Consider the following 72,089-nt stretch of genomic DNA (forward strand, 5'->3'; position numbering starts at 1 on the left):
GACTGTGAAAAAACAACTTTAAAGAAGTAATATCCAAAAAATCTGATTTGATCTTCAAGCATAAAAAACCCCTAAATTTTAATGAGATTGAAGGATCCAATATAGGAGTGATTCCATTAACAGCAAAAAGAAACGCTAAAATGAGATCGCACGTCAAGAATGAGATCTGAAAGGAATAATCTAACCTATTAGAGGATAAACGAAGTATAAAACAAAAAACCAGAAGAACCCGTAAAAATTAATGGAAACATTTTCTTCCCCTAGTAAAATACTTTCCCAACAACAGACCCACCAAATAAGGGGCAGAACCAACCGAATCGAAGCATGGATTTAGAAGTCACGTCAAAACATCATATGCCATAGAACCGAGCAGGAAGCAGCAGAAGAATCAAACGATCCGCGAGTTCACTATAAATACGAAGGAAATCTGCAACCTAAACATTAAAGACGAAGCTAAAAATAAAAAAAAAGGACCTCCCATCGATTCGGGAATACCTAAGAACAAGGAGCCGAAGATTCGGAGGTCCCAATCGAGGCGACAGAAGCTAGGGTTCTATTCCTCTTCTTTCTTGTTTATTTTAACCTCCCACTCCCTCTGTTCTCCTCGCTCTCGCTCTTGCTCTCGCGGACGACAGCCGAAACCAGAAGCATCTCACGCCCACGGAGAATAGTTATCATTTTAAGAAAGGGCGACACGCAAATCCAAGAGTACATGGAAGAACCGGCAATTTACAAACAACACCCTGAATTATTGGTTATCAAAAGTTCCATTCGCCATTTACGTAGAGGGTGTAAACGAGCCAAGATATTCGTGAACTATTTGAGTTTCAATTCTAAAAAAAAATTATTTGAATTCGTTCGATTACGTTAACGAGCCGAATTTGAGTCTGATTTCGAGCTCAAAAATATTATCGAACCAAGCTCGAATTTAATAGTATTTGGTTCGTGAGCTTGCGAACATGTACATATCTATATATATATATATTACATGAATTATAAATATTATATATTTATGAATCAAACTCGAACTAAGCTCGTTTAACTTTTAAATGAACTATTTTCGAATCAAATTCGAACTAAACTCGTTTAATAAACTTTAAAACGAACCATTTTCGAATGGAACTCGAGTCGTTCATGAACTATTTAATTTCATTACGAGCCGAACTTGAGCTTAAGAATTAAAGCTTGAATCGAACTCAAGCCAAACTCGAGCTCAGAAAAAATGAACCAAACTCGAACTCGAGCCTCTTACTGTTTAGCTCGGTGCGGTTCAGAAACACCCCTACATTTATGGCTCGACTCATTTGGTAATTGATTCAACCATATCCAATTCTGTAAAAATAGTGGAATTACCTTTTACTGTTTCTTATTTTCGTCCAAAATTTTCCCTTTATTTTATATCTTTGATTTTTAGTTTTTCGTGAGACCGTAAATTGTATTATGTAAATTATTTGATAAGATAATTGAGATAATTCAATTCGAAACTAAAATGAATTAATGGTTGAAAGTTTTGTTTTTAAGAATTTGAATTTAGTGTGAATTTAATTTGATTTTAATTCGTTTAAATATTATCAAGTTTTTATTTTTTGATTATTTAAAATTATTATATATATTTTAATTTATTTAATTAGTTGAGTTTGATATTATAAATTTATTTATTATTTTAAGAGTTTTTTATTTATTTATAATTCTCATAGAAATTTTTATTGATGAATTATTGTTGCAATATCATATTATAAATATTGATAAATTGCATTTCAATTTATTTATTTAATTAGTTTATATATCGAGTAGATTATAGATATGTGTTAAAAATTTATTTATTTAATTTAATGAATTATTTAAATTTATATTTAATTTATTTACAATTTTAGTTTTAAAATTATTGGACCTTTTTTTTCCTATTAACGAGAAGAAAAAGTATTTATCAAGAGTTGGCAAGGGCAAAAATATTTTTAAAGAGAAAAAAATTTTAGTGGGTAACGAAATCTATTTTTTGAAAGTGATTAATGAAATTTAAGGATTGTTTTTTTTAAAATGGAAGGATAGATACGTAAGTAGATTTAAAAGAAACTATAGTAAATACGGGCCAGCAGTGAGCTCTTGGATAGGCAATGGTTGGGCTGGCAGATAGGCTGCGAACTATAGCCAAGCGACCATTGCAATATCGCAACTAGAAGCCACTGTGAACTGGGCTAGCCATGCTACCGATAAGAGCAGAGAAGAAATAAAGAGAAAGAGAATAATTCACTTGGATAATTTTATTATTATATTTAAAAGATTAATTTATATAAGTTATCTAAATAATAATAGAAAAATTAAATATGGTATATGTTCAAGTAAAGCATCGTGGGTAATTAAATCACTAGTCAATGAACAGTTTAACGTATGTAATTTCTTGAAAGAGCCTGGTGAGGAAGATGATAGGAACTTGAAATGCACTTCAAAAGGAGATTAGACTGGTGTCGAGAATTCCTGATAAACCATTTCAACACTCAAATTAGGATTCTTCTCCAGAGGTGAAATTTTAGAAAAGAATATGAAGAGAGAAGAGTTTAGAGAAAGGAACCTTGAATAAGCCTTCGTGTTAAGGTTTTTATAATCATCTAAAAGCATCTCCATGTTAGGTAGAATGATACCATTAAGAAAACCTATTAGGGGATCAGATTTAACAGTCATTTTCTTTTGACTTTATATGCAGAAAAAAAGGATATCCGAGGGGACTAGATCTGACAACCTTGTAATCACCTGCTTATTCTTAGGCCACTACGTGTCCGTAGGAATATTCGTTGATACGGTGGAGTCTCTGGACTAGCACGTGGTTGCTGTCGGAACATCACGTAGCTGTAAAATAAGGAGAAATAGAACCATGAAGAAAGATTAGAAACTAACACCCCCAGGTCCTAATGGTAGTTATCTCTAAGGTCTAGGGTCTAACATCCACACTCACTTGCCTTCATGTATCAACCTCATCTCGGCCTCGAGTCTCGACCTCGAGTCTCGACCTCGAGCTCCAACCTCGGTATTTGTTCGACATGACGTGCCAACCTCATCTCAACATTGAGCCCCGACCTCAAGCTTCGGCCTTGGCACTCGCTCGGTATCACGTGTCGATCTCATCTCAGCCTCGAATCCCGACCTCAAGCTCCGAGTCAAGCTCCAGCCTCAGCACTTGCTCAATATCATGTGCCGACCTCATCTCAGCCTCGAGTTCCGACCTCGAGTTCTGGGTCAAGCTCTAGCCTCGGCATTTGCTCAGCGTCACGTGTCAACCTCACCTCGGCCTCGAGTCTTGACCTTGAGCTCCGACCTCAGCACTCGCTCGGCATCCCGTGTCATCCTTATCCTAGCCTCAAGACCCCATCCTAGAGCTTAAGGAGTCGATTGACCCACGCAATCAAGGGAGTTTAAGACTGTTTCTTCCGAAAAATAAAAAATATTCCCAAAAGATACGGACAATCAGAATCTTTCTAAAATTAGAATGGATATTTTGGGATAATATCTTAAACAGATATTCACAACTCTATAAAAGTGGACCCATACCTATAGGCACAGGTACGTACATACTTCACCCTAATTTTTTCAAGTCATTAATCTCCTTCCTCTCACAAAATCCTAACTTGAGTATTAGAGTGACTTGCCGGGATCCACCCCGGCGCCATTCTAATTCTCCTTTTGAGTATTAGTATTTTTCAAGTCTCTTCATCTCTCTAGGTGACTATCTTTGAGGAGCGTGTAAGTCAGCGGTTCGTTGGTCGGTGGCTTGATCATCCACGGTATTTTGGCTGGAATAAATTAACACAGTCTGTGGGAAATCTTAGTCGAGACGTTGCGATGATTAATACCGGAAGAATTAATGACAATCACGACTCCATCGGAGAGAAAAGCTACGGCGAGAAAATTTTCTCTAATAGCATGCGATCCATCTCCCCTTTAGATTAAAATCCTAAGTTTCTTTTCTCCCTCACCAATGAAACCTTATATCTTCAATCTCCTCTTCTCTCTTTCTCCTCCATCTCCCCTCTCCAGTCGTCATCCAAATCCCTATTGCCCCCCCCCCCCCCCCCCTCCGATCGATCTTTGATTCCTCATCTCCCCTCTCCGGTTCCCCTCGGCCGCTGTCTCTGATGGGAAGAAATGCCTGAAACAAACTCAACTACACAGCGACCCTTGAACCTTCCTCCCTAAATCTCGACTCGACTCATCCTCCAGGATGCCATAGCGATCTTCTGTTCTTCCTTGTCTTCTTCTCACTTCTTCTTCTTCCGCCTCCTCCCCTCCTATCTTCTCCTTCTCTCCCTCGCTACCATCAAAAACCACTCCTCGACTTCTAACGACACCACCATCTACAATCTCCTCCCTCGATACAACCTCCCCCCGGGCCTCCTCCCCGACATGGTTAAGTCCTTCTCCATGAGTTCCAACGGAAGCTTCTCTATCAATCTCGACGACCATTGCTATGTCAACTTTGAGTACCTCATCTACTATGAGACCAAGGTGTTTGGCGTCGTCAAGTACGACGGCATCAAGGACCCTAAGGGAGTCAAGGTTCATCCACTACTAGAATTTTGTTAATAGACAACGCCCCAAAGACAACGGTTTTTAGCAAAAGCGTTGTGGTATTTCAATTTACAACGTTTTTAGTCAAAAGCGTTGTCTTTTGAAATCAAAAGACAACGTTTGTACAGAAAGCGTTGTCTATTAGCGTTTATTTTGGGTCAACCACAACACTTTACAAAAGCGTTGTCGAAAACGTTGTCTTTTAGCGGGTTTTTTGCCAAAGACAACGCTTTTAAAAGTATTGTCGTTTAGTGTTGTCGTTGATGGTTTATATCCAAGGTTTTTTATCGGGCGAGTCCGCGATTTCCTTCGTGCGTACGCCTCCCTCTTCTCTCCCGCACCATTTTCGTCCCTCTCCCGCTCTCGCACCTCTAGCTCGTCTTCTCCCCCGCGCCGCATTTTCGTGCCTCTCCCGCCCCCTCTCGCACCTCTAGCTAGTAGCTAATCTTCTCCCGCCCCCCCTTTCGTGCCTCTCCGATTCTCCCGCCCCTTTCGCACCTCTAGCTCCTCTTCGCGCCGCTGTGAAGAGGCGAAGACGAAGATAGAACGGAAGCCGCATCCGGTGCTCCTCCATGCCCGTGCTCCTCCACCGTGCTCTCTCCTTTCCGCCCAAGAAAAGAAACACGTGACCTGCTATAAATATTCGATCTGGAAATATGCCCTAATTCGTCCCCGCTTCCGCTTCGTCCACCGCCCCTGGCTTCCGATTCATCTCTCAGGCGGCCGCAACTTCACCGCCAGTCTCCAGTGAATCCGTCGCCTCTTTCTTTGTTAAGGTTTTGTTACTTCTGCTCCCCAACTTTTTCTCATTCCTTTTCCAGTGGATGCCTCTAGTTTTAGTACGATTTCGTAATCGACGATGGGAAAGGCATCAGTACAAGGGGAAAGAACTAACCTTGCTGCTTGTTTATTATGTGAGAATGGTAGGACTTGAATAAATGCGTGTTTTAAGCTTATAGGTTTTTTCTGGTTGCTTTTCGACAGTTTTCATCAGTAGCTTCGAAAATGTCTCGAAAAGGGTTAATGGAGCAGGACTTGAGTAAACTTGATGTTGCAAAACTTCATCCATTGTCGCCAGAAGTTATCTCACGACAGGCTACCATTAACATTGGTAACTCCTATGCCTGCTTAATATTTTGTTTTTAAAATTTTAATTGCGGAGCGTGTTTCTTATTGTTATTTTCCACAATACGTGTGGAGAAACTAGCTTGCACTTCTTGCTATTTGTCTTTCAAGTAATTTATTAAAAAAATTAACGGCATTTATATGAACTCCTTTCTCCTCCTTTTTGTGATTATAACAAATATCATATTGGTACCCCTTGAGTAGCTACCATCGTTGTAGTTAACTTATCATGTAGTTCTTATCAATAAAATTTTTAGTCGAAGAACAATCTCCTTAGGTGAATTAGGGAAGCCTTAGAATTATTGCCTTCTGGTTGATGATGCTCTGAGTAATGTTAACTTCATATTGATTCCTATTGGCTTTGATTTTAGGCTCATTACACTTAACTAGAAGGCAGAAGGGAATCAACATGGGAATGCACAAAACTGAACCATGATTAACAATTTGGTGACCTCTCTCCCTCCCCTTTCCCCAATCTTTCCACCCTTGTAAATCTCAACTCTAGAGATTTCCAACTGAAAATCAAATAAAAAATTTGTACCTACATTATACAGAGTTTATGTTTAAGTTTTTCCTAATACATTATTTGTCACAATTTCACCTGCTAAAGATAGTTGACAATGTTGAGATTAACCATCAATGTTTTTCTCTTAAACTTCAACGATGCCTTTAAAGTGTCTAAACTTTATGATCATGAATCTTGTGTCTTATCAATTAGGATAAGATCCATAAAGCTGACACTTAATAGTTGGGGCAAAGACAACTTGCTTCTGTTGTTTATTTTTTCTCTATATCTCAAAGGATTTAGTTGGCCTGAAGCAAAAAACCTTTTTCTCTCCATGACACAGAAATATTCTCTTAACAACTTAGAGATTGAACCATCAGACAGAAATCTGAACTATGTCAAACCAAATGCATACATATAGTTTGATTCACGAGAAGTTTTTGTAAGTTCTTCATTTTCTAAAGTACACTACAGGAATATAGTTCATTCTGGTCCTAGATATCCTTTATTTCTTTTGTTTAAACACTGATCTGCAATTTTGTATCGAACTTTAGGTACCATTGGTCATGTGGCTCATGGAAAGTCAACTGTGGTGAAAGCAATATCTGGTGTGCAGGTACTTATTTAGTTTGTATCAGTTAACATTTTGGTAACATAATTTTGCAAAGTTTTTATAGTAGTTAAGAATCAAGGTTTTCATGTTTGTTTCAAAGTTGGATTCGACTTTACTAAGATATTTTAACAACAATGTTATGAAATACAGTTCCATGATTCTTGCTTTCAGTAACAGGTCATCTTTTTATCATCTTACTAATGGTTACTAGGAAGAGTCCAGACAACTCCTTTTGCTATGTCTGTTGGCATTTTAAATATTTTTTCCTTCACTTGTTGTATTTAATTATCAATTTTCACTTGATGCTCTAGAATGGCTTTTCATTTTCTTGCTGGCTTTATGCTGACTGAGGCCCAGGATATCATGATCTAGAATCTGAAGCTGCATGCCAGCAACATATTGTTGTTGTACGTGTTAGAAAAGACAAGAGTGTGTCTATACCCAAGTTTAGTCATTTTAAAAGTTGGGAACACACAGAATCTTGTGACAGTGGTGAGAATATTTTGTTATCAGATGAATAACTCATTGTAGCAACCCAGAACATGAGGCAGATACCACCAAACAAAACTATCTTTTTTTCCCAATCAACAATCTGTTATTAAACTGCAATTTGAAATACTAATCTCATGAAATTGTTTTATTTAGAATATGACCAAATAGAAAATCTATCTAATGATTGGCTGATGTTTCCAGACTGTTCGATTCAAAAATGAATTGGAGCGTAATATTACTATCAAGCTTGGATATGCCAATGCAAAGATTTACAAATGTGAGGACGATAGATGTCCTCGACCTATGTGCTACAAGTATGTTTCATAGTGTAAATAAAATGGTGTTTTTTTCAAAAAAAAAAAAATCTTATGGCTTCAGTTCCTGATTCTTTATGGTTATGCAGGGCTTACGGAAGTGGAAAAGAAGACAGTCCTTTTTGTGACGTTCCTGGATTTGAGAACACAAGGATGAAACTTTTAAGGCATGTTTCCTTTGTTGATTGCCCAGTGAGTTGCTTTCCTTTCTGAGAACTTAAGCAAAAGTTTGAGATTTCTGTTTTTGACTTTGGAATTCTTTGTATTTTCTTGATAGGGCCACGATATTCTTATGGCTACCATGCTTAACGGTGCTGCAATCATGGATGGAGCTTTGCTTCTTATAGCTGGCAATGAAAGTTGCCCACAGCCCCAAACATCTGAGCATCTGGCTGCTGTTGAAATTATGCGACTTTAACATATTATTATTCTACAAAATAAGATCGATCTTATTCAGGAAAGTGCTGCCATCAATCAACATGAGGCAATCCAGAAGTTCATTCAGGTTAACCTTTAACAACAACAGCTATATTCTTTTTTCCCATTTCTAATCTCAAAAATAGTTGATAACAGAGTTAGTAATGAATAAAATGGCAGGGCACAATTGCTGATGGGGCTCCTGTGGTGCCAATATCTGCTCAATTAAAATATAATATTGATGTCGTCTGCGAGTATGTAGTAAAGAAAATTCCCATTCCTGAAAGAAATTTTACTTCCCCTCCTAATATGATTGTTATCCGTTCATTTGACGTGAACAAGCCTGGCTCTGAGGTTGATGAAATAAAAGGTGGTGTCATGCCAAGAGGCCTTACAGAGGACAGATTGTGGAATATATGGCATCTTATCCAACAACAAGAGGACAGATTGCCAATATGAAAAAAGGAAAAGAAAAAATTGTGGAATCTGCTGCCACTGCTGGCACTGGGGAGAGTTGTGAGGGTAATACAACTATGAATTCTGCAGATACTTCAATGACCAGAACATCTAGAGGACGTACACACTTAGATAAGCTTGCTAGACTAAGAGTTCAAGGAATTAGGAAAAAGGTTGAATTCAATGGACTGGGACAGCCAATTGGAGATACTGCTGTTCAGATGCAAAGTTATATTGGAGTCCTTGTTCGAGAAAAGGTAAAGATTAGTTACAAATCTTGGAAGCAGGTTCCACAGGATGTTAAAGAATTGATATGGGTGCTTCTAATGGTAAAGATTAGTTACATATTTCTGCTGCTGATACATGGTGCTTCTAATGGTGTGATGATATTCTGTTGCTGTTGGAGGATATTCTGTTGTGATGATATTTCTACTGCTGTTGTGATGATATTTCTGCTGCTGTTGCCTTGAAACCTTTGTTATGCATCTTTGACTGTTATGGAGCTTATATGTTGGAAGTTGTAAATTGAATTTGTGTTATGAACTTGTATAAGTTGTATGTTATCGATATGTTATGAACTTGCTGTAAGAATGGTTTTTGTGTGAATATAAGTTGTATGTTTTGTACCTCTGATTGAGTAAATTTTGTAGCCAATAGTTTTGTATTTACAAAATATATTAATTCTTATTTACTACTAAAAAAAATCAAAAGACAACGCTTTTAAAAACGTTGCAAAAACCCAAGCAATTTGTAAAACAATTACAACGCTTTTTAACCGTTGCAAAATGTGTTGTCATACCTATTAAAAACAACGTTTTTAAAGCGTTGCAAAAAACGTTGTAATATTTACAACGCTTTTTCTGCGTTGCGAAGGTGTTGTCGATGTTAACAAAGACAACGCTTAAAAAGCGTTGTCGTTGAGGGACCCCTTTTACAACAGGGCATCTTACAACGCTTTTTACCCCACAAAGACAACGCGTTTTTCGCGTTGTCTATTAACAAAATTCTAGTAGTGATCGGCTCCTGATTTAGTTGGGGGCCAACGCCATCAAGGTCGACCTCCCACCTTCCCAGTATATATACTTTCAAGTTGTGTGGATCACGCGCAAGCTTAGCATTGAGCAGTTCCAGATGGTGTACTCCTGTAAACGGGAATAAGGAGCTCATAGAGGGAGCTTGGGAGATTTTCGATTGGTCTCTATAACTCCAAAATAACACCACACATATGATGAATAAGTTGGAGAATGTTTTCTACAAGATATAAATGAAGTGTAATTTTCTAGAAGAAAAAAATGATTTGGCTATCATTGCAACTACGATGGTGTTGACTCAAGACATATACACTCTAGCAAATGTCATCAGACAAGAAGTCATTCCTACCATTATTGAAGTAGAGCCTCAACATTAAGTATAAGTCTCTCTCTATATCATCAGGATATTTTCTTTAACACTCTTTATCATATAATTCATTCATCAGATTACTAATCCTTATAGTATTGCTTCATTTAATCTTTATTCACTTGAACTGTCTCTAGAAACTCTCATGTGCTTCCAGAAACTCTCTTAGTCTCAGACCTTTATTAGGGTTTGATCTCTCTAGACTCGGACATTGTCACGGATAGAATGCAAAAACCAATGATCTCTCCCATTAATAGCGAATCTAAAGCCTAAAGTTAACAACAGGTTGACCTTGCCAACAAAGGGCTTCGATAAATTTATATCATTTCATCAATGTTAGAGATATAATATTGCTAAATATTTTCCATGATGATCTAGGATATTACAACCCCGAGCATGTGATTTTGCCTTAGGATAGGCCGGGAATACCGAGCTTTGAGCTCGTGACTTTGCCTTACGATAGGCCTGGAACACCGAGCCCCGACCTCGTGATTTTGCCTTATGATAGGCCTGGAATACCGAGCATCTAGCTTGTATGACATGCCTGAAACACTGATAAGTGACTTTTTGATGAGATAATTTAGGATTATATTGTATTATTTTGATCATTTTCTATATCATAAATTGAGTTTTGAGTCTATTTCTTTAACTTGGATTAATTTCAGGTCTTCATTCTATTTCTTATTAATTTGAGGTAATTTATGGGTATTAATTTTTAGTATGTTATTTTGCAAGAAATTAGGATAAAGACAATAATTTTTGGATAATTGCAAAGTTCAATTGAAATTGGATTAAGAAAATCAATTCAAAAAACCCACAAACAAGCCCAATTTGGAGAAAATCAAGTCTGGTTCGAGTCTGGTTCAGTTTGAGTCTGAATCTGGTTCAGTTTTGACTTAACCTGGCTCAGCCCAGTTTAAATTTTGATTCAAACCAGCTGGTTCAGCACAGGCTTAAATGCTTCATTTAGCTTTTCTCTTTTTCGGGAATCGTGAGCACTATAATTTCTCGCTCGCAATTCCCAACTGAGCTCCTGACGATTTCTTCCCATCCACCACCTTCTCCGTCAATCATCTTCCCTTCTTTGATCATCTTCTTCTTCCCGAGAGGCACGGAGCACCGCCTTGCAGTAGTTGTAGTTGACGAGCACCGACGCAACCGCAGGAGCTCTCGTTGATGTGGTTCGAAGGCAAGAGTTTTTTTATCCTTGTCGGTCATAGGATAGTCGCTGTGAGTGATTCTCCAATGACTGGTGCACGACGGACCTTCCTCACAGTAGGGACGCCAACCGTGAATGGTTCTCTAGCAAGCTCTCTATCCGTCCGCATCCACTTGAGCTTCAAGTAGCAATCGATCTCGCCGACGTGGTTTCGAACCCCAGGAAGGTTCTGTTCGGAATGTCGATCATCCCTCTTCCACCGGAAAAGCAAGGTAAGGATTTCATTTTTTTTTTCTTGTTCTGATCTTTTGTTCATGGATGGCAAGGGTCAGGGTAGAACATGGAGCTCCGAATCTCAGCTCTCCGATCAATCCTCGCTAGATTATTCCAACTCCGGCGAGGTCCTTGCTCCTGTTGGCGCAATTCCACCAAAGCTCTATGTGTCTCTATTTGGTTCCGATTGGGGAAAACCCTAACCCTAATCCTAGCTAAATTTTATTTGTTATTTCTTTCTTATGCTGTAGCTAATTCAATCAAACAAAAATCCCCCTTGTTTAATTTGCTCTGTTCCCATTGTGTAATTCATTTGGATGTTGAATGATTGTGAATTTGAATTGATAATCAATCTTGTTCATGTTGTAGCCGGTTGAATAGGAATGGAAGTAAGGGTATTTAGTTCAGTTGTGTGATTTTATATTTGTTGTGATTCATGTAAATGGATTAGATGGATTCTGTGGATTTTGTGTTGTTGAATTTGTGATAACAAATGGAATTCATATTGTATGTTGAAGTAATAAGATAATGAATCATGAAATAGGTTATTGTTGTTGTAGATGGAACATATTATGTTGTGTAAATTTATGTTTGATGTGTGCAATCAAATTGTATAGATTTGTTCTTGGATTGGAAAGGATGAAAAGGAAACTAACTAAACCATGTAATTTGTTGCTTAATGTATAGGAATTGAAAATGATAGTTATCTGATTATGTTCTTGTCTAGGAAAAGGAATGTGTCTTATTATTTAGGAAGTGAAGTTGACATCTTTTCTTGTACATATGTTGAAGAATGTTGTTGGATATGAATTAGTTCATGTTAAGGTTGTATAAATGAATGATTGTTGTGGTTGCCATGAATTGTGAATAATAAACATGTTCTTGCTTGTGTGAATTATTGATATATATTGTTGTGATTAGGAATCAAGTGTAATTTGTAAATTGTTGATATATATTATTGTGTAAACATGTTCTTGCTCATGTTTAGTTGTATATGGTTAGTGGAGTAATATGCACATTTGTGGAATTTGCTGTATTTTAATATAATTATGTGAAGTATGGTTGGAATTGTAAAATGAATTATAGGGTGAATAATTTGCGATTAGGATGTATATTAGATCTTAAGTTGTGAATTATGTATAATTAATATTCATTTGCCAAGTATAGGATTTAATTGTTAATAAATGAATTTTATGAATATTTAGGAGTGAATACGATCAACAATAAAAACCTCACACCATGTTATCTAGAATGACTTTCTATCTACCCTCTTGTGTCGTGACCAACTGTAATTTCTCGATTTACCTCCTTACAGATGGTCGTGGGGCCGACCGTGTGGGACCGTTAAGGTGGCAGATTCCACTTTTTTGCAGAATAGAATGACTTTCTATCATTGGTTCCATAAGAGAGATGACCCGGACCTCTATTATACTACTTGAGTGACAATTAGGGATTTTGATTAATAATAAATTTTAATTTTGAAGGGTGTGAGTGATAAAATAAATAAATAATAATAATTTAACAAAAATACATCACTCATCAAAATTTTAACGTCGTTACCGAGGAAATTCAATTGATGTCTATTTATTTTAGACTGTATATTGGTATTGTTGATTATTGTATCTTCATTTTATTTATTCATTCATTTATTCATTTTTGAATTGTGAATTTTTGTATTGTGATTTGACAATGAGGTGAGTTATCTACACGTAGAGCTCCATTCATTTTGGGCAAACCTTCCTTAAATTGTTAAAACCAAGATTGATGTGTACGCTAACTCTTCTTAGTATTGGATTGTCTGATTATTTGGATTGTATAGATTTGTTGTTAGAGTTTGCTTCTCATTGAGTTATTTCTGATATGTTTGAAATATGTTTTGATTCTAATGATTCTAATGACTTTGAGGATGATGATAAGATCTCAGTTGCATTAAGGCTTATCTGTGAATTTTTCTATCTTGGAGAGGTATACAAAAGTGTAGGGACTTGCGCACTGAAGCAACGCCCCAAGAATCACTTCCATCAATTATTGAGCAATTGGTCTCACATATTCTGTAGAGTTGGAGTACCCAGGGCCATTGATAAGCTAGGGTTTTATAGTACTTTGATGGTTCATTTTGGAATTTTTGTGAACAATTAAATGCTTAATTGACATAATTGGATTGTATTTGTGATGTGATGTATTTTTTGAATGGTTGATTTAATTTCTGTAATTTTGAGGGTAAATGTGGTATTAATTGATTTTAATCTTTGTAGGACTCAAATTGAACCATGATCGAGCTAATTGGGACCGAGTCAAGTAAAATTCTTTTGAACCAAACTTCATGATCAAGATTTGAGTTGATTGGATGAAATTGGAGCTAATTGGAGCTTAATTTGGGTGAAATCAGGGCTGAACCAGAGCTAACTCAGGCTGAGCCAGCTTAACCGACTTGGCTGTGAACAGTACGCAGTTTTCAAATCCTTCGTTAGCGAGAAAGAACACTGTAGACTGTTTTACGTAACTACTGTAGCATCCTTCGTCCCGCGATTTTCTTCTTCGTTTTTCTCTGCGTTTTTTTTAGGCGATCTTCGAGATTTTCCTTTCCAATCCAGTTTCCAGATCTTATCAAGTTTCTTCGACCTCGATTTGGCATCAAATTGGAGCAGGATCTTTCGATGAGGGTTTCATCAGAGGTTCCTGTCCGCGACAACTTCCAGCCAAGATCTGTAGATTTACAACGATCGGAGCTATCAAGGGCATTCCGAGGGGTTCTTTGAAGGTTCTTGAAGGTTCCCGAGCATTGAATTGCAAGCGATCTAATGGATCCTGAGCTGGGTTTTCAGATCAAATTTAATCTCTGTTCTGCTACCGGAGGGTTTCTGATACGTGGTTATCAGAGTTGAATTTGATCTAAATCAGATTGAGGATGAAGGGATTTGTGTTGGATCTGTAATTTACATTAAACCTTGTGTGACGGCAAGATTGAAGCTGGTTTGTAAGGGAATTTCAAGATCTGTAGCTGAATTCTGAGTTTTGATGATTCTGTCTGTTATCTGATTTCTGAATTTTGATTCATGTTTTTTTAACTAGGAATTTTCAAGTCCTATGGTGTCTGAGTAATTTGCCTTGTTTTGTGTCTTTAATACTTGTTAACTCTTCGTTCATCTAGGAATTTTCATTCGGTAATTTGATTTGAATTCTGAAAATGTGTTTCATTGAACACTGTTCAACGTATCAGATTCTTATTCAGGTTTAGTTGATTCAATAGTTTAAGTGTTAACTCCATTTGTTAGTTAATTGCATTAGATTGGATAGATTGCATTTTTGGTTAACTAATAAATTGTTGACTTGAAAGGGTGGTTGAGTTGGTTCCTACAATTGATCTGTCGGTTTGTTGATTTGCTTAGTCCTTTATCAGTTCATGATATGTGATTTGAATTTGAAGTTATCTTTTTCATTGTTGTTTTAAATTGAGTCCATGCAGTTGCTTTATAGATCTCATTTGTCTCTATATTTCTGGATTTTGATTGATGCATTAATTCAATTTTACATTCATTGCATTGTTAGGTTTTACTGTTTAAGTTTTCTTGCTTGATAGTTTTAGCTTCAAGAATAGAATTCTTTTCATTTACATTTCATTTTAAAGAACAAAACCTCATTTATAGAAAAACCCAAAAAGAACGACATCATAGCTTGATTTAGAACGATTTTCTACTAATCCTTGGAAAATACGATTCGTGGCCCCTATATTACGTTTGTTTGTGAGCTAAGGGTTTTCGATTATAAATTCTAATTTGAAGCTCATTCGTGACACTAGTTATGGGCTGATCATGGTTGCTTCATCAAGTAGTCTTTGAGGTATGTGAAGGTTTGCTCGTAGCTCTCATTCCATGTGAACCTAGCTGATTTATAAAGCACCTTGAAGAATGGCAGACTCGACTAGTTGATCTGGAGATGAAAGGGTTGTGATCCAACTAGTCGACCTCTACACTTCTCTGAGAATGTGAGGGGAAGGCATTCTTAAGGGCTTGGATCTTCTCTGGGTTAGTCTTGATTCCCTATTCAGTCACAATGTATCCGAGGAATCAGTCACTCTTGACTTCGAGCAAACACCTGCTCGGATTCAACTTGAGCCCATATCACTATAGCATACTGTAGGTCTCTTTAATATCAGCGATCAAGTTCTTGGCTTGGATGGTCTTGATCAGAATATCATACACATATATTTCAATATTCCTCCCAACTTGATATTTGAAAACTCAATCCATCAGTCATTGGTATATAGCTCTTGCATTTTATTTTGAATGGCGTAATATTATAACAAAAAGTTCTGTAAAAGGTGACAAAACTATCCTTTTTTTATTTCTTGATGGCCAAAGAAATTTGATGATAGCATTAATAAACATCCAGTATACAAATAAGCTCACATCCCGAAGTGGAGTCTACTAGTTGATCAATGTGGGGGAGTGAATAATAATCTTTTGTGCAGGCTTTGTTGATGTCTCTGAAGTCTATACAAATTTGTAATTTGCCATCTAACTTGAGAATCGACACCACGTTTACCAGCCAGGTCGGGAACTAAACTTCTCGAATGTGCTCTGCTTCTAACAACTTAGTAATCTCTGCTCGAATTATCATATTTTGCTTGGGTCCAAAGTGTCACTTCTTTTGCTTGATTGGTTTGGCATCAGGAAGGTGTTGAGTTTGTGTTCCAAAATGATTGAGGCTATGCTAGTGACTTCTTGGGCTAACCAAGCGAAGACGTCTTTGTTGTGGGAGAGGCAAGCAGTTAGCTCTTGGCTCAACTTTAAAGGGAGATCAACAATAATTCAAGTGATCTTATCTGGTTGTTTGGGCACTTTGCACATCTTCCTACCCTTCCATAGGTTGGGAGATGGGGATGTCTTGAACAACTTGCACTTCCACTCGTAGCATTCTTCGGCTCTTGCATGAATTCGATTGGACTATCTCCAGATAGCACTTTTTTTAGGCGATTTGATCTCCACGGACTTCGCCAACCTGATTCCCCATAGGGAATTTTATCTTTTGGCGGAAGGTAGAAACTACAGGTTGGAAGAAGCTCATAGTAGGCCTCTCCAAGATGACATTGTAGGAGGAAGAGGCCTCAACTATGGTGAAGAGGGTAGCCCGAGTCCGCATTCGGGGTTCTTCACTCAAAAATAGTGGAAGGCCAATCTGCCCTAATGGTTGCACTTCACGTCTGATAAATCCGAACAAAACAGTGGGTTTGGGTTGAAGTTCTCCTCTATCAATCTGCATGTAATCAAAGACCATTTTAAATATGATGTTCACAAAAGTCCTTGTATCGATGAAGACTCGTGTCATGTTGTAGTTAGTTATGGTGGTGTAAATTATAAGGCATCATCGTGAGGAAACTCAACTCATTCCAAGTCTTGGGGCCAAAATTTATTAGGGGACCTTCTCCTTGTCCCCTTCTAGTGCTGACTTCATAGTTCTCCAGCTGTCGGTTGTGAACCTTACGAGCTCGATTTTAATCTTCATTTGTTGAGCTTCCTGAGATCATGTTAATAGTCTCTCAATGATGGTGGTTATCTTTGGTGACCTCTTGGCGGGCTTTCTGACATACTAGAGCCGACTCCTAGGGCCAAAATTTAGATTATAGATGTTTCATATTGCTTTCATGATGCCAGCGTTGGCCCATTAAGCCTCTTTTAAGCCTTTCTATAATCTTGCAGATAGTTCGGTGTGTAGTTTTACATTTTTATTTGCTCAATTTGAGTTTTTGGTATCTTTTCATCTAGAACTTTGATTTGGACAAATGTTGTAACGCTTGTTTTATCAGCTTTCTATCTTCATTGTATATATATTATATGTATGTATAGTTTTGGAATTATTACAGAGATGGCAGATAGTATTCTATTAGCTTTATCATATTTGCTGAAATATTTTGGTCGTTCACCTTATGTTTATGTAAGACACCTCACGGGATGGATTACAGATCGTTCATACTATTTTTATGTGAGATACTTTTTGGATGGATTGTAGATCATTCATCCTATATATATATATGTGTTTGTATATGTGTATTCACACATGATATATTTTGTATTAGGTGGATTGCGGATCGTTTAGCTCATGAACATGTGATACATCTCTTTCGGGTGGATTGCAAGTCGTTCACCCGATCTATATATATATATATGCATACATACAATGTATTTCATTACGAGTGAATTATAGATCATTCACTTTTATAGATGTATCCTTTTAGGATGGGTTGCAGGTCGTTCATCTTAAGATTTTTCATTTATACATGATATGTTCGTATTAGAAGGAATTCAAATCGTTCACCTTTACTTAATTATATGACATATCCTTGTTGATAATATTACATATTGTTCACCCACTCAATATGTTATGTTAAATGTCAAATAAAATAAGACTATAATATATGAGTAATATTGGAAAATAAAAAATTAAGGAAAACTGATGAATATAATTAAGAAGACAATAAAGATGAATATAAAAGAAACATACATAATAAATTATATTGTTGCCTTTTGATTATATTTTCATGCATATTTCTTTTATTTTCACTTTGCACTTTGTGCTCACTCTCCTTTTTTTACTTGACTTCCACATTAATTGTTGAGATATATACATAACATTAGCAGAGTTATTTCAAAGGTATGCATGTATTCAGGTTATTTAATTTTTTCTTATATTTTGTTCTAACATGATTTTAGTTCACGCACGACGAGCAAAGATAATGTCATGGCAAGCCTAATTCATGCGGGGTTGACACATTTCGCCTATATAATTGTCATTAAGAAAAGCTTGACATGAGTTAGATGATGTTTTGCCTGGCTCAAAGATTGGGCTTAGGCTTTAGAGATCACTACTGAAAGAAGGCAAATCTTTTAAGAGATCGTAGATAGAGTCAGATGATGTTTTTGATGGGCCCAAAGATCTTGGCTTAGGCATTAGAGATTAGAGCAAGGCTGGCACATCTTTTGTGGATCATACTAGTCGCATATCTTTCTTGCTAAGTTCCACATTTTCTAAAGTACAATATTATGCTCCCTTACTGTTATTCTTCCAAATGGTTTTTTTATACTCACCAATCTTTACTTTTACAGATATGATCCCTCAACTGATATCTATGCCATGGATTTATATCTTAGTGACTAATAAAAACCTTCTGTAGGCCCGGACCAATGAACTGGAGAATTAATTAAATGGAAACCTGAATTCTCTTTTTATAAAAGTGGAATCTATCGGTCGGTCGTATAATCATATGTGATGAAGTAAATTATGAAGGAGCATATTATTCGGTTTCGTCGAAATTCAAATTAACCTTTGTCCTCTTAAGTCTACTCCGTTATAACCAACTCAACTATATCCTGGAGCGAATCCTGAATTTACAATCAGGACAAACTGCATCAACAAATTTAACAAAATTAATTCATAAAATTTTATAATAAAATTTTATACGAGAAGAGATAAAATTTCTTAGCGGAAATTCTTTTAAAAAATTTCTTAATTTTTATCAGAATTTTTACCGGAAAAATTCTTAATAAAATTTCTTAATTTTTAAGAATTTTTACCGGAAAAATTCTTAATAAAATTTCAGAAATTTTCTTTTATAAATAGAATTTCCTATCCGAAATTTCTCACAGAATTCTCCAAGAATTCTTCCAGAATTCTTTCAGAGGTCTTCCGAGGTCTTTAAGAATTCTTCCGAAGGTCTCCAAGAGGTCTTCAAGAATTCTTCCAATGGTCTCCATGAATTCTTCCTGAGGTGGATTCGAGGATTTCCAAAGGCTACAGTAGGGACCTAGAGGAGGAATTAGTTTTGGTCTCCTGATGGGCTTGAGCTTCCCATGTTCTTCCTTAACACACAGCTTAAGTCCATCAATAATAACTCATTCCACTAGAGAATTATTATTGCACTACCGCACCAATCCCATATTATAATATGGGCTTCTTCTTACTATAAGTACATTAATCTCCCTGTGTTTAAGATATCGTATGTCCGTTAATTAAATGAGTTACTGACAACTCGAATTTAATTAACTTCTAATCTAAGAGTAGTACCACTCAACCTTATTATCATGCGGATAAAATCAACCTGCAGGGTTTACATGATAATCCTTATGAGCTCCTCAAGGGGACATCATCAACCTATATTTAGGACACAGATTCATTCTATAATCAATAACACACCATGTACATAATACTACTTCCCAACTCATCAGGCCTTTTGATCTATCGCACTAAATCTCACCCTTTGATTCATCAAAGAAATATATACTAAGTACATGTGTTTGTTATTATATTGGGATTAAGAGCATGTACATCCATAGTAACAGAGGTTTAGTTCGATTATATAGTCAGTATAAATTGAACAATCCTCAGATGGTCCTGCTCAATACACACTTAGTGTACTAGTGTAATTTTATAGTCAAGACAGACTAAGACCAAATTACACTACAACTAGTCCAATGGTTTGTCCAATCCATCTTGGTTGTGAACACTGTTTATAATTTATAAGGAACTGATAACATGGTCTTCTGTGTGTGACTCCGCACACCATGTTTATCTACAATATAAATTAAGTAGACACTTGCATAAAATTAAATGCAAACATTGACCAAATGTGATTCTTATTTCAGAATATTTATTTACATAGATAGTTAAGATTCTGGTATACATTCCAACAGTATGCATATTCTTGAAAAGTATGTAATGTGTTAAGCAAGTGTCAAGTAGGTCAATCAAATAATAATTATTAATTTTTAATAATGTATCAAATTCTTTATATTAACCCATGAATATGTCAACCCACATTAACATACTTTGATTTTTACTAAATTTATTATATCAGTTAGTATTATTTTATTATTAGTTTTATAATTATATGATACTTTATTATAATTTGATTTATGAATTTTAAAATTTAATTCAAATTTTTTTTATTTAAGTTTAAATTGTTAAAATTTATTGATTTATATTTTAAATTTTTAGAATTTAATTTTGAATTTTTAAGATTGAGTTTTTGAGATTATAATTTAGCTCTGAAATTTTATTTTCTACATTTTTAAATTTTAATTTTATATTAACTTTTGAATTTATCTTTATCAATTTAATATTAATTGATTTTTAAGATTTGATAAATTATCTTTTGAAATTCTTTTAATTTGAATTTTTAATATTTGAGTTTTTAAGATTAGAATTTATCGTATTTAAAATTTGAAAGATTATTCTCCAAATTTTTAAATTTTAATTTTGGATTAAGATTTTAATTTATCTTTTTAGGATTTTAGGATTTGATATTTTATTTAATTTATGAGTAAGATTTGAATTTATTTTTTTAGGATTTGACATTTTATCTAATTTAGGAGTAAGATTCGAATTTATCTTTTTAGGATTTGACATTTTATTTAATTTAGGAGTAAGATTTGAATTTTTCTTTTTAGGATTTATATTGATAGACTTATCTTTTGAATTCATCTTTTTAAAATTTATTAAATTATCTTTTTAATTATTTATATTTGTGTTTTTAATATATAAATTTATCTTCACATTTGAATTGATCAAATTATTTTTAAGATTATCTTGATTAATTTAATTTATTATTATTATTTAATTTTAATATACTTAATCTAATTAGATTTGAATGGTTCAAATTTGAATTAAATTTATTATTAATTAAATTTAGATTAATTAAATTAGACTTATTCAAATTGGATTTATTTTGATAATTAAATTATTTATTAATTAAATTTGGATTAATTGAATTAGAATTATTCAAATTAGATTTATCTTGAGAATTATCTTGTTTATTAATTAAATTCAAATTAATTGAATAAAATTTGTTCAATTTAGATTTATAATTATCTTGTTTATTAATTGAATTTGGATTAATTGAATTAGATTTGTTGAAATTAAATTTTTTTTAATACTTATCTTGTTTATTAATTACATTCGGATTAATTGAATAGAATTATTTAAATTAGATTTATTCAAATTAATTTTATCTTGAGAATTAATTAATTTTGAATTAACTGACTTTGTTAAACTATTCAAACTAGATTTATCTTAATTGAATAAATCAAATATCCTATCAAAATTTGTATTAATTTGATCTAGATCCAAATTGACTTGATTATTTTCTTGATTAAGTTTATTATCAAAATTAATTAATTCTGAATTATTTAATTTTTTATTATTTGGATTAAAATTATTACTAGTTTTTTAATTAGTCAAATTGCTAGATATGTCTAATTTATTGTAATATTTAAAAGAGACTAAGCTATCATGCATTTTATTAGAGGTATTTTCATAAATAAAATTACTAACATGGATCGTTTCTCCTAATTCTATTGATTTTTTTCTTCATCTTCTTCTCCGAATATTAGTTCTTATAATGTCCAGATAACTGATACTTGAAGCACACGATGTACTCTTTATTCCTTCGGGCTCCTAACATCGATTCCTTTTTTACTGTCAGTTGTTCCTTCTAAATGTTATGAATAAGGTACTTATTTTTGTAGTATCCTCTCTCTTTGCACTTAAAGTATATAACATAAAATTTAAATTTTGCAAGTAAATTCATACCTTTTGTGCTCCCCTTCAATCTCTTGCTTCTTTGCTCCATTAGCGATTAATCCAATCAAGAGCCCTCCAGACTTTGATACTAATTATTGAATCGATGGGGATCAATAGAGGGGGTGGATATCAGTCTTCTTGCTTTCTTGATTTCATCATTCGTTCATTCTTTTTATAGAATTAGACATTGTAGCGGAAATATGCAAAGGAAGAACAATATAAAAGATAACAAACACATGACAGATTTACTTAGTTCTCAACCCTTCAGGGTTAGTACTCCAAGACCTATGTATGGGAGGCACTCGTCCATTAATGTACTCCTTTTCGGATGCCTTACAGAGGTAGAGAAACCTTTCTTACAAGTTATAATTACAAGAAAAAGGATAAACAATATAAGAACAATGCTTATAATGAACTGAAAATGAACTCTCATGTTGATCGGTCTTGAAGCCTTAAGTGTTACACACTCTCCTAGACCTTCCCTGATCGCACGAGTAGAACTTCGGCTCCTAAACCCTAAATCCTAAACTCTCGTGTTAATTAGTCTAGAAGTTTTAAGTGTCATGCACTTCTTCTAGTGCTTCCCTAGTCACACAAGCAGAATTCCGAGACTCTTTTTCGAGCAAAGAGAGAATACATGAGTAGTAATAATTGGTGTTTTTAGCTCCAGTCTTGAGGTCATTTTATAGGACCTGTTCAGTCTATCTATCCTGGTTAAACCTGATCAGCAAAGATCATGCCCTTCGCGATTTCAATCGAGCTTCACAATCTCGTCTTTATCAGGTTTATCAGTCTACTAAATTTCTTATTGGTCTATAGAACCCATTTGGTCTACTAAACTGCTTGATTGGTCGACCAAACAGATTTGTGTTCAGTTCAAATCGAATCAAGTTTGGTTCACATTTATTTGCCTTCATTTGCTCTCTGTCTTGCTTCTAACTCTAGATTCTTGCAAGACAAGTATAAAAGTACAAACAAACACTTACAATAAGTTTTTCTTATAAATCTACCTGACCTATTAGATTTACCTTTTACTTAGAGTTCACTCTTTCAAGATTTCTCACAATCTAAGGTTCACTCTTCTAGGATTTTTCTTTGTCAAGCATCTAATCACTTTGATCTGCTTGGACTTGTCACTTATCAGACATCTGTCATGCTTGACCTGCCTAGATTTTTCTTTGTCAAATATTCAATCACTCTTGACTTGTTTAGATTTGTATTAATCATCCGGTTAACCTTAACCTTGTTAGACTTTTCTTTTCCTAGTCATCCAATCAACCTTGACTTATTAAATTTACCCTTGCTAGTCATTCAATCAAATTTAATCTTACCAGACTTCTCCTTGCTAATAATCTGGTCAACGTTGACCTAATTAGACTTCATTCACTTCCAAACATCCGATCCTATTTGAATCATCCATTGGTCAAATTGATTATACATATATATATTATCAAATATCAAAACTCTGAAAGTTTATTATACCAACAAGATCCAGCCTAGCCCAAAATTTTTTTTTTATCATCTATTATAAAAAAAGTTTTTACTATTAAATTTATTACACATTGATTTTGTTTACCTAGAATCACAAATCATCTCCTTTTTTTTTTTAATCCGTACTTGATAGAGTGCCCTTTTAATTATAAATAGAAAAGAAATGCCCTAACCATAATATACAAAAGAAGGATGCCCTAACCATAATATACAAAAGGAGGATGCTCTTTTAATTTTTCCTACTAAAACCCCTCCACAACTTGACCTTGATTCCCTGCCTACGAGCTACAATCCAACTTCAAATCCAAGCCTGGACCTGCTGCTGCTCCACCTGGACCACCGCAGTAATTGGTGAGCAGTTGGGGGCATGAATGAATTCAAGATTATATCTTTATCTTAGCGGGTGTTGAGTGGATCAGCTGTGTCCATTTTTGTTCAATGAGAGAAGAAAGGATAGAGAAGATGAGTGCAGGATTGTGGGGGCTAGGCCTAGCGGGGGCAATCCTACTGCACATTGCAGGAATTAATGATTATAAAAATTAGTGGTGGTGTGTAGTGGACTCATTTTGGGTTGCAGAAAACACTAGTGTCAGCAGATGGCGGAAACAGTCCTGCCATTTGTCATGCATTTAGGAAGCAATATTGCATCCTCTTTTCGAGCTAAGAAACCTCAATGCTTGAAGATGATTTGAGTGTCAAAAGTTACAGTCCATCTATCAAATACTTCTTTCCTCCATCATGAGAACGGAAAGACGCCTTAAACGTGAAACGACAAATGATTGAAATACTTCCCGTGTGCCCTCCAATTCCGTAGCAGTAGGATCACTATCCAATCAATTTGATAGCACAATTTCATGCTATTGTTTCTGTTCAGTGTTGTAAGCTGTTTGTCCATATAAACACATGAAGGGTAACCATTGTTGAGGCAATCAGATACGACTAAACTCCAAACGAATGAAATGGCCACTCCAGTTAGGATGAGCCAACTGCAAGCTACATGAACACTTTGAATAAGTGGAGTGCTGTTCATTCGGCATGCCTCGCTAGTCCAGACTGTAATGATCAGAGTTCTACCTGGATCATCTAAAGAAAAGCATCTTGCTGTTGTGGTGGTGCTGTCAATGTTTCTTTCCTTCTTTTTCCCTCTTTCTTTCATTTTAGTTTTTCTTCTCTTTTACTCTTGAAAAGGATGCAGCAAGCTATCTCGAGCACAACTTTATCTTTATTCTTTAGTCCGGTACTAATTCCATTGTGTTAGTGTGTGTACTGATGCTTCTCTACCTGGACCTCGTACTTCATGGACAAGTTAGGCATAGGGTTGGATGATGTTGTGTGTTTTTGCTTGTCCAAGGAATATTTCCTCCTCTTTCTTTGCTCCATTCTATTATTTTATCATCGGAAATTTCATTTTAGCCTCAGGCTTCTCTCTTTTAGTGAAATGATCTCTAGAGTTTCAATTATTGTCGAACAAAGTTTTTATAGATCCGAGTCATTTTGCCTCCGAGTTAGAGCGAACAAAGCTCGTGCACTGCAGGACTAAATTCATACAATTGTTCGATTGAATTCAAATTAGTGTCAAATTCAATCCGTATATTTTGAATTTGATCAACTGAAAACAAGGGGTACAATTACTTAGTGTCCTTTTAATACATCCGATTCCTAAATATCCTCCATAGACACAATGAATCATAAAGAATATCTTTCAGAGAAACACAATTTAAAAAGACTTTTTTTTTCTTTCCTTGGACTCATCTCCAACTCCTACAATGTGACATCTCAATCTTCCCGTCCTATATTGTTTGTAATTTTAACAGCAATGAACAACTTTTAAGACTCAAAATTTGATATTGTTTATTACAGTTCTATCGTTATACAATAGAGGACGCCCGTAGATTGGCATATTCCCTGGTGTGAAACCTTTAATCATGAGCGTTGAGAAAAATTGTTAAATTAAATTAGATTCAACCTTAATTTTCTCAATTGTGAAAGTGTGACTTTGAAAATAACTCACTAGTTAATCAATCTGAATTTAAAAAAGAAAAAAAAAGACTGGATCATCCTGATCAGTCTGTTAATTGAACGACATCTGATTTGAGAATGCTCGTTCAAACCCAACTGTCGTGACCATTAAAATTTTAATTGAAACACATCATTTGGCAAACACCAAACCACATCCAAAAACTTCTTGGAAACCGTGTTGTCTCTCTCATCCTCTGCTCTATTTAAACCACCTCTTGCTGTTGCTCCCTTTCCCTCAGCAAGAGAGGAGAAGGAGGGCAAGCAAGCGCGGCCTCCCCCGCGGCCACAGCGAGCTTAATTCTTCGTTGAATCGTAGAAAGAGAGGCAGAGGGAGAGGTGTCGTGCCAACAAACAAAAGGGGTGGGGAGCAGATCATGTCACTGGATGAGCCCAATCTCAACCAGCACTTGATAAAGCCGAAGCCATGGATCGAGAAGAGCCCCAGCCCAAATGAGGCGCCACTGCTCGAGCCCAGGACGGAGGTGGCCCAGCTGATGGTGGAGGCCAAGCGCATCTTTGCGATCGCCTCGCCCATGGCGCTCGCCGGTCTCCTCCTCTACTCCCGCTCCCTCGTCTCCATGATCTTCCTCGGCCGCCTCGGCCGTCTCCCCCTAGCCGGCGGCGCACTCGCCATTGGCTTCGCCAACATCACCGGCTACTCCGTCCTCTCCGGCCTCGCCATGGGCATGGAGCCCCTATGCGGCCAGGCCGTAGGCGCCCGTCGCCTAGCCCTCCTTGGCCCCGCCCTCCACCGCGCCATCCTCCTCCTCCTCGCGGCTTCCCTCCCCATTGCCGCCCTCTGGTCCACGATGCGTCGTCTTCTCCTCCTCTGCGGCCAGGACCCTGACATCGCCGCCGCAGCTCACGACTTCGTTCTCGTTTCCATCCCCGACCTGCTGCTTCAATCATTCCTCCATCCCATCCGCATCTTCCTTCGTTCACAATCCATCACCCTCCCACTCACCTACGCCGCCGCTGCCGTAGCCCTCCTGCACCTCCCCCTCAACTACGCCCTCGTCTTCTACCTACGCTTCGGTATTCGCGGCGTCGCCTTCGCCTCCATCTGCACCAATCTCACCCTCATCCTCCTCCTCGTCCTCTATATCTACTTCTCCGGCATCCACCGACAAACTGCGGTACTCGATTTTTCGACCGATTGTTTCAAGGGATGGGGCTCTATGCTGAATTTGGCAATTCCTAGCGCCATCTCTGTGTGCCTCGAGTGGTGGTGGTATGAGATCATGGTTCTCCTTTGCGGCCTCCTCCTCGACCCTAAATCCACCGTCGCCTCTATGGGCATTCTCATCCAGACCACCTCTCTCATCTACATTTTCCCATCCTCCCTCAGCTTCGGCGTCTCCACCCGCGTCGCCAATGAGCTCGGCGCCTACCGCCCGGCCCGTGCCCGTCGCGCTGCCACCGTCGGCCTCGCCTGCGGCGCCATTCTCGGGATGCTCGCGCTTGCGTTCGCGGTGGCGGTTAGGCACGCCTGGGCGCAGATGTTCACGCCCGACGCGGCCATCGCGGCACTCACATCTGCTGTGCTCCCCATGGTTGGGGCTTGCGAACTGGGAAACTGCCCGCAGACCACCGGATGCGGGGTGCTGCGGGGGAGCGCGCGACCGCGCGCCGGGGCCAACATAAACCTAGGTTCGTTCTACGCTGTGGGAATGCCGGTGGCGGTGGCGCTAGCGTTCTGGGCTAGGTGGGACTTCGCCGGGCTCTGGTTCGGCATGCTGGCGGCGCAAGCCGCGTGCGTCGTGCTGATGTTGCTCGTCGTGTTCCGCACCGACTGGGAGCTGCAGGCACAACGGGCGCAACGGCTTGTCGGCGGACTCCTCGACGCCGCCCCCACCGACGAAGCAATCGTGGTGGTGATAGTGCTGGAAGACGGTACCAGTGAGAAACAAGCTGAACCAAAGTTCAAAGGCAATGTTAACGTCGTCGACTATGATTCATCAAACCTATAGCTTTATATTTCTCTCCTCTTTTACATATTATTTTTCAATTCTATAATTTTTGCGATCTCTTGGCGAATGAATTAAGTGGGAGACAGATCAGATATCAAATTATTTAAAGTGTAAAAAAAGGACCATTGGATTAATGCATTCATGGTCAAGCCGGTCTAATTAGATAGGAGTCGCTGTATCAATAGCTAAGCCTTCATTGTAGAGCAATCTTATAATCAATGAAACCATCCTTCATGTTAAACCACTCCGATAGCACACATTTTTCATTTAGCAAGTTAAACGAAACAAATAAAAAGAAAATCTGAATCCAGCAGCAGAGAGACATCATAAAAATTCTTAAAATTTTTATTTTCTCTTTGCAATTTCAATAGAAAAATGTTCAAATTTTTTTAAATATATTTTTCAAAAAAATAATTATGAATCTAAAATTCACCTTCTCGTTATGACATAAATAAATCAACATAGATTAAAACATATAAGAATATATAAGAATGTTGAACAAAGCCGCTTTGATGTTCTAGCGATACAGTGTAAAAGTGAAACACTATGTAATGAGAAAGTAAACTAACACTATGTAATGAGAAAGGAAATTGTTCCTTCCGGTCAAATATCGTAGATGGTCAAGTCACCAGTCAACGGACTATCTAACAGGAGTGATCACCGGTTGGGACTCAACGGGGGGGGGGGGGGGGGGGGGGGGGGGGGGGGTCTTAGGGCGCCTCTCTTTGCGAAGGTATCCTGCAACACACTGAGCAAGGGAGGTTAGACTGGCGCCTGGGGGATCCCAGTGAGCCACTTCGACGCCCAAGTTAGGGTTTCGCTTCAGGAAAGTCAAAAGTAAAGGGAGTCAGACAGAGTTTTCTCCATACCTCCTCGCATGGTTATGAGTTACTCCTTTTATAAACAACCTTTAAACTCCGTACGGGAAGGCGGCTACCTCGTGCCTCGGATGCGCCCCTTATCACTAGGAGAAACTTCCCTTTGTCCCCCCTATTCTGAGCTACGTTTATAGGGAGCACTCGTAGGAGAAGGTGGGTCTGACTTCCCATGCCCGCTTCATGATAATGCGTGAGAGCCACGAGGTTAGAAGAGCACGCCACGTATAGGGACGAGAAGCGTCATTAATGCGATGGGAGTCGCCATTAATGCGGGTGAGGGCGACTAGGACCGACACCGAAAGTGTTTGTGTTCAGGCGACATGCTGGTCCGGCGCCCTTCTAGTGATGGAGACAGTGGTGGGTGTCAGAAGATCGAGGTTAGGGTTAAAACCTACCCGGCCAGAGGTGGAGTGGTTGCGTTTGAAGGTGGAAATGACAGAGATGGGGCGAATCTTTCTAAAGGGGGAGGCCTCAGAGGCTGACCCTGGACCGGGACGCGAGGATAGGCTGAGATGGGGGAGCCTTCCCCAACGAGACGAGCGGATCCGCCGAGAGGGGAGTCTCTTCCGCCGAGACGCGGGGCTCCGCCGAGAGGGGAGTCTCTTCTGCCGAGACGCGGAGCTCTGCCGAGAGGGGAGTCTCTTCTGCCGAGACAAGAGGATTCGTCGAAAGGGGAATCTCCTCTGCCGAGATGACAGGATGTCCTCTGCCGAGACGAGAGGATTCGTCGAAAGGGGAGTCTCCTCTGCCGAGATAAGAGGATCTCCTGTGCCGAGACGAGAGGATCCTCCGCGAGGGGAGTCTCCTCTGCCGAGACGGGAGGGTTTCCTTTGCTGAAACGAGAGGATCTACCACCATGGCTTGGACCTTGACCACACGCTTAGCTCCCCTTGACTTCCCGCATCATAAGCATCCCCCTCAAGTCTAGTCGAAGGAGGCGCAGTCCGACTGATTGGACAAATTATGGAAAACCAAGCCTCGGCCGGGGACGCGAAGACTTATCAGCCTTTGGGTGTCTCGTTTTCCTATGATCACGATCTGACGGCTGCGGACGATCCTGCCATGTGAATAAAGATGTCTTGCGGCATAATCTTCTATTGATTTTGCTCTTTCGTTGCAAGCCGTTTCTGCGCTTCTTCGTCTTCGTTTTCCCTCCTGACCTAGCGATGGTGGAGACACCACCCTGAAGGTATTCATTCTAAAAGAGCAATCAACTCAGAACTGAAAACCTATGCTCGGAAGGAAAGATCATGTAGCAAGTCAAATAATTTTATGCTCAACAATTCTGAATCATATTACTCGTGTCCACCCCACTCTGATGAGTGGTGTAACGACTTCAGTCCTTCATCTTCGTATTCAACTGAATCATCTGTCAGCAGAGAGGCTAGGAAACGCATGTCTGAGAGATGGAAGATGGCTCATCAGTTTGAAGATGTTGACATTGCTGCCAGAGGTGTGAGCACACTTGGCGAAATACTTGTAGGATGGAGAAATAGGCAAGAGAAGAAGGTCAGGATTACCGGAGAAATGCCTGGTGGAGCTCCTCCTCCGCCGTGCATGCCTTAGCATCGTGCGAGCTTCGGTGGAAACCCAAAAACGTGAAAAGCGATACAGGGTTTACGGTGTTTAGGATTTTATTTAGTTTAATGAATTAAAATAATATAAATTTATAATTATTTAATAAATTTCTTTTCAAATTATATATATTATAAAAGGATTATTTTATGTTTAAAAATATTCTAAACGGCTTTCTGGACAAATACAATTCTGTAGCAAATTTCATTGTTAATTTGTATTTATTCTTATTTATAAAAATTTATTTATAAATTTCATTTTAAGTTATTTTAAATTTTATTTTAAAATTTTAATATATATATATATATATATATTATTTTTAAATAAAATAAATTAATAATTCGGTAGTAAATCTATTTTTGATTTATTAAAATTAAAAACAAAATTTTTTCTTTAATTTTTTTTAAATATATTTTTTGACAAATATAATTTTGATGTAGATATATTTTATTTAAGTAAAATAAATTAATAATTCCATAGCAATTTACTAAAATTTAAAATATTTTATTTATAAAATATAATTTTGATGTAGATATATTCCATAGTCTACCGAGTGACTAGTCTTAACTGAAAGTTAGGCAAAGGTAAGTCTAATAGGTTAGGACTACAAGATAAGGCTTAGGTAAGCCTAATAGGTTAGATAGACTACAGTTAGGCTTAGATTGTTTGTTGTATACTAAGCTTGTAGGAATCAGGAGCTGGAAGCAGGACTGAGAAAGCATAAAAGAAGCAAACAAAAGCAGTTAAACCAAGCCTAGAGTTAACTCAGGTCAAACATAATTAAACCTAATCCGGGCACTTGGATATGATTCCAGGCTCCCAGACAGTCCAATCTTGCGGTGCTGCTGAACATAAATGAAGCTATGCTCATGCGATCGAGGAAGCTCCAAAAATGGTGTGTTTCACTCAAGATTTCCATATCAGCCCAGCTCGAGTAGTTTGTACTTAATTATATTATTTCTTTTAAGCTTCATATTTTGTCTATTATATTAACTATAAGGTGAGTTTCTCCGTCTTTGAAAAGAGTTCCAGAAATAAGGTCACTAGTGGACAAGCGTCTTCCGTACATAGGTCTTGGATGTACTAACCCTGGGGGTTGGGAACCAAGTAAATTCATGTGTCTTGTGTGTTATTTCTAATTCCGCTACAAGTTTCCATTTGATAGTAAAACAAAAGAACGAACGAGCGAAATTCACCCCCCTCTCTCGCACACGCACCGGTCCTACAATTGGTATCAGAGTCGGCCGGACTCTCGATAGGATTAACTTCCACAGGAGCAAGAAGGCAAAGATGGAGGGGGGAGAAAGGTAAAATTTTAAAAGTTCATTTTAAATTGCATATTATATGTTTTAAATGTAGGGAGAGAAGACACTATAAAAATCTAGTGCTCTACTCGTAAGATTCGGATGACACCACCAACGGCAAAAGAGCAACCGATGCTAGGAGTCCGGAGAAACAAAGAGCACATTACGTGCTTCAAGTGACAAAAATACGAACACTACAAGAATTGATACCTAGAGAAGAAGACGAAGAATAGTTAAATTCAAAATTAGGGGTTATGATTTTGATAAGTGCAATTAAATTATGAAAATGTCCTCTAGGATTTTGCATGATAGATTAATTTTTATTTTTAGATAATTTAGAAAATTCAAAATTAATAAATAATCTAATTAATAAAAAATTAATTTGATAAATTCTTCAAATAAATTAGAAAATTTAGAATTAAATTTAATTAATAATATTAATTTTAAAAAGTTAAATAATTCTGATAATTTAATTAATAAAAATAATAATTTAAAAAAATTCAAACCTAAATCTTACCATCAATGAAAATTTGTCTCTAATAATTCATTTAATAAATCTAAATTAAATAATAATTTAACTAATTTAAAATTAAAAAATTCAATCATTAATAATTTAAATTTAAAAAATTATGATAATCAAATTAATCTAGATATAATTCAAATAAATAAAAAATTAGATTAAATCTTTTAACTCATTCAAACAAAATAAATTCAAAATTTAAAATTCAAACTTAATTTAATTTAATTGAACCAAGATAAAAATAATTACCAAGATAAATTAATAATTTAAATTCAATTAATAATTCAGAATTAAATAATCTTAATTTAAATAATGAGATAAATTAAAAACCAACAAGATAAATCTTAAAATTAATAATTTAACAACTAAAAATTTAAAATTAAATCCTAAAAATTCATACAATAAATTTTTAAATTTTAAAAATACTAATTCAAATTTAAATACTAAAAATCCAAATTTAAATAATAAAATTAATTATAATCAAGTACCTTTTAATTATGAAACAATAAATAATTCTAAAAATTTAAAATTAAATTTAAAAAATTTAAAATTAAATACTAAAATTTAAGAAAATAAATTTATCAATTTTAACAAGTCAAATTTAAATTTTAAAAATTTAAATTTAAATAATAAAATTAATTATCAGTAAGTTCCATTTAATTATAGAATATAACTTAATTCAAATCTAAAATTAAATCCCCAACTTTAAAAAATTCAAAAAAAAAAATTAATAATTCCAAACAAACATAATTAAAATCCATAAACCTAATTATAACAAAATACTTATAATTATGAAACTAATTGATAAAATATTACTCAAGCAAATAAAAATTTAATAAAATTTAAAATGTGTCAAAATGGGTTGACACATTCATGGGTCCACACGAAATGTATCAAATCAAGAATTTGATACATTATTAGAAAATAAAAATTATATGACTTAATTGACTCATGCATATTTATCATGTACATGCATATGCTTAATTATTTATTTACATTAAATGTCATGTCATACATGTTTAATTCTAGCTTAACTTAGAATGGTTAGTTAAGGACATATGATTGTTTGACACTTGTCCAATATAGTACTAAGGTGGGGTGAGATGATAGTATGTCAGAGAAGCTTGTCTAGGTAGTCAAGTGGGGTAAGAAGTACCTTGCTTAGTCTGCTTAGCTAAGTGAAACTAACTGAAGCTACCTCACTACATCCTAGACTAGTTAGACCAGAATTTCTCAAGAAGTTGGTTAAGTACATAATTTCTTAAAAAGACTTTGTCTAAGGAAGTGGTCGTTGTTCCGATAACTAAGAAGACTCCTGCCTCGCCACGACCTGAAAGTCAATTTTTGAAATATACACTTAATTAACTGACAGTTAAACTTGAATCTAATACAAAGTCAAACATTCATTAGAACTTAAATTAAATCAATAAAGATAAAATTGACAAAACATCTCACAAAACTCATAAGACAACCCTTGTATGTTATGTACTGAGACATTTAAAATGGGTGAGATGATAAGGACTATTAAATTATAAAGTTTTGAAAATATTTTCAAAAACTATAAAACTATTTTTAAAAAATTTGATATTTATTTGAAATTCATGTTTGCTGGGTGTACTTATACTATAAAGTTTTTAAAAAAATCTATATATTTGAAAATTGATTGACCAACACTTAGACACAAAATCTCTAGGTCAACACTACATCTAAAACCCTAAGACACATAGGCAGAAATTTTTTGTGGTCAACAAGGATGTCCTAAGGGAGTGTCTAGTTAAGGGAGAGGTCCTTCTTGAAAGATCTTATTTTGAAAAGACCTTTTAAAAAATCAATTTCAAAAAATTTTTTGAAAATATGAAAACCTTTTGAAAATATTATTTTGAAAATTCATGTTTTGGAAAATATTTTTGAAAATATAAGTTAAATTGTTCTTTTGACTTGGATTAACCTCTAAGACACATAGGAAGTTTGTCTTGTGGTTAACAAGGAGCTCTAAGGAAGTGTCAGGTTAAAGGAGAGGTCCAAATTAAAAGAGCAAATCTATTTCAAAAATTATTTTTTATAAATCTTTGAAAAACCTTTTTGAAAAATCTTTGAAAATCCATTTCAAAATCATGTTTAAAATAATTTTAAAATTATTCTTTTGATTTGGGTCAAACTCCTAAGACACATAGGGAGTTTGCTTTGTGGTTAACAAAGAGCCCTAAGGACGTGTCAGGTTAAGGAAAAGATCCTGATTGAAAGGATAATAAATAATTTTTCAAAAACCATCTACTTTGAAATATCTGAAAAATACTTTCAAAATTTATTTTGAAAATCCTTTAAAAAACATTTTTGAAAATCCTTTGTTAAAAATTATTTTGAAATCTACTATGGTCTTTCAAGAAATGGCTAAACTAAGTTTTGACCATAGGAAAATCCTTAAATTATTGGAACAATTCTTTTTGATGATATGACAAGGGGGAGAAGGAAAACTTAAGTTAAATAATCTAATAATCTCCCAGTGTTAAAACCCTAACCTACAATTTAACTTAAAAAATTATCAAACATCAAAAAGGGGAGAGATTGTTGGTATAGGGAGCACCAGTCTGCCTCTAGGGTTTTAATGTTTGACAATATACCTAGGTCTGGTCAGTTTGACCAAGGGTTGATCCAAACAGGATCTAATATTTGGATGTGAGTGAAGTCTAGTCAGGTCAAAGTTGACCAGATGACTAGCAAGAAGTCCTAGTCAGTTAGACCGGACAAGAAGTCCTAGTCAGTTAGATTGGGCAAGAAGTCCTAGTCAGTGAGATTGGTAAAGGAGAAATCCTAGTTGGGTTAGGCAGAAGTCCTGGTCAGTGGGATTGAGCAAGGAGAAGTCCTAGTTGGAGGGTAGGCAGAAGTTCTGATCAATGAAATTGAGCAGGTGGAAAGTCTTGAGTGACTAGTCCTAAGTCTGGAAGTTGGACAAAGGAAAGTCCAAGCAAGTCAAGGGTGATTGAATGTTTGGCAAGTGAGAAATCTACCGAGTGACTAATCCTAACTAGAGGTTAGGCAAGGATAAGTTAAAGCAGGTCAAGGGTGACTAGATGTTTGGCAAAAGAAAATCCTAAGAGAGTAACCCTCATGCAAGTCTAGTAGGTTAGGCCTACATAGGTAAGACTTAGATAAGCCAGTAAGTCAGACAGACTATAGTTAAGCTTAGGTTGCTTGTTTATTGTATACTTATCTTGTAGAACCAGGAGCTAGAAGCAAGACTAAGAAAGGATGACAGAGGCAAACAAAAGCAGTCGAACCAAGCCTGGAGTCAACTCAGGTCAAACATGGTTGAACCCGTTCAAGCGCCCGGAACAGTCTAGGCACCCTGGTAAATTCCAAGCGTCTGGACCAGGGCACATCCAGGCGCCTGGATTTGATTCTAGGCGCCCGAACAGTCCAAGCACCCTGGGTTGGTCCAGGCACCTAGACCAGAAGAATCGACTTGGATAAAAATTGATAAAGACAGATCTGATTGAATATGTCCGAGGCACCCAGAAAGGGATTTGGGCACCCGAAAGAGCCTTTATAAAGCCTATTCGAGGAAAATCAATGGACAATGAATATTCTACTACTTTGTGATCCTACGATGCTACCTAACGCGATCGAAGACTTGCTCATGCGACCGAGGAAGATCCAAGAGGAGTGTGTTGCGCTCAGGACTTCCAAATCGGCTCAACTCGAGCATTTGATTACTTAATTGTCTTATTTCTTTTAAGATTCATATTTTATTATTATATTGACTGTAAGACGGGTTTCTCCGTCTCCGGAAAAAGTTCTAGAAAAGGAGATTACTAGTGCACGGGCGCCTCCCATACATAGGTCTTGGATGTACTAACCCTGGAAGGTTGGGAACCAAGTAAATCTACATGTCCTGTGTGTTGTTTATAATTCCGCTACAAGTTTTCTTTGATAATAACGAATGAATGACGAGATTCACCCCCCTCTCTCGCACGCACTGATCTTATACAGTGTTGTTTGCTAACAATACATTCTTCACAAACTTTAAAAAGAGCTACAATTTGAGGAACATCAAACAACCATATTGTAGTGTTGTTTATAATGAAAGTGTCATTGTCATGCCTTATCTTCTAATTTTGTTGCAAAGTATGAATGAGTTGTATCGTGGAGATAAAGTGGGAATATATGATTTACCGTGATGTTAATTTGAGCAATGAAGCCCAACTTTACATCTTCAACCTGACATACTCCATTTTTATAAAATCTATATATTTTTTATTATAATTAACCCACACTAAGTAAATTGGTCTTTAAATCTAACACAAAAAGAACATTAGCAATAGCATGGATGGAATTCCCTTTTGCTTGAATTGTTACCTTTCCTTTTCCCATAATAGAAATGAAAAAATTCATCTCATTTTCTCCACACATGTGATTGTTGCAGCTAGTGTCTAAATATCACATTTTGTTGAGTTTTTTCCTTCTTATGACACATTATCAAAAGAGACATTCTGATCTATAATGGTCATACCTATAACATCTGTGACATTTAACATTGACTTTGTTGTATATGTTGTTGAATGTTAACCTCCACATCCTCTACCTTTTCTTCGAAAATAACTCTTTTGATGATGATTTTGTTGTTGGTTCCTACGATCACTATTTCTGCCTCTTCCTCGCCCTCTATCATCTCTTGTAGGTGTAGAGTGATTTTTTGATAAAGGCTTAGTGCTTGTTCTCCTATTTCATATTGTTTTTTTTTCTCATAAACCAACAAAGAAGTTTTTAATTCATCAACTGAAAGTACACTTGCATCATTAGCTTCTTTTATAGAAGAGATAACAAAATTAAATTTTGGTGTCATGGCTTGAAAATTTTTCTTGACAATGAGAACATCCTTTGTATTGTCGCTAAGGATCCACATTTTATTGACGATTGTCATCATTCTCAAAAAACAATTTAAATGTGATTCCCCTAAATTCATTCGAAACATTTTGAACTCCGAACAAGGTGTTTGAAGTTGCAACCTCTAGCCCTTGACGTACCTTAGTACTTCTTTATGGAATCCCAAATAGGTCCTTCAATTTTGGCTGTGTTTGTTGTGCATCTATTAGCACAACACCTTCTATTGGTCCGTTACACCAAAAACAACAAATGTCTAATATGCTTTGGACTTTTGTATCCAATTTTCCATGAGCATACTCCAATGGTTAAGTGACCATTGAAGCATAGGATGGTTGGTTGTACAAAACTATTGGAAGTCATTAGTTTCACTTTTAACTCTTCTCAAAAGTTGGCTCTAATACCACTGATAATAAAAAATATATAAAGTTTTGTGCAATCAATCAGAGATCGAAAATATAAAGAAGACAAGGAGGATAAATTATTTTCACTATCTCATTGATGAACAAACAACCTATATATAGACTAATACATAGCTAAAAATAATAGTCACTAACCCACTAATTCAATCATAAAACATGCAATAACCCACTAACTCCATAGCACATCCATTAACCCACTAACTCCATAATAGATATATATATATATATATTAACCCACTAACTTCATAATACAAACTTTAACTCACTAACTCTTAATTATGAAACCCACTAACTTCTAGATCAAGTCAACAACCACAACCATATATTAAATTTTATCAATAAATTTGCATTAATTTTGATGCCCTTGTTAGTAGTTATTTGCAAAAAAAAAAAGGAAAAGGAAAAAAAGAACACATAGCATTCAAGATAGGGCTTTCTTTAGAGAAAAAGGTCAACAAAAAGGATTAAAAGAAGAGAATGAAGAATTATAAACCAGGAAAAAGTAGCAAGAAGAAAAGGTAAGGGAGAAATAGTTATAGACATCTTGAAAAAATTAATTCATACTGAACCAAATAAAATCATAAAATTAGATTTATAAATTTATTTTTTAATGTTTTGGATTGAAGAAATATATAAAAAATGATTTCAAATGTGAACTCTAGTAATTGATAAAATCCAACTAAATCATAAAATTTGATTTATAAATTTATTTGTTTATACTTTGGAATGAAGAAATATATAAAAAATGATTTTAAATTTGAACTCTAGTAATTGATAAAATCCATCTGTATCGACTCCTAAGGCACTTAATGATGAATTAGAGAACTTGTGTACGACTATGTTTAATTTGATAGAGCAAAAGTTATTTATTGTATATTATTTGCCATTTTCGTTATTTAACTACATTCAAAATGTCTTACATGTAAATAAAATATATCATTTCCAATAAATCATTTTTCATTTACTATACAAGATTTATTTTTATTTATAATAAATCATAAAATTATTGAAAAATATAGAACAGCATGTATATTCTAGTTATGTTAAATTATATGACAAATTCAAATTGCTCTATTGAATGATGAAAAAAAGAATAAAGAAAAGCTTGTCGAAATATAATTAACTAATGGTTGTAGTTTGCACTTAAGATTTCAGAAAATGCTTTGTTAATATGATATAGTGTAAGGAAAGATGTTTTCATATATTTTGTTGTGAGAAGCAGGGGTAGATAGGTCTTTTTTCTCTTGTGGTCTTAGGGTTATACTAGCTATATAAACCTTGTACATGTTTTCTTTGAGGTTAAGATAGTTTTAACATAGTATCAGAGCAAAGTTATCTAAAACCCTAATTTTTCCTCTCCTCTCCCACGCCGCCACCTACCACCCTCTTCCTTGCGTTTCTCGCGCTTCGCTGTTAGGTATCGCCGGTGAAGTCTTCGCTCACAGCCGTCGCTGCCTGCGGATTTTTTTCTTATCTCTCTTCGTTCGGCGCCGCAGAGCGATGCTGGAGCTCTCTTAGGATCGCGATCGTCGCTTCTGATTTCTACCGTTGCGCCTTGCTCGCCGCCTGCACGCTGCTGCTCGCTCGCCGCCTCGCTCGTCGCGTTGCACTGTACCGCCACGGGTTCTCTGCTCCCCAAGCGTGGAACCCTAGCGTGAGAGCCTCCTCTCTACTTGGAGCCGCTGTCCGTTGCGTGAGCGCTGCCGACCCCTTTCCCTTCTTCTTCCTCGTGGCGCGTCGTCTTCTTCTTCCTTGCGGTTCCTGCGACAACGCCTCTATTTTCAGGAGCACACCGCCAGTGAACGCCATCCAGATTGCGATCGGAGCCCCAACCACCGCAACTTCCCCTACTGCCGTCGATCCCGGAAGTCGACCTTCTCCTGCAGCCCTAGGCTGCACCTTCTGCTCGTTGTCCTGTTTCTTCTCGTGCGCCTTCCGCCGTTCGCCGAGAAGAAACTTTGTAGCCAAAAAAAAAAAACTCAAGCCTCTCCTCTGCTTGGAACTTTGTAGCCACAACCTTGTTTTATGGCTAACACCTCTGGAGAAACTTCTAGTATTTCTGCAGATCATATGGCTTCTTCTGGACAGGTACAACCGTTTTTCACAATGCCAGGAACTGGAGGATCCGGTCTTCAGATAACCTCGGAGAAATTGATAGAGACAAATTATGCATCTTGGGCAGTTGCTGTTGAACTTTATGCTGAAGATCATGATAAACTTGATGTTCTTCATGGTACTAAAGTGAAACCAGATGAAAAGAACCCAAACTTTTGTATTTGGAGGCGTGACAATATTCAATTGATGACTTGGATACTTAATTCCGTCAGTTCTGGCATCAAACAGGTCATTCTTCATAACAAAACAGCTTTTGACATGTGGAAGACACTGAAGCAAATGTACGGACGCAAACATGACATGTTGCGTACTTATCAGCTAAGTAGTCAAATCTTTAAACTTGACCAAGGCTCTATGTCTGTCACCAATTATTTTGCTGCTCTGAAGGAGCTGTGGGATGAGTTTAACTATTACAGGATGGAGAATTGGATTTCCACTGATGATCACCAGAGATATCTAAAGTTTTTGGAGAAGGACAGAATTATTAAGTTTCTAGATGGGCTTACTGCAGAGTTTGAGAGTTTAAAAGAACAAATTCTTAGACTTGATCCTACTCCCTCTCTAGAACAAGTTTACTATAAAGTTCTCAGTGAGGAGGGCAGGAAAAGGACTATGAGCAACAAGGGTATTTCTGCTACCAGCACTCTAATTGGGGAGACTTCTGCTCTTGTCAGTTCTGCAAACAAGTTCAAGCCTGGGGAAACTAAAGGAAAAGGTGATAAATTTTATCGGCACTGCAAGAGGACTAATCATGATTCAGATTTTTATTGGGAGAAATATCCGGAGAAGAAACCTGAAAAATTCAAACACGGTGACAAGAAGGCCCCTAATCGTGGGAATGTTGCTGTCAAGAAATTAGTGGAGGAGGACTGACATTGCTTCAGGTTCCTCTGTGTCTTCTCCTGTTGGGTTGTCCTCTACTGACATTGCTATCCTTCAGCACCTTCTCTCACGACTTCAGACTTCATCTTCTGCCTCTACCACTCCATCTCAGGCGCACACAGGTATCCGTAGCTTGGGATTGAGTATTGCTGGTTCAAGCTCTTATAGCCCTTAGGTCATTGACTCAGGAGCTACGGATCATATGACAAATGTTGCTAACTCCTTCATTTCCTACTCTTTGTCCTCTGGGCAAGATAAAGTGACCATTGCAAATGGAACCAAAGCCACTGTTGCTGGCAAAAGTTCCATACAACTGGCAGATCATTTTATCCTATCCTCTACCCTTCATGTCCCTTCTATTTCTTTTAATTTACTTTCTGTTAGCAACATCACAAAACAACTTCACTGCTCAGTAATCTTTTTTCCCGATCATTGTGTCTTCTAGGATCTCGAGACCAAGCAAACGATTGGGACTGGTTGTGAAGTAGATCTTTATTACTATCAGCTTGGAACACCATCTGCTCTGAAGACTACAACACAGTGTTTGAAGAATAAACATCAAAAAATCCTCTTATGGCATTCCCGATTGGGACATTTATCTTTTAGGTCTTTGAAAGTCCTATTTCCTAGTCTTTTCTCTTCAGTTTCTTTTGAGTCACTTCCGTGTGAAGTCTGTCAGTTATCAAAACATTGTAGAACTCAATTTTCTAAGTCCATAAAGAAAAGTTCTTCTCCATTTGATCTTGTTCATTCTGATGTGTGGGGGCCCTCTCCTGTAAATTCTTTGGATGGCTATCGATACTTTCTCTCTTTTATTAATGATTACACCCATTGTACATGGCTTTATTTGATGAAAAGAAGGGAAGAAGTTCCTCGACTCATTCAAACTTATTGTCGAATAGTAGAAACTCAATTTCATACAAAAGTAAAGACTTTACGTTCTTATAATGCCCGTGAGTATTTTACTCAGTCTCTAAATATTTTTCTTGAGGATTTAAGAATTCTTCATGAGTCATCCTGTCCCTACACACCACAACAGAATGGAGTGGCTGAAAGAAAGAATCGTCATATCCTTGAAACAGCCCGTGCACTATTATTTCACTGCCACTTACCCAAATATTTCTAGGCTGATGCTGTCCTTGCCGCTGCCTATATCATCAATAAATTGTCATCCAAAGGTCTCGGGTACCGGTGCCCTCTCACTATTCTTCGTCCTGGCACCACGTTGTTCTCCCTTGCACCTCGGGTTTTTGGCTCTCTGTTTTATTCATGTTCTTGATCTCAAGTCTTCCAAACTTGATCCTCGTTCTATACGAGGAATTTTTCTACGATATTCTACTTGCCAGAAAGGCTACAACTGCTTTAATCCTATTACTAGGACGAGATATGTCTTAAAGGGTGTTACCTTTTTTGAGTCCGAGTCCTATTATTCTCTGCAGCCTCGTCTTCAGGGAGAGAATATTACCTCTTCTGTATCTCCTTATGTACCTCAAGTGGTCTCATCTCCTATTCCACTGTCTCCTTATGTACCTCAAGTGGTCCCATCTCCTATTCCACTAGATGCCATGGAAAATAGAAAAGATGCCCCATCACTGGGCTCGCAATCTTCACAAGAAATTATCACTTACAAGCGACGATGACCTACTACTGACTGGCTAGCTAAATCAGATACTCTGGCTCCTAATTTCTTAGAGCAATCATTAAATATGAATGAGCTGAACCTTCCGATTGCTGTTAGAAAGGGGGTCAGGTCATGTACTCAACATCATATCTCCAATCACATTTCTTACTCTCGTTTGTCTTCTTCATATCATGCCTTTGTTTCACAGTTATCAAATCATGTTATACCTTCTTATTATGAAGCTGTAAGAGATTCGAGGTGGCTGGAAGCAATAAATGAAAAAATAGAGGCTCTTAACAGGAATGGTACTTGGGAATTAGTTGAACCTCCAAAGGGAAAGAACTTGGTTGGTTCTAAATGAGTCTATGCTATCAAGTATAATTCAGAAGGTGAAGTAGTCAGATATAAAGCCACACTTGTTGCCAAGGGATTCACTCAAACATATGGGGTGAATTACTTGAAGACTTTTGCAGTCAGAGTAATTCTTTCTCTTGCTGCTCAATATAATTGGCCTCTATTTCAGCTAGATGTTAAAAATGTCTTTTTGAATGGTGACCTTCATGAAGAAGTCTACATGTTGCCACCTCCTGAAATTGAAACAAAAGGAAAAGTTTGCAGGCTAAGAAAAGCTTTGTATGGACTTAAACAATCTCTCAGAGCATGATTTGATAGGTTTTACAAAGTCATAATATTGTTTGGCTTTAAACAAGGAAATGTTGATCATACATTTTTTGTTAAAAAGAAAGAAGGCAGAACTACCATTCTCTTGGTTTATGTTGATGATATGATAGTTATAAGTGATGACGAAGCTGAAATCCAGGCTCTTAAGTCCAAGTTAACATCAAAATTTGAAATTAAAGATCTTGGATTATTGAGGTACTTCCTTGGTATTGAAGTTGCTGGGTCTCAAGAAGGAATTTATATATGTCAGAGAAAGTATGTGTTGGATTTACTCAAGGAGACAGGGAAGTTGGGTTGTCGACCAGTATCTACTCCTATAGAAGTAAATCATGATCTTACTAGTTCTAATGGAGAAGATCTTACAAGTCTGGAAAAGGGAACGTATCAAAGGTTGGTTGGAAAATTACTATATTTATCTATGACTAGGTCTGACATCACCTATGCTGTTAGTGTAGTGAGCCAGTACATGCATTCTCCTAAAACTGTCCATATAAAGGCTGTTGACATGATTTTAAGGTACTTGAAGTCATGTCCCAGAAAAGGCTTGTTGTTCAAAGGAGGTGGTAATCTGAAGGTGAAATGTTATTCTGATGCAAATTGGATTGGTTCTCGAGATGATAGAAGATTCACTTCTGGCTATTGCACTTTTTTGGAAGGAAACCTGGTAACTTGGAGAAGTAAGAAACAAAATGTTTGTGCACGGTCCAGTGCTGAAGCGGAATATCGAGCCATGACATATGGTTTTGTAGAAATGTTGTGGTTGTGTTTTTTGTTGGAAGACATGAGATTAAAGACAAAATTATCCCTCAGACTATATTGTGACAACAAGACTGCAATCAATATTGCAAATAATACAGTACAACATGACCGGACTAAACACATCGAGATTGATCACCACTTTATTCGGCAGAGACTTGATTCCGGAGAGCTATGTTAACCTTATGTCAAATCGGAGGACCAACTTGCTGATATGTTTACGAAGGCTATACCCCAAACTATGTTTAATTCTGTTCTTAGTAAGTTGAACATGTTTGATATATATGTTCAACTTGAGGGGAAGTGTTGTGAGAAGCAGGGGTAAATAGGTCTTTTTTTCTCTTGTAGTCTTAGGGTTATGCTGGCTATATAAACCTTGTACATATTTTCTTTAAGGTTAAAATAGTTTTAATATATTTGATATGGAAAATGATGATATGCTCGCTTGAAATTAGTTTTTTGTAACCAAAAAAATTGAGCAAGAGATAAAGGTTTAAAATTTTGAGTTGAATTGGAATTTTGATCTCGGATTGAAATGGTACAATTTCAGTATAATAATATGTCGTATTGACATGGTTCAATATTTTTAAAAATGTGTATATTAATTTAGAAAATCATTTTCATTAATATTTGATAGCTATATATGGTCACTATTGATTTTATATTTCAAATGTTGACTATTAAATTCATATTTTGATATTATCTCATGAGATGTTTGGTGGCTAATAAATCTTTTCAAAAGCAATTAGTAAGGTATAAACTGAAAATTCATATTTTAATCATTATTGCACATAATAAAATAGTTTTACTTGAAATTTTATTGTAAGGACATGAGCCAAAGATCTTGCATCTAGAATGGTCATGAAGAAGATTATTCTTAGGCTTAGACATCTTACATATTATGAATCCAAATTGAAGTTTTTGAGTTTTGATGATTAGGAAATTGTTTATGTTATATTTATCTATATGTACAGTGAATCCAATTGTTCGTCTTAGACATCTTACATATAGTGAATCCAAATTGTTATAAGTTTTAAGCTTTGATGACTAGGACAAAGCTTATGTTACATTTATCTATATGTACAATGAATCCAATTGTCACAACTCATGTAATTTTTGTATTTTGAGAATATGTAAAAAAATTCATCTAAATTGAATGTAAATAATATTATATTTCATATTGTATAGTAAAGGGATTAGAGTATAATAGTTTTGACTTATTGATATAATGTATACATCAAATGAATGTTTACTCCATACATTTTTTTATTTTAAAAATTAATTTTTATATTGTACTTGATTTTGTATTAGCTTTATACGTTTTCGACTATTGAACAACTTAAAATCGTTGGATAAAAGTAAATAAATATATTGTTCTATAAAAAGTTGATATATCACTAATTTAAATTAAAATTTATATAAATAATTAAGATAAATTTAGTAAGTACATAAAATGTCATATTTTTGGTATAAAGGAGTATTGTGTATCGGATAGAAGCATCGGTTCTTGCAACATCCTTGTAAGATCAACTCAATAGTTTTTCAAAACCTAAATTAAATAATTATCCCAAGGGATGTTGTATTGATATTGCTTTCTCCACATTCCATCAACATATCTTGATTCAACACTGGGAGTTAGACTTGGACTTGCACCAACACTACTAGAATCGGAACTAGTACAAGATAAGCATAAGGATAAATATATATCCCCGAGCTCTAGTACGATGAATCACCATATGATGCATTAAAGCTATAATAAGAAAGTCGATGAACTTTGATCAAAATCATTCTTAGCTAAACTCTCCTACATATCTCGATAATTATAAGCTCTCTTTTGTTTATCACCCTTGTATAAATGTTAATAATCACTTTTAATAACTCTAGTGCCATAGTCTTCATCCTGAGTTGCACGTATATAAGCTTTCTCATATGTCCAAGGTTCAAGTGTTGGACTTAACGGAACAAAAACTTCACAATTACCAAATGCATCACCATTGTCATCACCTTCAGTAGTTGCACTTCTATTGATATTGTTGGTTTGAACTTTTTGTCAAATTGCAATGTTAAACTCTCATCATATTCTTACTCAATAATTGCATTGAATAGATTTTAATCAATCTTCATCAACTTTAGAAAAACAATGTACAAGGTCTCTATTGTCATCACCATTTGCGACTTCCTTTTCATTTCAACTTTAGAAAAACAATGTACAAGGTATCTATTGTCAATAAGAATATCTACAATGTAGCCCCAAAATCTACCATAAATAATAATTTTGTATGCACCCCTATCTTCAATAGTGCAAGAGAATCAAGAGGCTACCTATTCCTAAAAAGTGAATATGGTCTTCGATCTAACTTTTTAGTAGAACAATGAATTTAATAGAGAAAGTGAACCGCAAACATAGTTGTTCTTGGTCGTAAAATCTCCCCATGAACAAATTTCCTCATTAAACTCAAGAATCACAAACCTAGTTGTTCATACTTATATTCTACTCGAGAGACATGAAGAGATCCTAGAAATTATTGGTCATTTGGAATACTTTCATCACCACCTTAAATTTATTTGAACAATGATTGATTAAACTTTAAATTACTTACAAATTTTAAGAAAATAACTTCTATTTTTTAAAATAATAATTTTAGAATTCTAAAAAATATTTTAAATTTAATTAATTCTAACTCAAATATCTTTAATTTTTCATTTTAACTTATTTAACTTTTGTATCATGAATGGTTTCAGGTAAAAAAATATAAATTCGCCTATTACAATTATATTAACTAATTACCAATTTATTTAATTAATTATTAATTTATATAATATATATATTTACATATATAAGAATTACAAATTTATGTATATATATAGATAGATAGATAAAGATATTTATTTATCTATATAATATATATTCATATATATATAAAAACTATATATATTGGTTGTATTAATATTATAGCTGTTATATAATATAATAGTACTATATATATATATATATATATATATATATATATATTAGTTATAACATTGATATATATCAATTATTTATAAGACATTTATATGAGTTATAATAGAAATAATCTATTTCGCAAGTAGATTCTCATAAAATTATTTTCTCATCAAACAAGAAATTAATACTTAATTATGCACTACTCAAATGATTGAGAAAACAATGAATAATTTTGGCTTAATTTATATTGGTTAACAATCTAACGAGAGCACAAGTTCAAATAAAAGCTTATTCCATGGATGCAAATACGTAAGCACTAACTTGAGTATCTATAAATGTGAATTTGTGTGGAACTAATTTTGAAACAGAAAATAAAATCACACAAATCTATTTGAGTTGACTAACCTAATCAGGCTAAGTATCTAATCCATATTAAACTAATCTACCATTCTATTTAGGTTGGAACCAACCCAATTGGGCAGACTGGCCAACCCAATCGCATGGGCTCACAACACTTCCAAATTGGGAAGTCAACTAGACAAACCTTGATTTGAATCAACCCAATTGAGATTTAATGAGGTCTTCCTATTTGGTTTAATAAGAGGATGGCAGCTAATGTGTGAAATTCAGCTTCAAACATGCTTCTCTCAACACTATTTGAAAGCAACCATTCTCAAGAGGTAATTTTTTCATTGCAACTCCTTATTATGCCCCTTGATCTTGCCTCTCCATTACTACAACAGCAACCACATTCAACACTCCAAGTTACTAAAATCTCAAGTAATCTTCTCTCTTAAACTTTCCCTTTTCTTCTCCTCTTCTTTGTATGAGTTCTGCGTCATTAAAGGTTCGTCAAATCTTGAAACTTGGGATTCTCCTATTTTGAGACAAAGAACGTTGTAAATTGTAGGACAATTTTGACAATAATAAGCACCAAGTCAAGCAATATAGTATTAAAGATAAAGTCCAACCCACCTTGACCTTATGAGTAACTTGAAGGGGTGCATCAACTAATTGAAGCAGTGACAACTATATGTTGCTGACAACTAACTTGATGAAGGTGCATCGACTGATTAAAGGACCAGCAACGTCACATCTATGATGACTAACCTGAAGTGGTGTGTCAACTACTCAAAGGGGGCACCAACTAATTGAAAAAACATGATCCACATCATCATCACCTACCATGCCAAGACACTTAAAGATGATGAGCTCATCACGCAAAGAAGACATTAGATCAACAATAATTTTAAGACAATATCCTAGTCATGGTGATTGCGAGTCCACCTCTCATAGAGGAGAAAAGAGATAAGTTATTTTAAGAGGTGACAACAAAAGATGCTCGCACCATCTAAGGATAATCCTCAACGAAAGAAGCATTGACTATTTAGAAGGAAAAGGGCTTCAATAATCAAGAAATTATTGAAGGTAATTTTATATCCTCCACAGGTGGATATTGGTCTATATAATGTGTATAACCCAAGATCCATGATAAGTCAAGGCTAAGAGTTGTAGGTAATTTTACAAGAAATTCAAGTCAAAGCTATGAAAATTTATGAATACTTTTTGACGGTTGCAATAATCGAGAAGCTACCATCCATGTGGATGGATTTCAAGAATTATCTCAAGCACAAACAAAAAAATGAGACTTTATTATGTGACTCAAAATAGAGGAGATAAATGATGACCAAGAAGAAGCCTAATGGAAGGCTTCCAAAAAGCACGGGTCAACCTAGTCGAGCTCGGTACCTATAAGAAAAGGAGGCACCTAATAGTGGCCAAAATCATATGATAGGAAATTTTAAAGGGAATTGCTACATCTACAGAAAATTGAAATCGTAGGATGGCTGCTAAACCAAGAAGCAAAAGGCAAGCAACGATATGCAAAGTACAAAGATCAAGTATACACTAGGACACATACGCTCACAAATTGTGTCTGACCTTATAACCTCATACTTACCATGGTGTATTCAAGGCCAATAGGGTTGATATCTAAGGAATTGGTGGGTCAGCACAAGAGAGACAACACGTCTACGTAGATAAGGAAGTTTTCTCTTTCTATGCTCTGATCTCAATGAGACATCTAGATGGGCGACTAATCCAAATCTAAGATAATTGATGTCTTGCATGTTACCAATGTATTAAAGAACCTTGTATTTGAGTCCTTGCAGGTCCGGAGTCTCATGGAGATGTTATTTGAAGTTGACAAGTTAATCCTTATAAAAATTAATACTTTGTATAGAAATGATATCTTGAAAGAGGGTTGTTTAAAAGTAACCCCCTATAAAGAAACATTTTTTTAAGCAATAATATTCCAATTTTGTCCAAATCATTTATAAATTTTGGTATGACAATTTAGTACACATTAACTGTAATAGTAAAAATGAAATTATTATAAAAAATTGTGCATGTTTCCAAAAAATTGTCTCCAGTTCTACCTAGTTGCACATGTTAGGTCGAAGTGTCAAACGAACAAAACTTGTTTAGTCAACCAATAATGCTTAATCAAACAAAGATGTTTAGTGGACCAATGGTTAGCAGTAACTCTTGGAACTCAATTTTTCTAGATAACTCACTTCTACCTAATCATATATTTACACATTACAACACATTCTACCCCCAATTACAAACATTTTGGGTATCCTTTCAAGCATAAAATGCTCTTCCAGCTAATTGATCCAATTAATCCATCTAGCTAATTCATCAACTTGGCAATGTCAACTTGCACACTCAACCAACTTATTAAACATAATATGCTTACTTAAATATGTTGATTAACCATCAAAAACATATAAGGACTAATGAATAACACCTCTAGGACTAATTTCAAATGGTATGCATGATCTAAAGTTTATTTAAATAAAAGGTGGAAAGAAGTATTTTATCACCTTTTTTAAGAAACTATCACATGTACTTACTAAGGAACAAAGACGAGGAAGACAAGGCATTGAAATGTTTAACACTATAAAAATGTGGTTGCAAATCAACTTGGCAAAATATCAAGATCTTTCATAGTGATAAAAGAGGATAATACAAGGTTCCATTCGAGGAATTTTGCTTCAAGGTAGACATCATTTATCAACACTTCATCACAATCTAATGGTATTACTAAATGTAAAAATTGTATAATAAAGGAGAGGATGCATGCAATGTTGACCAGTTAGAGTTACCTTCGAGCCTGTGTGGGGAATCTATTCTCTCAACTAAACTACATTTTTAACTAGTTACCTTATTTACTAATGTAGGGCCTAGACTTCCTACGATTTATGAAAAGGCCACAAACTTTTCTACAAATATCTATGTGGATGGGGATAATTAACTAGGTAGTACCTAAGCCTAAACAAGTGAAAACAACATTGAAAATAAAAAAAAAAAAATCAATGTTAACTAACCAATGTAACGCAATTTAGAATTCTCATTCGTACTCCATGACCTATGAATCGTTCATTCTCGAAAGCCCACTATCTTTCTCTTTCACAAATATAAGATCAAGGCAAGTAAAAGACAAACGATGGAGCCAATGCGTGCAAGACAAAGGTTTAAAAGATTTAAACAATCTCTTCCTCAACCTTCAAATGCTACTTTTGGTTCTCCTTTTATAGTCTTCAACTTGTTCTACCCCCAATTAATGGACTAGATCCACTAACAATCAATTCTATTCCAAGCCATTTTCACTGTAATCTGCCAACTCAGAGCAGTGTGCAAATGGTTAAAGTTGATTACAGTATTTGTCTTGTTGCCTTAAAATAAAAGAAAGCACCTTCTATAACTTGGTACTTGGATTCAATTTGTGCAATGCAAGTTTGCATTGACAGTGAGTAGTTTGATACATTTGATGTGAATGTGAGTAAAGCCCTAAATTTAAAAGATGACTTAGAGGTCGACTTCTAAGGCACCAATATAGTATTAGAGTTAAGTTACCAATGGAATACATTATAGTTGGACTTTGTGTCAAAGATGATGAGGAAACTATTTTCACTCAGATGTAAAATTCATAAGGAAATAAATATAGGAAAGCTAGTATTGATGCCTAGTGGAACATGTATTGGGCTAGATTTGTCCTAGATATTATTATCTGATTATATTAGTTAGTATATTATCTAGTTATACTAGTTCATATGTATTCATAATTATGTAGTTGTCAATTAGCCTAATTATAGTTTCCTTAGTTGGATTCTTTCCTTAGAAAGATTCCTAGTTTGTATATAAATAGACCCTTATGTAAAGGGTGTAAATTTTAAGAGGAATAAGAATTATTTCCAGATATTTTGTTTAATATGGTATCAGAGCTTTAGGCCTCTTTATGTTTTTTTCCCCTCCTCCGGCTTCGCATCGCATCGCGTCCTTCGGCTTTTCCACGGTCACAATTTGGGAGCAGATCAGCAGATCGAGGCCAACTCCTGAAGGCGCTTCGTCCTCGCGCCCTCAACCTTCGGCTTCGCCCTCGTGCCTCTCTCGACTCGGCTTCGTCCACACCTTCTTCCTGATCCACAGCCGTCGACGAACACGAGATCACGCGATCACGCGCGTCCTTCCTGGCGCTTCGTTCCTCAAACGCGATCACACGCGTCCTTCTTCGTTCTGCAGACGCGATCACACCGTCCTTCCCGACACCAACAGATGCGATTTCTACGATCTAAGGGAGACAAGATCTTTCCTCAAACACGATCTCGCGCGTCCTCTCTCTGTTCGTCGACGCTTCATTCCTCGGGCACAATCACGTGCGATCGATCAAGAAGAGCAAACGGCACTTCGTTCCTCGGGCACGATCATGGCGCTTCGTTCTCCTTGCAGATAAGTTACCGTAATCTTTTCTTCCTGCAAGTTGGTTTCTTTCAGCTATGCTCCTTCCTTTATCTTTTATTTCACATATTTTGGAATAACACCTTATGGCTGAAAATAAGTCTTCTGTTATAACGGATATTGTGTCTGTGATATCTAAAATCACGGATTACAAGTTAAATGGTTCAAATTATTTGGATTAGAGTAAAACTGTTCGTCTTTACCTACGAAGTATTGACAAAGATGGGCATTTGATTGATGACCCTCCTCAAGATGGTTCAAGGCAGACATGGCTGAGAGATGATGCTCGTTTGTTTCTTCATATTCGAACTTGTATTGATAGTGAGGTAATTGATTTGATTAATTACTGTGAATTTATTAAAAAATTGATGGATTATCTGGAAGTTCGGTATTTTGGAAAAGGGAATATCTCCCGTATGTATGAGGTTTTCAAAGCTTTTTACCGTGTGGAAAAGTAAGATCAGCCACTGATTAATTATTTTATGGCATTCAATAAGACATATGAGGACCTTAATATGTTGCTGCCCTTTAGCCCTAATGTGAAGGCTCAATAATGTCAAAATCTGCTAAATCATAAATTCTATCTAGCTCTGAGGTCTCCTCCTTACAAGATGTATTTAGTCGCATTCTCCATATAGAAAGTACTACCCCTGTTCCACTTAGTTGTGCTTTAGTAAGTCGCAACACTAATTATGTGCCTAAAAAGTCAACTATTCACGGTAGAAACAAAGGAGGAGGCTCACAAGATATTGAAACTCGAATGTCAAATTCTAATGATATTATCTATAACTATTGTCATAAGTGAGGCCATACAAGTTTGAGTGCAAAAAGTTTCAGTATAAAAATCAACAAAAACACTTGGCTCATATTGCATCCACTAATGATATCCCTGATAAATCAGTTCTTATCTTTATAGATGAATTTGTCAAATTCTCTCAATATTAGGAATCACTCAAATCTGCATCTTCCTCTGTCACTGGTATTACTGATTCAAGTAACCACAATACATGTCTTGTTTCCTCATCCTCTAAATGGGTAATTGATTCTGGGACTACAGATCATATGACAGGTAATTCTAGTCTTTTTTCTACTTTTTCACTCAAATATAGCACTCCTATTGTTACTTTAGCTGATGGATCTTCCTATTGCATTAGCGAATCTGGCACTATCAATCCTACTCCTTTGCTTTCTTTATCCTCTGTCTTACATTTATCTAATTTATCTTTTAATCTGCTCTATGTTAGTCAATTAACTCGTAATCTTAACTGTTGTATCTCATTTTTCCCGACCATTGTTTATTTCAAGATCTTTTGACGAAAAAGATTATTAGTAAAGGACATGAGTCTGGAGGCCTCTACATTCTTGACACATCTGTTCCAAGATCCCTTGCTTGCTCGAGTGTCACTTCTCCTTTCAAGGTTCATTGTAGATTAGGTTATCCATCTATTTCATTACTCAAGAAGCTTTGTCCACAATATAGTAAGATGTCTTCATTAGATTGTGAGTCATGTCAGTTTGCAAAACATCATCGTCTTAGTTCGAATCCAAGAATAAATAAACGTGGTATTATTCCTTTTGAGTTAGTTCACTCTGATATTTGGGGTCCTTGTCCTATTTTGTCTAAACCTGATTTTAGGTATTGTCACTTTTGTGGCGATCATTCTCGTATTACCTAGTTATATTAAATAAAAAATTGTTCTAAGTTATTTTCTCTATTTTGTGTATTTTGTGCCGAGATTAAAACACAGTTCAATACATCCATCCATACTTTACGAAGTGATAATGTCAAGGAATATACGTCCAGTCTATTTCAATCTAACATAAGTCAGAATGGTATGATTCATGAAACCTCTTGTGTTGATACTCCTTCCCAAAATAGTGTGGCTGAGTGGAAGAACAGACATCTCCTTGAAACTGCACGGGCCCTTTTATTTCAGATGAATGTTCCTAAATTTTTTTGGGCAAATACAGTTTCTACAGCATGTTTTCTTATTAACCGCATGTCATCATCTGTTCTTCATGATGAGATCCCTTACAAAGTTCTGTTTCCAAATAAATCGTTTCCTGTTAATCCTAGGATATTTGATAGCACTTGTTTTGTTCGAGATGTTCGTCCACATGTCACTAAATTAGATCCCAAGTCTTTGAAGTGTATCTTCCTTAGTTATTCTCGTCTTCAAAAAGGTTATAGGTGTTATTGTCCCAGTATTAATAAATATTTTATCTCGATTGATGTCACCTTCATGGAAGACACACCTTATTTCCTATCTTCACTTAGCCCGACTTCTCAAAAGAAAGATGATTTATTGGTATATTCTATCACACCATTCGCACCTATTTCGGAATCGGCTCCTGACAAGCCTCCTATTATTCAAGTATATTCCAGGCGTCAACCTCTTGATTTATATCCTACACCTACTACTTCATCATTAGATCTACCTCCAAGTGATGATCTTCCTATTGCGTTACGTAAAGGTAAACATCTGTGCACTTATCCTATTTCTACTTTTGTTTCCTATAACGGCTTGACGTCTTCTTCTTACTCTTTTATTGCTTCACTTGATTCTATTTCTATTCCTAAAACTGTCCGTGAGGTCATATCTCATCCTGGTTAGAAAGAGGCAATGATAAAGGAAATGAAAGCTTTAGATGATAATGGCACTTGAGACTTGGTTGATCTACCTTTAGGCAAACGGGCTATTGGATGCAAATGAGTATTCACAGTTAAAGTCAATCCGGATAGATCAGTTGCTAGACTAAAAGCCCGTCTTGTTGCTAAGGGCTACGCTCAGACATATGGTGTGGATTATTCTGATACTTTTTCTCCTGTTACAAAGTTGACATCAGTTTGATTGTTTATTTCACTGGCTGTTACTCATCATTGGTCTTTATATCAACTTGATATCAAGAATACTTTTCTTTATGATGATCTTCAGAGGGAGGTGTATATGGAGCAACCTCCTAATTTTGTTGCTCAGGGGAGATAGGGCGAGTGTGTCGTCTTAAAAAATCTTTGTATGATTTGAAACAGAACCCTCGTGCTTGGTTTGGAAAGTTTAGTCAAGTTGTTGAAAAATTTAGTATGGTGAAAAGCAAGCCTGATCATTCTGTATTCTACAAGCGGTCAAAAGCTGGTGTCATTCTATTGGTTGTGTATGTGGATGATATTGTTATCACTAAAATTGATACAACGAGAATTTCATCTCTTAAATTTTTCATTCTTACTCAGTTTCATACAAAAGACTTAGGGATGCTAAAGTATTTCTTAGGCGTTGAAGTTATAAGAAGCAAAAAAGGTATATTTCTATCTCAGAGAAAATATATTCTCAACCTATTGAATGAGATGGGCAAATTAGGGGTAAAGCCTTGTAGTACGCCAATAACTCAAAGCATGCACCTCACAGAAGATAGAGAACTATTTGAATATCCTGAGAGATATCGAAGGTTGATTGGAAAGTTGAATTATCTTACTGTGACTCGTCCAGATATTGCATATTGGGTTAGTGTTGTTAGTCAATTTATGACATCTCCAACAGTTAATCATTGGGTAGCATTAGAGCAGATTTTGTGTTATTTGAAGGGAGCACCCGGACGGGGTATCGTATATAAAAATCATGGGCACACTCACATTGAAGGCTTTTCAGATGCAGATTAGGCAGGTTTTAAAATGGATAGAAGATCTACTTCAGGTTATTATATTTTTGTTGGAGGAAATTTAGTTTCATAGAAAAGTAAAAAGCACAATGTTGTAGCATGATCTAGTGCAGAATCAGAATAATGTGAATATATCAACTATTGACTGAAGTAGGACTTAAAATTCAATACCGGCAGAACTGTGGTGTGATAATCAAGCCGCTATTCACATTGCATCAAATCCCGTGTTTCATGAGCGAACTAAGCACATTGAAGTTGATTGTTATTTCGTTCGTGAAAAAATTCAATAAGGCTTGATCACTACAGGATACGTGAAGACTGGAGAGCAACTAGGGGACATCTTCATAAAAGCATTAAATGGGGTTCGGGTTGATTATCTTTGTAACAAGTTGGACTTGATTAATATTTATGCTCCAACTTGAGGGGGAGTATTATCTGGTTATATTAGTTAATATATTATCTGGTTATATTAGTTAATATATATTCGTAATTAGGTAGTTATCAATTAGCCTAATTATAGTTTCCTTAATTAGATTCTTTCCTTATAAAGATTCCTAATTTGTATATAAATAGATCCTTATGTAAAGGGTGTAAATTTTAAGAGGAATGAGAATTATTTTCAGATATTTTGTTTAACAGATATAAACTTTGAAATTTAAATAATGGATTTTTTATATTATTTTTGTTTATTTTATGCATGATTCAAATGAGATTTCGGTTCAAAGCTAGATGGTTGCAAGTTTTCTCAATGGAGCATTTTAGAGCCCAAGAGACACCTTGGGGTGCATTTGGAAGATGTGAGAAATTATACTGAATGTAGAAGGGAGCGTTCTCTTTCCCTTGTTTTTCTTTCCCTTGTTTTTCTTTATATGCTTATACTGCTATATGACGTGAGATGATGATTCCACAACATGGCCTAGTGGAGGTGATTCGACATCAAATTTGGATCTATAAATGAGTGGTTTGATGTGTATAAATCCTATCGAGTAGTGATGGAATGGTCTCCAATCTCATCCGGTGATAATCTCAACATTTCTGTTAGAAAAAAAATCAATTATTCCAATTCTAAATCTTTTACGTACAAAAATATGTTCATTGTTCAAGTTGCATCCACAATTTCAATTATCTAAAGGATAATGTTCACTAATCCTAAACCAAACCACAGAAATTTTGATAAAGTTTTAAAATTACTTAGGCATCATTATTTTGCAAATATGTTGATCATGTGCTTAACCCAGTTTAGACATTGTGTACATTATATACTCATTATTTTCCTAAAAGTAATTCACTAATCTAGGATTGTTTTATGTTGCTACGATCTGGAGTTAACAATAGCTATCATTTTCATCGAGTAAATGTACATTTAATCAGCAACTAACGCCTCACGTATCATCTTATAGATGGACACCAGAGGTCAGCTTGGGGTATTACATTATTCCTTCTCAAAATTCATCAAAAATTGAGACCAGTATACTAAAACACAAAATATATATATATATATATATATATATATATATATATATATATATATATAATAATTATTGATCCAAGAAAGAGTTGTATATGGAGGGATTTTGAGAAGTAATGCCCAAACCTGATAGAAGCTCTGGAGTTGGGAAGGTAAGGATAGTAAGTTTCTGAGAAAAAGATTCTCAGAGAGGGCGGTAGCCAGCACCTTGAAGCAACTACCAACGGTAGACAAAAGGGGGGAATGTGGAAGCAGGGAAAGGGAGTGGGTCGGCGCCGCGAGGTCGAGAACGGGGAGCCTCGGAGGGAAGCAGAAGGTAAGGAGAGGAAACGAGGAGCAGAGGAGTCCAGAAGAAGTTACGGCGGTGGCCTGCGGAGCATCGGCGGTGGAAGGGAGCGGCCAAGTAGCCATATTTCCTTGCTTTCGCTTCGCTCGGAGCTGTTGCCTCTGTTGAAAGGTGGAGATGTGGCCTTTAGCTCCATTCAGACAAGAAGCAGATAACGTTTGTTTAACGGCTCACGACAGTTCGATTATCTGGATTCGATTTTGGACGGCTAGATATTGTTAACGATCAGCCTACCTTAATGATATCGTACTAACTTTAGTAAAAAAGTGAAATCTGTTACACTAATAGTCTCATATCATCGGTCCCACGATAAAATATTTAATTACACGGCCTTTAGCTCCATATCATCGGTCACACGCAATAGAGCCGTAAAAAGTCAATTGAAATTCAATCCACGAAATAATTTGATCTATGGACAACATTATTGTAGTATAGGTCGTAATGCCAGAGGAATCATTATCGCACGGCATAGAGGGGGAGGTCATAAGTGTCTATACCATAAAATCAATTTTCAACGGAATGAAAAAGACATACCTGGTAAAATCATAATCATAGAATACGACCCTAATTGAAATGCATACATTTGTCTCATTTCTATAAAAAGGTGATAAATCTGCCACTCCAGCGACCCCACACAGTTGGTCCCACGACCATCTATGAGGAGGTAAATCAAGAAGCTGTAGTTGACCACCACGAAGGAGGGCATGGTCTCGGCTTTATTGAGATTCAAACTCTTGTCCATTTCTGCATACAGTTGTCTCATACACTATGTGTTGGGATCGTCCCGGTGCAATGCGCATGTCTATACATTTTATAAACATGCGCAGCGGAAATATAACAAATAATTACAACTAATTATTAAATAACACACGCATGAATAGCAGGTAATAACAAGTACAAAACATGATAGAAAATTAAATTTTTCTGAATAATAAATTATTCTAAACCGTACCTCGCGAATGACATTTGAACGGTGTTGAATCAATCGAGCGGTCCTCGTCAGAGTCCCACCTCTACTGTTGATCCATGCCAAGCTCCCGTCTGGACGACTTCAAAAGCCACGAGTCGCGTCATAATCTTCAGTACTAGCCGATGATCGATGACGATCGAATCGAGAGAAGTCTTATTCTGGAAACTACGCAACAACGTTTGTCGCGATCATTCCGGGGCTTTCTAACTATCATTGAGAATCGTATTCTTGATGAAAGTTTTAGTGGTCAACCATTGACCACCAATAACAGACAAATAATTCGGAACTATTCTGATACAGATGGAACAATTTTTTAAGAAGCTTCGTATGCTCGCAGGAAGTCAATAGACTATCGTCAAACAATCGAGGTGCAACGATCAGAAAACATATCCGATAATTGGAAACAATTTCCGACGATCGAACCACTAATTCCGATGCAAAACCCGAATACAACCCTCCCTCTATACACGGCTAGAAAACATAATATCTCTCTTTCTTTCTGACAAAGCCGAACAGTACAGAAAAGGAAAGGGCTCTTCCTCTCCACATGGTCTTCTCTAGCAGCAACTCCGACGAGGCTCCTCTCCGACGATTGCTTCCTTCGACAACCAACCAATGGCAGAACTGGGGTCTGATCGGACTTTGGTGGCAGATGGCCTTTGTTCCGGTCAGCAACAAGGAGCAGAGCATGCCTCTGTTCCTTTCGGCAGCACAAAGCAAAAGAACATGCCCACTCTCTAGAGGAAGGCACACTTGCGATCAGCCAACGGGAAGAGAACCACTGAAGCTGGCGATCAGCTGGCGGGAAGAAACCGTCGAAGCTTAGGAGCCTGATCAGAATCAGACCACTTTGCCTCTTGAGCATGGCAAGCTCGCTGCTAGTCGGCACTTGCTGTTGGTGCAATCTTGCCCCAAGTGAATTGGATTTTAATGTTTGGCTAAAATGAATTTAAGTTAGGCAATGTTGGTGATCTAATGTGTGTGAATTGAGTTCACAGGAAAGTCCAGGTTGGAAGACTTGGCAAAGGTGAAGTCCCGGAGGCGCGGCCTCTTGGCAAAATGTGAAGTCCCGGAGGCGCGGCCTCTTGGCAAAATGTGAAGTCCCGGAGGCGCGGCCTCTTGGCAAAGGTGAAGTCCCAGAGGCGCGGCCTCTTAGCAAAGGGAGACTTAGCATGACGAAGCTGAGGGAAACGTCTCAAGCAAGTGCAAGGAAGGGCACAAGGCTTGTGGAAGACGTTTGAAGGTTTGCGTCAAGACTAAGGGCTAAAGAAGAAGCTGAAAGGGGAGTTTCAGCTTGATCAGTCGACTGGCACTTGGTGCAGTCGACTGGTGGTTGATCAGAAGCACACACAAGCGAACTCAGAAGTATCAGTCGACTGGAACTATAGCTTCAGTCGACTGGAGCCAAACAGAAAGTTCAGTTAAGTGAGCAGTTGACTAGAGAAGTCGACTGGTCGAGTGATCAGTCGATTGGACAAGTGATCAGTCGACTGGGCTTTGGAGCAGTCGACTGATACATGACCGTTGGAGCGACAACTGGCTGATTAAATGCAGATTAAATAGCCGTTGAAGCCCAACAGTCGACTGGCCCTTGGGGAGCAGTCGACTGATCTCGTAAAACTTATAAAAACATAGTTTGACGATTGGAGAAGGTGTGGTTCACATTCTTTCATTCTTGCATTAACTCCAATACTTGTTTTTCATATTCCTCTTCCTCTAAACTTTACTACACATCTTATGAAAGGAAGAGATTGATTTGTAAATGTTTCTCCGTCTTCAAAGTGCTCTTTGAAAAGGAGAGGTTTTTCATAATGGAAAGGTGCTCGGTGTGTGTGGATCCTTGGATTAGTCACCTCGTAGAGGTGGATACCAAGTAAATCAAACGGATTAGCGATTGTTCTTTCTTTTCTGTATTTTATTTTGCTTCCGCTAACGATCTCGCAGGAAAGTTCAGAAAAATCGCTATTCACCCCCCTCTAGCGAACGCCTCGGTCCCAACAAGTGGTATCAGAGCAATGCTCTTTTCGGAAGAATTAACATTCAACCGAGAAACATTCAATAGCGTTTCAAGAGGGATACAGCACCGCACGACCGCCCTACTTCGACGGCAACGATTTCGCATACTGGAAAGGTAGAATGAAATATTATCTAATGAGTGACATAAAAAAATTGATTTAGTATTGTAGATGGATTTGAGAATCCGAAGGATGCTTCTGGAGCTCCTCTCCCTACCAAAGGATGGTCGAAGGATGTATGCAAGAAAGCTCAAGCAAATGCAAAAGCAACAATCACCTTGCAATGCGGACTTTCCAAAGAACAACTGAGCAAGGTCGGACCATTTGACTCGGCCAAAGAGCTTTGGGAGAAACTCATCGAACTAAATGAAGGTTCAAGTGAATCAAGACGAGCCAAGAGGGATCTTTTGGTAGGACAACTCCAAACCTTCACAATGAAGCCCAATGAGATGGTAAGTCAAATGCACGGTCGATTCAAGGAGATCGTGAACAGTCTTCATGTAATAAGTGAGAAAATTGACAATCGGGACTTGGTAAGGTACGTACTTCAAGCTTTTCCCAGAACCACTCTATGGGCATCGATGACCGATGCATATAAAGTGTCAAGGGATCTTTCAGTTGTTAAATTAGATGAATTGTTTTGCGAATTCGAATTACATGAACAAGCTAATGTATCTGCCAAAGAGAAAGGTATAGCTTTGATTGCAGAAACGAAGAAGAAGAGGGAAAAGAAGGAGGAACCCTCATCCGAGTCTGATCGAGAATCTTCTGATAGCGATGAGGAGATGTCGGCAAAGGAGGTCGTTCAATACTTCAAAAAGATGATGGGAAAATCAAGAAGATTCATAAGGAAAGATGTAAAGAAGATGTTTACATCACTACGAGGTAAAATTTAAAGTTCAAATTTTAACCCTAATGTTACTTGTTATGTATGCAATAAGAAAGGGTATGTCAAGACAAACTGTTCGGAGTGGAAAAAGAAAGAAGAAAAGGAAAGGAAAAAAGAATGAGAAAAAGAAGAAGTCATGGTGGCCCAAGCCACATGGGATACATCGAGTAACGACTCATCGGATGATGAAGAGATATGCCACATCACTAGACATAGACTCGACCACGGGCCGGGTCCAGCCCGGACCCGGCCCGGGTCAACGGGCCAGGTGGCCCGTTGACTCGGTTAGCCGGGCCGAACCGGAACTGGCCGGGTGACCCGTTGACTCGGTTAGCCGGGCCGAACCGGAACTAGCCTGGCAGGATGTCGGGCCGGTTACGGTTCAAGGGGTCTGAAACCGGCGGCCCGCCAGTTCCAACAACAACCGCCGGTTTGGGTTTTTTTTTGATTTTTTTTCAACGACTAAGATTATTTGATCATTTTTTTATCAATGGTTATGATTTAATGTCTGTTCAATACATTTGTATATAAAATATATTTATTTTATTTAATTAAATTATAATTTAACACATTGTTGTTAGGATCAAACTAGGACATCCCGGGACACAAGCGCATATACTCACCACTGCTCTACAACGCCTTTTGTTTATAAAATTAATATAATTATATATATACTATATTTATATTTATTTAATTCAAATCCATTTTAAGACGTCGTTGATGGGGAACGAACGCAATTCTCACCGGTCTTGGAATACGCACCACTAAACTATATCGACTTTTCTCTTTTTTTTTCAATATTTCTTTTATATAAATTTTAAATTTTAATTTTTTTAATATAATAATCTCGAACCGTCGTGAACCGTGAACTGGTGGTTCTGAACCGTGAACCGTAACCGTCTTGGGCAGTTAAGGTTAAGGGTCGACGTGCCATGAACCGTCGAACCGGTGGTTCTGAACCGTCGAACCGTCGATTCTGAACCGTGGTCGGGTCTAACTAGACACATGACACTGATGGCACGTGAGAGTGATCAAGAGACTACAAGTGAGGAGGAATCAAGTAGCGACAAATCTTCATCAAGTGAAGATGAGGTAACAGATTTTGCCAAAGTAAAATTTCTTTATAGAACTATTGCTTATCTTAAAAATGCTTTGGATAAATCAAAGTCTAAGGTTAAGGCATTAAAGGAGGAACTTAGAACTATTAGGAACAATGCATGTGAATCTAGTGACTCTAGTGAAATTAATGAGGAAAATGCTAAATTAAAGGATGAAGTCATTGATTTAAGAAAATGCTTAGAAAAATTTTCAAATGGATCAAAAACCCTTGATATGATCTTAAATAGTCAAAGAGCAGTATACAATAAGGCTGGAATAGGATATAAGCCTAAAGAGTTTGCCTATATTTCTCTAGTAGGAAGACAAGGGTCACTCAACAAACCAATCACTAAGGGTAAAATAAGACAAGCATGGGTCCCTAAGACATATTTGTAAAATGTTAGTGAAACTAGCTTTTAGGTACCAAAGAGTGATGTGTTTCATGTAGTTTAGGTAAGAACTCATGTTTACCAAATCAAATATGTTAAAGAAATTATCAAGAAATTTGGTTTGGAAATACTAAGGTAGCTTCAAATACTATAGGACAAATGTGAAATTAGATAGTGATGTGTAGGGAATTTGAAATGTATTTTGAAAGATTATAAACTTAGCATTGCATGATTGATGTGGTGTGTTTGTATGAGAATTATTTTATATACATTTTCCTTTATTTGTTGTGTCACTTACTTTATTTATTTATTTACCAAACCCCTATTTATCGCTAAAGTAGCATAGAGAGGTCCGGGTCGTCTCTCTCGGACTCAATATGATGAAAGTCATCCTAGACAGTTAGTACAGGGGTTATCATCTTTATTCCCTCAATTATTTACAGAATACAATTATTCAAATTTAAATCCTACACTGTACAATAACAATCAACAATCAGAGATACATACTATACACTTTACACACTAATCATGAACAAATAAAAATATATGTACAACCTAACAACATGATACCATCCTAATACAAGATCATTACAAATGAATAAATAACTATAACACAACTTAAACAACTCACCATAACAAACATATTATACAAATCAAGCAATATTTACACGAATGGATTGTACAATTTATTACATGTTCAACGAATTAATTAATCAATACAAACCATCATACAACATGGAATACACATCCTATATACAATAATTTTACAAAAGAATACAACACAAACTCTAAAATACAATACAAAACAAAACATACAAGATCCCCACTACGTTTCACAAGTCTTACACCAATCACACAACATCCTATACATGTATTTTACAACTATACAACCACAATTACCCAAGCTTCACACTAAGTTATTAACAAGCAATATATTCTACACAACAACATATCATCATAATGTACAAATAGTTCATCCCATCAAAGCAAACATATTCCACACAACCACACCTAATTTACAACACTCTACACTAATCCACATGTCTTTTCAATAAACAAACATCTTTATTAAAGTAACGAATTCAATATACAGTGTTATTAGCTATGTACAGAAATTCCCACATATGAATATCTTCAATCAAACACATGAGTTCAACAACCAATTCAAACTACAATTCATCAACCGAAGACATCAAACTATCAACATTCCACTGTTCTGTTCAAACAGAACCTAACAGATTCACAAGCACAATAACAGGGGATTTGCATGGTAACCAAAGAACCGAACAAGAAATATTCAATTAGGTGTAGTTCATGCTAGGGTTAGGGATGAATCAACTTCCCCCAAATCAACCCTAGGAACAGACGGTCATGGACAGTGGTGGAAGATGAACTCGCCGGAGCAAATCGCTCACGGAGAGCACGAACGGAGGAGCACAACTTCGAAGGAACACCCCAAGTCCTCCTCTCTGCTACAAATCGCCGCCAGAGAGGTTAGAAACAAAGAATGAACTTCTTACCTGTTCTTCTCCGGTGGATCGGATGGAGGATGAAGGCGCGCAGAAATCCACCGCTACAAATCGTTGCCGGTGGATCAGTCTCCTCTCTGCTACAAATCGCCGCCAGAGAGGTTACTACCGCACGCCGCGCAGGTGGGGGATTCTGTCGTTGCCGGCTGCCCTTCGAGATGAAATGGGAGAAATCAGAGAGGAATGTGGACAGAGGGGACGCGATAGAGGTCGGAGACGGACGGAGGCGACGGCGGACGGAGGCGACGACGGCAGAAGAAAATCGCGTGAGAAAGCCTTTGGAACCCTAGCGCCGCGCGTCACCCCGCTGCATCGAACCGTTTTCCCCTTTTATTCGGCCACAACTTGATTCAGCTCAATCTCATTGAGCTGAACTTAAGTCAGAATTGGGTTTGGCTGATTTGAGTCCATTTGAGTTGATTGAGCAAATTTGAGCAGTCGGTTGCACTCGGGTTAAATCCAACAGATTAAATCAAGCCCATTTCGCAAATGATTGAACCAATTTGAATCTGAATGGACCCGGACTCGAGCCAAAATTGTAATTAAGCCCTCCGACTATCATCCCTTCCATTCTAATTCCTGCAATATCAAAGATCATAAAAATTAATATCAATAATTACCAAAATTTTATAAGAAAATAGAATGAAGGAATGACTTTACCCAAAATATAAATCAAGCTCAATAACTCAAAATTTGACATGAAATGTAATCAATTTAATCCAAAATAAACCCTAATTGACCCTGTCAAATAGCAACATATCAATGATCCCCCACACTTATTCTTTCACGTCTCGTGAAAGTAAAACTAAACAAACAAATTTTTTTTCACCTTAGCAATGATACATCAAATTAGAAGTTCATAACAATGAGCTAAATAGAAGTGTCAAACCTTATAATAGAGTGGCTCATCCTCATAAACAAGTGACAAGTGGAGTGCTCTCAAGCAACTCATGGATCATCAATTGTTTCCTCCAATTAATCAACCAAACCAATTTGATTTCGAATTTACCCGGACTCGAGCCCAAATTGCAATTAAACCCTCCAATTATCATCATCTCCATTCTACTTCCTGCAAAAATCAAAGACTACACAAATTAATATTAAAAAATTACCAAAAATTATGCAGGAAGTAGAATGAAGGCAAAAATTTCATCCAAGATAATATTTAAGCTCAACAACCCAATTATGACATAAAATGCAATTAAGAAAGTCCAAAATAACCCTTAATTAACCCTGCTAATAATGAATTATCAATTAACTAGTTTGGTAGCAACCTCGCTGTTGCTTTCGGAACCCAATGAATCTTCAAATTCTTCCTCAGTTCATCTTCTCATCTTTCTATTCTTGGTTTGACCTGTAACAAGAGCAATCCCATTCTCAACTGGATTGATGTTAGTTTGTTCGTGCAATTTAAACTCAAAAAATAGTTCATCTAATTTAATTTTTGAAAAGTCCCTGGAGACCTTATACGCATCAACCATTGATGCCCACAAGGTATTCTTAGGGAACACTTTCAATGCGTACCTAATTATATCTTGATTCTCCATGGGTAGTCTTATGGCATGGAGTTCATTGAGCAGATTCTGAATCCGTGCAAGTAGCCAACTCATGGATTTGCCTTCTTGCATTTTTATATTGTACAATTTGTTCAACAGCAATTCGTGTTTGCTCACTTTGGTGTTTGACGTTCCTTCATACAACTTGATGAGTTTGTCCCATAAGTCTTTCACACTTATGAAAGAACCAACCAAGTTGAGCTTTTCCTTTGTTAGACTGCATTGGAGTGTCTAGGTTGTTTTGGCCTCAGCCTAAATTTTACGCTTTATAGCTACATCCCACTTCTCTCAAGGCTGTAGAATGTCATCGTTGTCATTGGGAGTGTAAACCCTATCTGGATCACAATCCACATTTTCACCTGTATTTTGAGGTGACACTCCATTCTACCCTTCTAGTAGATGAAGTCTTCTCCTGAGAAAAGTGGAGATCTGGCAGTACTATAGCCTTCTTGATGGTCCATTTAACTTGCACAGAGAAAAACACAAAAAATGCATCAAGATTTGATCTTGGATTAGTAGTGCGGGAGAAATAAAAATTGAAAAAATTTGAAAAAAATCGAATAAGCTCGATCAGTGGTGGCACTAAATTCGAGTACCTCTCGCTCTTATACCAATTATAGGATCGAGTTAGAGCGCTAGGGGGGTGAATAGTGCTTTATCGCTTTTTCACTCTTTAATCAATTCATACGTAATTTAGAGTATAGGTGTATATGGAAATAGAAAGTGCAATGTAAAATAACGAATAGAGACCTTTTATTTTTTACTTGGTTCACAACCACAGGCTGCTACTCCAAGGCCCACGATTCTTGATCATTTCTGACGGGCAATCCACTATATTATTTGTTGGGCATAACAATTATTTTTATTTTAATTTTTTTTCTCAGATTCTATCTGAAGGTTTTGCAGTCATTGTAGAAATTCCATTTTCGCTGCAGTTAATATCTTCCCTTGAAGAAAAAGAAATACCAAAATCTCACAATTTACAATCTAGTCATTCAATATTTCCTTTTTTAGAGGATAAATTATTGCATTTAAATTATCTGTCCGATATACTAATACCCTATCCCGTCCATATGGAAATCTTGGTCCAAATGCTTCAATCCTGGATCCAGGATGTTCTCTCTTTACATTTATTGCAGTTCCTTCTCCACGAATATTATAATTGGACTAGTCTCATTATTCCGAAAAAATCTATTTACGTAAGTCATTGTAGAAATTCCATTTTCGCTGCAGTTAATATCTTCCCTTGAAGAAAAAGAAATACCAAAATCTCACAATTTACAATCTAGTCATTCAATATTTCCTTTTTTAGAGGATAAATTATTGCATTTAAATTATCTGTCCGATATACTAATACCCTATCCCGTCCATATGGAAATCTTGGTCCAAATGCTTCAATCCTGGATCCAGGATGTTCTCTCTTTACATTTATTGCAGTTCCTTCTCCACGAATATTATAATTGGACTAGTCTCATTATTCCGAAAAAATCTATTTACGTATGATTTGAATTTTTATATTCTAAATTTTTAAAACTTAACTTTAAATTTTTAATATTTAAATTTATCTTAACATATAAATTAATGATTAATTAATTTATTATTTAAATTTAAATTAATTAATTTAGAATTATTTAAATTTAAATTATCTTGAAAATTAATTAAATTTGGATTAATTAAATTGATTAAATTTGAAAGGTTCAAATTAGTTTTATATTGATTGAATAGATGAAATATTCTATCAAGATTTTAATTAATTTGATCAATGTCTAGATTGACTTGATCATATTGTTGATTAATTTTATTATCCAGATTTATTAAATTTAAATTATTAATTAATTTAAAATTATTTAAATTAAATTTATTCTCATGATTAATTAGATCTATGTTTTGATCACATAGATTATCTATTTTAACATCATCTAAACAAAGATTACTATTATCATTCATCTCAAGGATGTTTTCATAATTCTTAAATTTTACTAACCTGAATTGTTTCACCTAATTATGTGAACTTTTTCTTCTTCTCCAAATATTGATTCTTAAAGTGTCCTGATCACTTACACATGAAGCACATGATGTGTTCTTTATTATATTTTAGAGATATTTTAAAACAATCGCCTTACGGTTATTTTATTTATTAGATAAATAGCAATTTACTATTTGAGTGTATATTTTTGATGTGTTTGATTGGATTTTAAACTCATTTACTGAATGTATGTAATACAATTTATATCATGAAAGAATTTATTATTGGCTCACAACTAGTGAGCATCTTTACATATGCAATTATGAATGTATTAAAATTATCTCTAGTCGAGGAATTGATGAGCACGAACATCATTGATTCTATTGAGACTAGTATATTTTAAACTCTTTAATTTACCAAGCAACTGATCTTGCTGGTTGAAGACATTAGATGTTGAGAGTTAAACCTAGATGTTGGTTAAAGATAACTAGTTCATTGGAGTGACCTGCCTTAAGACTTCATATGGTTCTATGCATATGTCAATGAAAATCTCAGTGCAGCTTAAGTGTGAGTTTCCTTTGACTTTACGATATTCAAGTCACCTTAGTCATGGAGACTTATACTTTGACATTTTAAGCAAACATTTTCAAGGAGGTGTGTGTTAGTAGTAGCCCTAAAGCCAATTATGTGATGATTAATTAGAGACTTTTGTATCATATTCTATTATTGATAAAGGTAAAGTTTTTGATTATTATACTTAATTTATGTTTGTGTCAAATAACTAAGTATAATAATGTCTTTGGACAGCTAATTATAATCTATATCGATTGTTTGAGTCGATAGTAAGATGATGTAGAGAATACTATTTTTAATCACTTCTAGTCAAACATTAATATTCAGGGACGATATTAATGCATTGAGACTAGCATGTAGGTCAACTAGATGACTTGATCTCATAAGTCATGGATATAGGATATCAAGTTGACACATGAGTATACATTAAAGAATGTATATTGAATTGCCCTGCCATGAGAAAGTTTTATGGATCGTTATATGAGTGTCATAAATTTTCTCATGTGACTATTGGTATGAATAGTCCTTAAACCTAAAGTCACTACGATTTCCTACATAAGAAGTTATGTACTTTGGTATCGTCAAACATCACCCGTAAAAGGGTGGACCATAAAGGCGATCATTGGGTATATAACGAATTATGCGGAGGGATGTGAGTGATGTAGATGTGATCTATCCCTCCCATATAACGGGAGTGATATCTTGATGACCTCATGATAAAGTAGGACCACGAAATGCATGGTAATGCTCAAATGAGTCAATATGAGATATTAAGTTCATTTGCTTGAGTGAGTCTACTTGGAGATCAAGAAACATAAAGATTGATAAAAGGATGATACAATCTATGCCTCATTGATCAACCTAGATATCGAAGATAGAAAGACATGGTCATACATTATTATAGTTATAAAGATTATGTCAGATCTTGACATTCTTGTCACTTGGGTAGCAGTGATACATTGTTTAAATGCTTAATCGATGTAATTTGATTGCATTTGTGGTATGTGGTATAATTGGATGATTGATATAATTTCTGTAATTTTGATGGTTAATTTGATATTAATTGAGCTTAATTCTTTGTAGGACTCAAGTGGAGCCATGATCGAGCTAATTTGGACCGAGTCAAGCCAAAATTGATCAATTTGATGGATCCAAAACTTCATGATCAAGATTAGGGTTCGATTGGAGCTGAAATCGAGCTAATTGGAGCTTAAATAAACAAAATTGGCTGAACTAAGGCTAACTCGAGTTTAACCAGCTAAGACGAGCCGACTAGCTACAGTGTCTATGTTTTAAAGAGGAATGCACAGTGTTTTGACGCGGTTACTGTTCACCTTCGTCCCGCTGCTGTTGTTCTTCAGTTTTCTTCGTTTCTTCGTCAGCGATCTTTGAATTCTTTCCTCTCAAGCCAGTTTCCAGATCCTATCAAGCATCTTCGACCTTGTTTGGCATCAAATTGGAGCTGAATCTTCTGGATGAGGGTTTCACCAGAGATTCATTTCGCGCGCAGATTCAGCTGAGTTCTTTGGATCTAGATCGATCAGAGCAACCAAGGGCTTTCCTAGGGGTTCTTTGAAGGTCCTTGAGGGTTTCCAAGCATTGAATTACAAGCGATCTAAAGGATTTCTAACTGGGATTTCAGATCGAATTCGAACTCTATTCTGCATTGGAGGGTCTCTGATACGCAATCAGCAGAGTTGAATCAGATCTGAATCATACCAAGATTGATAGAGATTTGTCTGGGATATGTAATTTTCCATTAAATCTTGTGTGACAGCAAGATTGAGGCTGGTTTGTAAGGGAAGATTCAAGATCTGTCTCTGAACTTTGTTATAGCTGTTGATTCTATTCTGTCATTCAGTTTCTGAATTTTCTGTTTCTGAACTTTGGTGTTTTCGGATCTTACATTGGCTGATTGGTTTGAATTGCATTGCTTAGTTATTACTTTGTTGAATCTTTGATGTAAATAGGTTTTTCCTTCGGCCAATTTCTGATATTCTGTTTCAACAATTATTGTTCCATATCAGCCTTGTATCAGGGTTATAGATCAGATTCTGAACTGTGGATGTTAGGAAATTGCATTCAATTAGTTTGTGTTGAATTTAGATTAGGTATCTTTAATTCCTCAAAATTGTTCCTTACATATGATTTGTTGTCCTTGCATTGTAATTCATGTTTCTAATTTCTTTTCTTCTATTGTTACCATCTTTTTGTTGAGTTTATAATGTCTTGCATTAGGGTTTAACCATCAATAGAATTGAGTTTTAATTCCTTACAATCTGAATACGTTGAATCTTGCATTTTATAGCTAGGTATGGCATGTTCCAATGCTAACTAGTATAGGTTTAATTCCTTAAATTTGAGTTGATTTGTACTCCTAAGTTTGTTTCATACCTTGCTTCAATAGTTGTATTTCTAGATTGGTTAAGCTTGCATTCTTCTTTCATTTACTGATCTCAAATTTACATTTCGTTGCAAAACACCAAAACCCCATTTTATATAAAAACCCAAAAAAATAGAACGACATCCTAGCTTGATTTAAATAAGTTTCTACTAGTCCTTGGAAAAATACGACTCGTGGCCCCTGTATTACATTTACTTGTGAGTTAAGGGTTTTCGATTATAAATTCTAATTTGAGGTTCACTCGTGACACTAGTTGTGGGCTGTATCAAATTTTGGCATCGTTGTCGGGGAAAAACTAGTAGAGATTGTTTGAATTGAGCTATTTTCATTTTTCTTTATTTGCTTTGATCATTATTGGTTCCTAAAATGTATGGAAATTTATTTTATCAGCAACTATATTTTCAACAAGCAAAATTTTTATTTGCAGGAACCTTATCAAGGTTTTCAACAAGTGGATCAACAATTTCAATATCAAAATCAGAATTTTCAACAACAACTTCAGTATACCAGCATCAATTCAATGGATTCCAACAAAATTTCAGCAACCATTCAATAATTTTGAGCAACCACAATTTCAAGCATCAAATCAGAATTTTCAGCAATTTTCAAGCAATTTTCAGCAGCCCCAAAATCAGAATTTTCAAGGCAATAATTTTCAACAACTTACATCAAGTTTCCAAGGGAATTTTCAACATCAAAATCAACCATTTCAACCCCTAAATCAATTTGAACAACAATCATTTCAATGTGGACAGATTTCAAGCAATTATCAGCAGCCCTTCTATTTTCAAGATCAACAACACTTAATTTCAAACCAAGAAGATTATGAGAATTCTAGTGAGCTAATTCAACAACAACAAGAGATTGAGGAGATAATGCAACGAATTATTCAAAGTCAACAAATCTTACTACAGCAGAATGATTCCACTCTACAAAACATTGAAAGACAACTTGGACAACTTACAAGTAGCATGAATCAAATGCATGATCAAGAATCAAGTCAATTACCTTCTAGAGAAATTTTAAATCCTGAAGAAAATTTGAGTGAACTAATTTTGGAGAGTGGGGAGTCTATTTCAAGTTCAAGCACTCAAGAATCAGATTTTCATGAAGAAATTCCAGCAGATAAATTTCCAAACCAAATCAGCTCTGAATTGGAAGTTACAGCAGTTAATTATGAACCAAGTTCAAGTCCAATTTGCTCATCAATTGATCCTGCAAATTTGGTTGAAGAACAAGAGCAAAATAACAATTTTGAGGACTTCACAGCAAACACAGAGGCACAAGTTGATTTTAGTTTGGATGATGGAGAGGATATTTTAGCTATTGAGGCAGCTGATCTGGAGCCTAGTTCTGATTCACTTGCAGCAGAAGATGATCACATGAGTGTAGGGGATTTTACTGAACCCCAGGGACCACCACTTTTGAGTGATTTATCAGAGGATTCAGAAAATAGATATGAGAGTGTAGGGGATTGCACTGAGCCCCAGGGATCACTCATACCTATTGAGCAGTCACAGTTGGAGTTGAAACCTTTGCCAGATAATTTGAAGAATGTTTGTTTGGAAGAAAATCAGAGTCCACCAATTATTATTGCCCAAGATTTCAGAGTCAGAGCAGGAGGAAAATTTTATTTCAAGATCTGAGGCAGCAAAAGGAAGCTATAGGGTGGACAATGGTTGATATGATTGGTGTGGATCCTACCATTTGGGTATATAGAATTTACTTTGAGGAAAATGTGAAATCATTCAGAAAACCAACATGGAGGCTCAAACTATTAATTTTTGGTCATGTGAAGAAAGATGAATTGGAGCCTACCAGAATGAAGAAGGCATGGATTTATGAAATTATTCTGTACAAGGTGAGGCATAAATGGATCAAAGGATTATATCCACCGGCTCAAGAAATAATTTTGAAGAATTAAAGGAGCTAGAGGTGGATGATTTGGACTTCATGATGCTATCTACCCGACCTAAAGGGGAGTTTTTCTATCTTACACTTTCTTTTCATTGTTAATACCATCTTTTATTTTTCTTTTTCATTTTCAGTTTTATATCAGTAATAACATGCCATTTTCATGAGCATTTTTGTTTGAAATAAATTCTTGAAATTTCACTTCATGCATGGTTTGGTTTAAGGAATAAATGTATCCCCCTAGAAAGTCTTTACATCATTTTAGAGGCCTTTGAAAGTGAGTTAAATTTGATTGATTATTCTTGGAATTAAGTTCATGGATAAACACTTTTGAACACTTGAGTTACCCTTAGTAATGGAGTCTAGAGTGATGAAATTGAGATAGTGTACATTTTCTACCTAGTGAGGTTTATACCCTATTTGTGTGATGCACTTTTGTGATTGATTACTCTAGAACTTGCTTGTGTTCTTTCAAGGCTAAATTTTCTATGATTGGTCCACATTTATGAAGGCTAATAACTTGTTTCATCAACCACACATTTCCTTTTATACATCATTCTATACCT

At 36.1% G+C, this 72,089-nt stretch overlaps 1 protein-coding gene and 3 pseudogenes across 1 annotated transcript; all 4 read left to right on the forward strand.

The window, feature by feature from the left end:
* The first annotated feature begins 3,035 nt into the window (after positions 1-3,035).
* Positions 3,036-9,686, forward strand: LOC141848371 (uncharacterized; annotated as a pseudogene).
* LOC141811430 (uncharacterized) lies at positions 5,552-8,485 on the forward strand (annotated as a pseudogene).
* A 16,024-nt stretch (positions 9,687-25,710) lies between the features above and the next one.
* On the forward strand, positions 25,711-27,481 carry LOC141848629 (protein DETOXIFICATION 49-like). Its single transcript, XM_074736676.1, has one exon. The coding sequence runs from the start codon at positions 25,772-25,774 to the stop codon at positions 27,365-27,367; it is 1,596 nt and encodes a 531-aa protein (XP_074592777.1). The 5' UTR covers positions 25,711-25,771; the 3' UTR covers positions 27,368-27,481.
* Positions 27,482-39,416: 11,935 nt separating this feature from the next.
* LOC141848488 (uncharacterized) lies at positions 39,417-40,313 on the forward strand (annotated as a pseudogene).
* The last annotated feature ends 31,776 nt before the right edge of the window (positions 40,314-72,089 follow it).

The sequence above is a fragment of the Curcuma longa genome, chromosome 17, assembly GCF_044706935.1.
Source record: "Curcuma longa cultivar G26 ecotype Majalengka, Jawa Barat chromosome 17, ITB_CL_G26_1.1, whole genome shotgun sequence".
Taxonomy (NCBI): Eukaryota; Viridiplantae; Streptophyta; class Magnoliopsida; order Zingiberales; family Zingiberaceae; genus Curcuma; species Curcuma longa.

What these genes read in the sequence shown, in the direction of transcription:
- LOC141848629 (XM_074736676.1), top strand. Translation starts at nt 25,772, where the DNA reads ATGTCACTGGATGAGCCCAATCTCAACCAGCACTTGATAAAGCCGAAG.